Genomic DNA, 72,089 nt, shown 5'->3' on the forward strand with positions numbered 1-72,089 from the left:
TTTAGTGAACTGGTTATCTTACTAATGGACATGAGATTTAAATTAAAAGAAGGAACACAAAGAACATCTTTGAGAGTGATTTTGTCATTGAATTTAAGTGTGTCTGTAGATGAGATGAGCGCAATTGAGCCTGTGGGCAGATTAACATTTAAAATAAATGATGATGAAGTGTGTGTGAAAAATTGTGAATCAGATGCAATGTGATGGTTGCTCCGCTATCCAAAATCCATGGTTTCGTAAAAGCAGAATTAGAATAGGAGTTATGGGCAAGCAGACCTGCAGAGCTAACAAACGTGTCACTTTTACCGTTATTGTTGAGCGAGTAAATAGCCTTGCCAATTGCTGAATTTGCTCGGCACGGAAGCGTTGTACGAGGTTTCTAATGGAGAGGCTGTCAGGGCACTAAGATCGGTGCTCTGATACCATATAAGAAAATGATAAAAATGGTAAGAAGAGATGTTTCTTATTCTCTTATGTGTATTACATCACTTCATGCATAGGAAATATATAGGGAGTTTCTCTTCCCAAATTAGAATTTAATTAAGTAGGATACTAATCATGAGATTCTATAATTATTAAATTAATTGCATATAATTGGGTACAATATCGTTAAATATTGCATACAATAATTACATATAATTTGATAATTATTATTTCCTTAATAATATCTTATAGAAGAAACAAGATTTGTTACTATTTTAGTTTCCTATTTTATAGAAGTGATTAATGCATCTCCTTTAAATGACAATGTCTATGAGATATCGTCATGTTTATCTCTTAAAAGTAATTATAATAGTAAGTATTTTGGTCCTTTTACATCTATACTAATAAAATCAGTTTTTAGTTTCAAGAGATGATAATGTAAAGGCAAAAACAACTTCAACTTAATTAATCCATCAGGCAAGTTCTTTTTTTATATTATGATTTTTATTAAATTTATTATTATTAATATAATTTATACTTATTAATAATAATAATAATAATAATATAAAATAAATTAATAATAATAATAATAAAATTATATTATTAATAATAATATAAATTATATTCATATTATTAATATTATATTCATATTATTTATATTGTTAATATTATTCATATTGTTAATAATAATAAGTATAATAAAAATCATAATAGTACTAAAAAATTTGTCTAGTGTAGTGGTTAAAGTTTACAATCCCAAAAATCAATGATAAAAGTCACTTATAAAACATTAAACATACAAATTACAATTTAAACTTAAGATTAAACACATGATCAACATCTTCAACACTTGCGTTAGAGGTGTCAAGTGAACTAACCGACTCATGGATTGAGTCAACACGTGTTGAGTTAGAAATAAGTTAACTCAATCCAACTCACTTTTTGGTGAGCTAGGAATTTTGTAACTTGGCTCAACCCACCACAAGTTGATGGGCTAAGTGAGTTAACTCATTTAAACATATTTTGTTCGTCCAACTTGTTTTTCATATATTGATTAAAGTATAATGAAAGTGGATTAACTCGACTCACTTAGGATGTTCACCTATTTTACTAATTATTAATCACAATTAGAAAGTGATATCATAACAATAGCAAGTAAAAATCAAAGTGTTAACTTATATAATTGGACAAACAAATAACTTAAGCATACAAATCATTTAAACAATATTCTAGTTTTAAAAAAAATCAAAGTGTCAATATACATAATTAAAAGTAGTAATAATTATAGTGAAAAAATGATTTTTTTAATAGATGATTTATTTTATGAGTTATGGGTCAACCCACTTCTAACTTCTAACTGAGCTCGAATTCATTTAATATGTAGATTAAGTTAATCAAACTCTATTTGACCTAAATTTTTTAAAAAAAAAATTCCAACTCAATCTAACTCAAACTCGTGATGAGTTGGATTAACTCACGAAATTAAATCCATTTTAACACTCCCTAACTTACATCATCATCAATATAAGATATTATGATGCATATGAGTTCAAATGGAAAAAGTTAAAAATTTGAGAAAAGTATTGTATTGGACAGAGCGCTCAGGGCTCCGTGCTAAGTGGTCGGAGCTCAGTGCATGGAGTAGGCAGGTCAACTCGATTGTTGGGCCTATAAAGTGGGTCATGTGTTAGGTCGAGTTTTGTTTGTAAGCCCGTTGAAGCATAATTAAAATAATCTTTTTATGCATTAGTATAAGACTATTAGTAAAGGGTATTTCTGAACCTAGGGGTATGTATAATACATGTGGTGGTTAGGTTACGTAAATATCTTTTAACCTAAGTGTGTGTTAGGGTGTGCGGTGGTTAAGTTGCATGCATAGTAAAAGATAACGCTGCACCATGAATAAGGGTGCCCATGTAAGCAAAATGTTTCTATGTTGTTGGCGCCTAAGATGGTGCCCTATTGGCAGGTGGTTGTTTTGTTATTATTTTTTGTTCACATTAGAGATAAGATCTCTTTCTGTTGTAGCACCTCGAGAGAAGGCGCCCATAAACAAAATGTTTTCCTGTTACGTATGCTTTCAGTTGAGATTAGGTTCTCATAGGAGAAATTTGTTACAAGAGATAAGCTATAAAAGGGGCTTGAGACCCGATGTAAAGATACGTTGTTTTTGAGTCTGAAAATAAATATTTCTTAAGTTTTAGTAACCTTTTACTGACTTGATCGTCGGAGTGTGATCAACAGGTAGGGCCTCCTCTATTTCAACGGAGCCACATTCCGGCGCAACAAGATGTAAAACAGATTTCAGAGGAGACATACCATTGAAACAGATTCCAGAGCTAGAGCTCATCACTAGAGCCAACCGGCGAGAACAAGTATATAAGAGGATAAACTTACCAAAATTTACACTTGTTGTTCTAAAATTTCTCATGGATTTGCTAAACTGAATGAAAAGTGTATCGGTTGGGATCTAATGTGCTACATCACTCGGCATCATTGACCAACCGACCGGGTGATCAACCACATAATGGGCCGAATGAGCCATGTCACTCGCCATCATTGAATATACAATCTGAATACTGAATACTTACTTGATCGTCGAAGTACCTTTTGCAGGTCAACCCCGAATGAGCGTCAGTGAATGAACGGAGGAGTCTTAGAGTGTTGAAGAATAAGGGAGTGACCGTACGACCAATACCTCAACAATTGTATAACCAATTTCAAGTACTATCTAAGTCCACTTTGTCTATACAAGTTACAATTGGCACGCACTGTGGGGCCGAAATAGTATTGAAGAGCAACAAATGGTACCAACAAGGCAGATGACAAGCGAGAAAACGACGGAGGTCGAGCAACTGACTATGTTCCAGACCTTACGAGAGAGATAGCAAAGATGCGTCAAAAGAACAAGGAGATGTGAATCATGCGGCAAAAGAACGAGGAGGAGATACGAATTCTCCGATAATAGAATGATCAAATGAACCAATTGGAACACACTATTATTTTGGAAGAGGAACCTAAGAGACATTCCTTTACTAATCAAATCATGGAAGCACAACTTCCTCTAATTGGAAAGGTTTGAACATTGACCGATATTATCTTAATCGGATATAAACCCGATGTGAGGTAATCGGGAAAATGATTGTTATCATTTAAATCTGCTGTGATATTATTCTGAAGATAAAATATATGATTGCTATTATTTAAATCTTTTGTGATATTATTCCAAACATAAAAGATATACCTGTTATTATTTAAATCTTTTGTGATATTATTCTAAACATAAAAGATATGTTTGTTATTATTTAAATCTATTATGATATTATTTTGAAAATAAAATATATGGTTGTTATTATTTAAATCTATTATGAATTCTGAAGATAACAGATATGATTGTTATTATTTAAATCTAGTGTGATATTATTCTGAAGATAAAATATATGATTGTTATTATTTAAACATGTTATCATATTATTTTGAAGATAACAAATATGATTGTTATTATTTAAATATGTTGTGATATTATTCTCGTGAAAAATACGAAAGGGAGGACATCAGCCAAAAATCTATAGATAGAGGATGATCCCCAAAAATAAGATAAGTATTATTCTATGCAATACATACTAAGATATATTTTCTACTCTTACCTACTTGATCGTTGAAGTATTATCAACAGGTGGAGTCCCCTTCATCTCATTGTGACTTCCACACATCTAGGAAGCTTTGCCTTAACATGAAAACCCCTTTCGATGCCCCAAGGCTTGGCATGGTTAAGGAAGCTTTGTCTAACAATTCTCGATGCCTAAAAATATCTACACTTTGGCTAAGGAAGCTTGCTTAACTATTAGCAGCCCTTGCCGAACGAACGTGACACTACATGCAACTCTTCGGCCAAGACAACTTGCTTAACAATTAACAACCCTTGCCGAACGAACGCGACACTACAGGTAACTCTTCGGCCAAGGTAGCTTGCTTAACAAATAGCAGCCCTTCCTGAACAAACTCTTCGGCCAAGACAACTTGCTTAACAATTAACAACCATTCCCGAACAAATGCGTAAAACACCAATACAGTTAAGGAAGTTTTGTCTTAAAATGACAATCCCTACTGATATCCTAAATTTACACTATTCGGCTAAGAAAGCTTTGCCCCCGAGGCAATCCCTCCCAAACGGTTTAAATAAAGTCTGCTTTGATTAAGGAAACTCTCTTAAAACAACAATCCTCAACGGCCGATTGGTGTTCAACCTATCTAAAGCTTGACACAACTTACTTAAATCATATTGATCCAGGTATCAATTCGTGTTAAAGACTCAACTTATTTAAGTTATATTAATTCAAGAAAACGCTCGAGATTCAAAATTGTAAAGCAACTCAACAGCCTGAGCGACATCTAAAGGATCTTAGTCCTAACTGTTGAACAAGATGCTTTGATGTCTCCAAATCCAAGAGGAAACCTTGAAGACCTTACTGCTGGATTGTATGTGTTGTCTAGTTGTTTGAAACTTGTTAATTCACTCCTTAAGATGATCTAAGTTCATTTGAATCTTTAACCTTTTGAAAAATGGGTTTTATAAAAAGTTGTTGAAATTTCAACAGGTTGAAATTTCGAAACAACAGGTTGTTTTACCATAGTAGTTTTTGAAAAGGTTTTGAAAAGCTTGGCTTTGTTGTCAAGTCAATTCAACTGATTGTTTCGACAAATCAATCGATTATTTTTATGAAAACCTTAACAGAATTCTGTTAAGTGGTTTTAATATGTTTTAATTGATCCTAACTACATTGGCTCATTTATTAAATGTTTTTGACCACTTGGTTGGTATATATAAAGGTGGTTTTACGCTTCAAATCTTGAAGTAAGAAAAACAGTTTATGAAAAATAGTTTTTCCAAGATTTGAAAGAGCTTTATTCTTAAGTGTGTGGAATAGGATTGAGTTGTATTCTGAACTTTAAGTTTTGTAATATCCAAGTGTATTCTATTCCCTTCTTTCTTGATTACTGTATTTGTGTTGCCAAGGAGTGTTGTGTGTTCTTGAGGTGTTCAAGATCAACACTCTTGGTGTGGTTTGCCAAAGGTAGTGTGTTTCTTGAGGGGTTCAAGGTCACTACTTTGGTGTGTGGTGTTTGTAATCTGGTTTTGATTGCATAGTGGATTACCCAGTGGTTTTTGGGGACTGGATGTAGCTTTTGGTGTAAGAGTGAACCAGTATAAATTTATTTGTGTGATTTTCTCGTTCCCTGATCTTAGATATATTTGTTTTAAGTTGTTTTTATTAACTGCTGATAAAAACAACTGGTTGAATCACAAAAACAACCGGTTGATTTTTTGGAAATCAACTAAAACAACTTTGTGCTTTGCTTTCCTTAGTTTCTTTCTCTGTGATTCTTCATTGACTTTCATTATACCTTCAAAGTTTTCGAAAATCTTTCATAAACAATTCACCCCCCTATTGTTTAAGGCCATATATTCTAACAATAACGATCGTTCAACATACATTGTTAAAACTATAAAAGTGTCAATAGAGGCATTCAAACATCTGAAAGATCAAAAGCAATAAGGTCGTTCAGTCGACAATCAAAGAATGACAAGAAGTCATTTCATGTCTTGAAGCACCCAATAGTCATATCTAGACTCTTCTGAAATAAAGATTATTCGAACCTGGGGGACAAGAGTACCGGTTGGGACCGAATGAGCCATGTCACTCGGTATCATTGACCGACCGACTGGGTGATCAACCACATAAAAAACAAATTGAAAAATAAAGGGCAAGTAAGGAAACATCATATAAATTAGGGTAACCTCCTAGAAATCCAAGTTAAATAACCTACTACCAAACACTATAAATAAGCCTTATACAAAGGAGTAAGGTATACTTTTATAAATACATCATATACTCTTATACAGAGTACATAGTAGTTACTTGATTGTTGGAGTATCTTTTGCAGGTCAACCCCAATCAGACACGAAGGAGCGAGTATGAGAAGGACAAATGAGGAGCGACTGAGAGATATCTTTCAAAGACAATTGTTACATCCAGTTTCAAGCATTTCCAGATACTATCTATGCTATTTTAGTCTATACAAGTACAAAAAGAATGAGAGCTTGAAGATGTGTTTAATGAAAGTGGAATAGGAAAACGAGAAAGGATAAGCAATCATGCATGCATTAAAAAAAGTTCTCTCCCCTGTGCTCTTTGTACTCACAAGGTTTTAAGTTCACTCCTCTCTCTTCTCTTTAGACACATTTGCCCGTGAAATGTTTGAAGACAATCCAATAGTAAGTCGCAAATATAGTCTATTTTAACAACTTATTATTTTTGTTTGTTAATTGTAAATTTAAAATTTATTCTAAATGTAATTTTAATTATTTTATTAATTATGTGATAATAATACATTTTCTAATTGCTTATATCGACATAATTTAAATTAAACACTTTTTGTTAGTGCATTGAGATTTATCAGCAAACACTATAATTAAAGTCGTAATGTCTAGTAATATTTAACCTGATGAAAATTTTACGCTAGAAATGTACTAGTATTATATTGTATCTTATAAAACGTTTGTAAAATAAATTTTATATTACTTATATATTATGAATATCAAATCAACACACTATAAGAAACACTAAAAAAAAATAGTATTATCTACAGATTTTTATCTATGGATCTGAATCCAACATTATCTATGCATATTACCCACAGACAACATTACCTACGGATATTACCCACAAATTCTGAATCCGTAGGTAAATTCAGCATTACTTACCGACAATTATCCATGGATCTTATTACCTACCAACTTTTACTCACAGATCTCTATTACCTATCAACTATTACCCACAAATCTTTATTACCTATGAACTATCATCCACGAATCTCTATTACCTACCAATTATCATCCACGAATCTCTATTACCTACCAACTATTATCATAATAAATATATAAATAATATTAAAAATATTATTATAATATGAACAATTATAAAATCATATAATATTCATAGATAATAATAATAAATAATAATAATCATAACTAATAAGTATACATATTATTAATATTATAAAATTAATAATATTAATATAATAATATAAGTAATATAATTAGTATTATATTAATAATATTAATAATAATAATAATAATATTAATAATAATAATAATAGTATTAGTAATATTAATAGTATTAATGATATTAATAATATAACAAAATTAATAATATTAGTAATGATAACATTAATAATATAAATACTATTAATAAAAATATTAATAAAATTAATATTATTTATAATATTAATAATATAATTAAATATTATTAATATTATTAAACTTTAAACCTAACTTAATTTTATAAACTAATTTATTATTTATTTATATATTATCAAATGTAGTTTATTTTAGTCAATAAGGTTAATATAAGACCTTCAACGATTTTTTAATAGTTTATTAATTAGTATTTAATTAGTTTTTAACATTTTAATTAATAATTTTAAAATCTAATTAGTTGGTAGTTAAAATTTTAATATAATATATATGTATATAGATTAAGTTACACGGAATCTGTCCATTATAAATTGGCAGACTGCATATAGATATTAAGACTTTGATGCTTTGCAAGTATTATTATGTTATGACCTTGATTTTCAGTTTAGAAAATTTTAAACGTTTGATGCTGAAAATGTTAACATATTTTAGTTGAATAGATTTTAGCTAAAAAAGTCAAAGAATTAAAATAATTTTCTTGTATTTAGGTATATTTTTTATATTATTATTTATGAATTTGTGGTGATATATAGTAAAGAGTGAAGAGTTGAAGAAGACTAATTCAACAGTCAAAAGTGATAGCTGAGCCCTAGACAAGTGAAATTTCAGCAATTAAGTCTTGTTCGCAGGTTGATAAGCTTGCTCAATCTGGACTTTTGGGTCACCCGTGCCGAATTCAACGACTCATACCCTGCAATTTTACAATATATTCTCCATTGGAAGTTATTTGACCAGATTCATGTTTCAACTACACTGTTTTTTTATGACAATCTTTTAGAAGTTCCGTGCTATATGTGCCAACCTTCTTTTTTCTTTCCTAATATTAACCAATTTTGAGGAAAATCATTTTTCGTGAGAAATGGAGTGATTGAGTTTAGAAGCTTTTGGTTGAAGACAACAGTGTCGTGTGCAGCATGTGTGAACAATTGTTGTACTTTGGTTTTTGTTACACGTGCCAACTCAAGCTCAAGGGTGGTGGTGGCGGTGGTACTTTCCGCTTTGCAACCACCCAATACCAAAGAAAGAAGGTTTCACACACACACTTAATTATAACTAACACACCAATGCAATGTTTCTCATTATTCTTTTTCAACAAAAATATTCCATGCAGATTAAACAACTTTTCTTTTAGTAACCAATCTTTATTCTTATTCTAACAAACTTTCTTCAATTGACAATATTTTTCAATTTTTTTATCCCAGCCTTTTTTGTTTTTAAATTAATCTTTAATAATTTTAAAAGAATTCGTCAACACTTAAAAATAACTTTATATCATAACTTGTATGATTTTTTAAAAAAATACTATAATAATTATAATATAATTTATATTTTTAAAATGTTATAAATTTTAGATTTATAACAGTAGCATTTAGCCTATGCATTTAACAATTTGTAGTGTCTAAAATACTGAATTTATAATTTTATGATAAGTGTAATTTTTTTTATTCCCAAATTTTTTTTTTTAATTTATTCATTCTTTGTTGAAAAATAAAATAAAATTTTCTTTCAAAAGTGAAAAGGTAAAACAAGAGCAGGCAATTTTCAATTATGATATTCATATTAATTTTGATTAGAGAGAAAAACATAAAACTACTCATAATAGATCGAAGCTGCTATTATTTGAGTAGGTTCCAGTGGTGCACTTTTATCTCTCCTTTTATATATACATATATTGTAAAATTAAATTTTTGCTAACATATATTAGAGTATCCAAATTTATTCTGACAGGTATTTATTTGTTCTAGAACTTTAGTGTATGACTCAATCATGAATACTGCCATTAATATAAACGCGTCTCAGGCCTTTTTTGGAAGCATCTAAGTTAAAGAATTTGATGTAGTGTTCAAACCTGCATTCGGCTTCATATTTTGATGCTTCATGCTTTACACACTTATACCAACACACTGAGAAATCTTCTCCATTACACACACATATATCAAAATTAATGTAATCATCTCCACAATCTTTATATCACATCTACATAATAAATATTTTACTTAAATAATAATAATAATATTCTTAAACGTTTAATGATTCAGTGAAAGTACATTACTGGTAGTTTAATATAATGTTGTATGCCACAAACCAGTCAAAGTTGAAGCTAAGATTTGGTGCTCTTTCCTTTCTCAAAGTGGTATGTTTTTTGAATTAAACAAACATTATTCCATTGACAACACACATATGGTAGATTAAAATAACTTAAGGGCAACATTAGTAATATAATGTCATTATAATAGTAACATGCAGTGCCATGACAGACGAAAAACAAAGAAACCATGCGTAGTGGAACATGAACAATATCGTATCCTCTTCAATATCCATCACCCCTCCAATTCCTAGGAGGCTCAGAAGAAGAACCTCCAAACTGAGTCGAAAATCTGAGAAACTCTTCTTGCTGCTGAGAGAGACTTGTAGAAGAAGACGAAGATGCAGCTGGCTGAGAAGAAACAAACATGTCTCCCCCAAAGAAACGAAGCATATCTTGGTTATTGAAGCTGCTACTTCCAGCAGTACCCATGATTTGTTGTGGATGGTAATAGTGAGTTGGTGAGTAAGTTTCTTGAGTGAAGTGTGGAGCAACAGGGTTGGAAGCTTGGTCATTGCTAGTGGTGGTTGATGAAAGGGGTTGATTTGTGAGGTAACCAAATTCGTCAGTACCTTGAACCCTCTCAGAGAAATTGAGTTTGGCTTTGCTTCCTTTGAATTTGAGAGCAGCTGCATCGTAAGCAAGAGCTGCAGCTTCTGCAGTGTCGAAAGTTCCAAGCCATACCCTCGCTGCCTTCTTCGGATCACGAATCTCTGCAGCCCATTTTCCCCATGGACGCTGCCTCACTCCTCTATAGTGTCTTCTTCTTCCACTCCCTTCACAATTCACAATTTTACTATTCATATAACACTTTTCTATGTATAGTAGTATCTTTTTCAGAAAAATAAGTCCTATATACACTCACTATCATTTAATCATAACCTCATTAACTATCTCTGATCAATCAACAGATTAACATTACTTTACTAATGATAATTATAATAGTCATTAAACTCATCTCTTTTACTATTTTCTTCCATCATGTTACATATTTTCTCTTCTCTTTTTACACACCCTTTTATATATATATATATATATATATATATATATATATATATATATATTATTAGTGTTGTTTTTCAACCATATTTAAAATTCACACTAAAAATATAGAATGAATTTCATAAGATATATAAATTATGAAATTAAAACTTTAATGGGATAACAACACTAGTAATATTTGTAGTCCTATATAAGTTTTTCTCTCTAATTAAATTAGTCCATCAACTTGTATTTTAAGTGGGGCTCAGGCATTCTCACAATTGTTGTAAACTTGTCTTAGGTCAATAATATTTGGACGTTTAGTTCCAAACATTTTATTAATATACTATTCATTATTTATTTCTTTTTATTATGTCATTATTTCTCTTATACAAATTTCTCCTTTTATCTCTATGTGAAACTTTTGTATCTATTAAATAACAAAACTTGTGTACACACACCTTATTGGGTCCATACCAATTAGTCTCTTCTTTCTTTTGGGTATAACACTATTTCATTAATTATAACAAAAATTAGAATCAAGATTTAAAAAACATAATTAAAAAGGGACAGCCTAAACCTTATTTTCAAAATTTAAATCAGCAGCCTTTTAAGGACTGCGCTAAACCATATGGTAACAAAAATGGAAGAGCTGTGTTGTGGCCTCAACAGGGAAGATAATGGTTCTAAGGGAAAAAAACAAAAGTATTAATAAATGTTGCACTGGCTAAACACAGTTACTTGAACATGAAATATATCAAACTTTAGGTGTGGCGTTTGTGAACACTTTGACTAAAGCAAAGAGTTTTAGTTTATACCCAGAAAAAAAAATAATATCCAGTCATAAAAATCAACCCTAGCCTAGCAAATCCAATTTGAACGCAAGAAATGAAATATGATGAAAAGGATAGCAACCAGTATGAGTCTTTGTGAGACACTTACCTTGATCTTGTTGTGGCACTTGAGATTGTTCATTATTATTCTGGGATGAGGTGTTGTTGGAAGAAGTTAAAAGGTGTTCATGGTGTTGAAGAGAATCATTGGAGCCACCCATGACTTGTGTGAGGGCAGACACCATGGCTGACATATCTTGCTGTGACCTTTCAGAGTATATTGGGAACAAATCATGTTCCTCTTCTCTTTCAGTGGAATGTGATCTTCTCTCCATGTCTTTGATCCACTCTAGCAACTGATTGATATATATATATATAGTGTGCGTGTGTGAAATACTTATGCTCAAATAAATTAATTGATGATTAACGTGGCCCTACTGCAAAGTTTCCTATTGTTATTGGCTATGTTTGAAGTTCTATTTTTCATCATGGGGATAGAGGATCGACATAGAGTGGCAAGAGTTAAATCTTCGATAGTGGATGATACTCGTGTTTGGATCCACCAAACGTAAAGATAAAATAAAAAGAGAGAGAAAATAGATCTACGAGGATGAGAAAGGAAGGGGGAGAAGCTAGGGTTTTGGTTCTATGATTTTTATATGTGGGGATTCCTTGTTTACCACTGTGTGAACACAACAAAATAGTACACACCAAAATCAAAAGTTCATCAATTTTTAGCTTTTTAAAATGTCACGTTTTTTAACATATTTTATTATTCATTGAAGGAATTTCATGCATATTTTAAACAAAATCTTTAGATACTGTGTTATAAAAAGTTGATATAATTAAAATGGTATAGACTCAATGGTATAAAAAAAAAATACATGTTTTTCGATATCATAAGTATACTTCTATAGGCAAAGAGAACTTAGATAGTATCTGATACTGGTTGTACAATTATTGACGTGTCGGTAATTTCCTCACTCCTTCCTTATATGATGGTACTTGGTTGGGGTTGACTTGAAAAAGGTACTCCGACTATCAAGTAAGTACTATGTGTAAATAGTGTATATTTGTAAATTGATTAAAGCGTACCTTACACCTCTGCAAAGATCTGACTGAAACAAATTTGATCCAAAGATCTGACGGCTATTGATGTGTGTCATTTCGTATGCCATATGCCCTGAGCCTTTGGATGAAAAGAGATCTGTCGGTGCCGAGTAATGAGTATCTGATTCTCTCTATTCGTGGCTTTTCTATAAATAGAGATGAAGAAGGGTGACTGAGCAAAGTTCGAAGAAGAAAAGAAGATGATGGCTGCCAAGTTAGAGGAAACAGAGGCCTTCCTCCTACGCATTAGCAAAAACTGCTTTTTCCAAGGAATTCACCAAGCTGCCTTTTATCATCGCATGCCAATTAATGATGGTCGGTACGATGTGGACAAGGATGTAGTGAGCGGTAAGCTTGTATCGGTCGGAGGCGATGATGAAGACGAAATTGAAGGCCAAGGCGAAAATCAAGAAGATGAAGGAGAGCGCTCTATCGAAGAGGTGGTTCATTCTACTTAATGTGTTTCCTCTTGGTTTTTGGAATCCTTTTGGATCTGGGATGTGGGCATTGAACAATTTTAACTTTTGCATTTTACTTTATGCCGAACCATCTTGACTTTCATATCTTTAATTTATGTCGAACAATTTAGCTTTTGTTCTTGAATTTATGCCTTTAACTTTTGCAACTATATCTTGACATGGTTGACCGGGCCTTTAAGTATTTTTGCAATTAATAACGTATGTCGAGTACCAAAATATATGGCATGGTCGTTGCCAAGTATAATGGAATAATTTGGCCGGAGCCGCAAGGAAGTCTGTCTAATTGACAATGTTGTCTGAAGGATACCAATAACCTGTAGTTATTGTGGAAATAGTATGTATTGTCGACGCAAGGTTGATCGTTAATAAAAGGTAGAATAACTTGATGATGTATTTGAACTTGATAATTCGAATGACGTTATAATAACTCCATCTAACCGATGAGTCTCAATAAGTTCTTCGGTTGGTGAGGGTCGCTAGTAGTTAAGTGACTGTCATTATCGAGTGTCATTATCGAGTGATAGTTCTTCAGTTGGTGAAGGTCGCTAGTAGTTAAGTGGTTGTCGTTATCGAGTGATACTTGTTCAGTTGGTGAGGGTTGCTAGTAGTTAAGTGGCTATCTCGACCGAGCGGTTGATCGATAAGGGTCGCTAGTAGTGAAACAACTGCCTCGATCGAGTGGTTGATCGATAAGGGTCACTAATAGTTAAGTGGTTGTTGTTATCGAGTGATAGTTGGTTTTACCGTGGTATGTCTTAGTCTTTCAGTTGATAAAGGTCGCTAGTAGTTGAGCGACTACCATTACGTGGGTCCTGTATCAATAGTGTATAAAAGATGCAGGATACGAATATATAATTTTAAAGTGCCTCGTTAAAACCTTCTTAGTCAAAAACCCTCATTAGGGATAAAACAATTGAGTGAAGAAAGAGTACACTATCTTTATTAAAATTATCAATTGTAATAAAACTTGAGATGCGTGGCAATCCACGTTCTCGGTTCAAATTTGTGTGATAAAAATTCTAGGTAATAGGCTCTGCCCGCTGTTGTGTCTGAAATGTGGAAATGTCCTTCTCAATTACTTGAGAATTTACCTTTATTTAACCTGGAGTCGTTACGCATCTGCCAAACCAAATCTCCCCTTTGAAAGCTTAGTAGAATTACTTTTTAATTATATTGTTGATTAAGTCGAGGCCGACCAACAAGATTTCTTTGTTGAGGTTTAGATCCAGTGTTTATCGTCGTAGAAAGGGTTCTCCGACTTCAACCGGGATCATAGTCTTTGTTTCGTACGTCAAACTGTATAGGGTTTCTTGTGTGGTGGATTGTGGACATCGATAAGCCCACAAGACTTCGAGAAGCTCCTCGGTCCACTTGTCTTTAGCTAGGCCGAGTCTCTTCTTTAACTCGTTGAGAATTACTTTGTTGGCATCTTCAACTTGGCCGTTAGTTTGAGGGTGCTCTACCGAACTCGTGATGTGTTTGATATGGAGCTTCTCATAAAATTCAGCAAGCCCCCGATCGATGAACTGTCGGCCATTGTCAGTGATGATCACATGAGAAGTTTGGAACGACACACAATATTTCTCCATACGAAGTTTGGAAATTTCCGAGTTGTGATTGCTGCCAAAAGTTCGACCTCTATTCATTTGGTGAAGTAGTCTATCCCGACGCTGCACTTACCCGGAGTAAAGGGTTCGATTATATTCATTCCCCATTTCAAAAATGGTCACGGTGAGAGAATGTAGTGAAAATTCTCGAGCTTCTGATGGGATAAACTGTCGTATTCCTGACATTTGACACATTTGTGAACAAAATATGTACAGTCGTCCTGCATGGTCGATCAATAATAACCTGCCCTTAATACCTTAGCGGTAATTGTTCTTGCCCCCGAGTGAGTGCTACATGCCCCCTCGTGTATCTCTCGACCTGGTCGAGAGAGATACATTTAACAGTGACCGAGTATATCCTCGACGATAGAGATCCTGATTAATAAGAAGAAACCGAGTGGCTTGCTGTGTCATTGTCTTTTTTGATTGTGCTCCACAATTCCCATTTTCTAAAAACTATTTGATGGGCGTCATCCAATTTGGTTGTATGTCATGCATTCGTCCAAGCTAAGGCTAGAATTCTTCAAGATAATGTAGATGACCGACCGATTTTCATGTTGATATTAAGAAAAATAACTTAAACAAATAAAGAGATATTTTTTTTATCAATAATAAAAATTTATTAGATAAAATGAAAGATTTGGGTGTTTTAGTCCTTCTAAAAAAGATATACTTGTTTTTCTATTATTGGAGTCTTTGTTCAACATGTTAAAAAACATATAAGCCTTTTTTTTAAGAGTGGATATAATGAGAGAAAGTGTTCACTTTCATTGAATAATAGATGACTATTATATAGCCTTTGTCGAATAACCTAAAGAATATCACAGCTACCCACTAGTAACAGTAACAAAATTGTCCATGACTAATCAAATCCTAAAACAAAACTAAAACTTAATTAAATCTCATAATAATAGGTATTTATTGTTGACTTAATGGTAAAATCCTAACGTCCAATTTCAACTTTGTTTAGAAAACTTAAAAGCACTCTCAATAAATAAATTTAAAATAAAACATTACACGTTACATATTGATAAAAATTACACATACTTATAGAAAAGTTTTTCTTATATGGGAGACTATGAAAATTATTGGTATTTACAGTAGTCTCTAAGTTTATAAAATAGTTTCTAAATTGGTATCTAATTAGTTAATTGATATATAATTTGATATCAAAGTTTTAACAAACTAATTTTAGAATATAAATTAATTGGTAGCTAAAACCTAATTGATATCTAATTAACTACCAAAGTTTAAGCTACCAGTTTTTTAATCTAAATTAATTGGTAGCTAAAACCTAATTGGTATTTAACTAGCTATCAAAGTTTTAGCTACCAATTTCAAAATCTTAATGAGTTGATAGTTAAAACCTTGATCATTAACTGGATACCAATTTAAAAGCTAGTTTATAAACTTAGAAACTATTTTAGATACCAATATTTTTTTAATTTATAAAATAGTATCTAATTTAGTTAATACAATAACTAATTATTTTAATATTTACAATTAATTTTTATTTAATAAGTTTGTTGTATGAATGTTCATATTTTTGCAACCAATAACAATCATATATTCATTAATATTTTAGTAAAATTATTCCATGAGTTGTGCATTTATTTTTTATTTTCTAATTTGCATGAAGAAAATCTTACATGCCATTATTTTGATATGAAAATAAATCTCTTTCAAGTCAATTTTACTAACATATCACTCTTTCTTAACTTCAATTAATGTATTATTAAGTATTTAAATTATTTGAGAACAAAATTAGAATAAAATCTTTTAATGTTTTTCTTAAAACTAAACCATCAGTTAAGATAATTTTTTAAACATTAGCACACATAAATCAATTTGAAATAAAGAAATTAATATCTTATTATGCTATGAATAGAAATATAAATTAAATTTTGATGGTTGTATAACAAATTAAAACTTTCCAACCTAAGTACTAAGACTTTATAATTCTCCTATTGGAATAAGACACCTAACACTTTGTCTCATAACCCAATCACTCTTACAACATGCTTCTACCATATCAACTTGAGTTGGAGAATAAAATCTATTGGAATATGATTCATTCTAACATACCCCAATTCAAACAACCTCAACTTTCTTCACACTTCCACTCCCCCACACCCTCAATTTTCCATTCCCCCACACCCTCTAATCCAAACAAAGCCTAAATGATTTCAAATTCATTTAAGAGTTTCTCTTAAAAATATTATTAATTATTAAACAAAGAAAACTTTTAATATTTTACTATTTGCTCAGAAATATTTATCTTTTATGTAATAATTTCGTCACAAATTGCTAGGACATATTTTAAGAGAATATAAAATTATATTCTTTTTGTTATATACGAAGAAAGACTAGATCACATTACATTCTAAGTTTAGGCAAGTTATAAATCATTTTAAAGAAATTTACTATAGGACGGAGCATATAGAATATTTTCAAAGTTTCTTGTACAATAGACAGTGTTTTTTTAGTAAAACGTACAAATTTTTAAATAGAGTTAAACAAATTCTCAAGTTAAATTAATTTGGAATATAATTAAGTAAAAATAAAAAAGTATAACTAGTGTAAACTTTTAGAAATTATTTAAAAACATTATCATTTGAATGAATTTCTTAAAATAATATGACATATGACAAAAACTAGTATGGAAACTACAAAAAGAAAGCTGTTTAAAAAACCCAGTAAAGTAACCCTATTAGAGATGCCTTCATAACTCACTAAATCGCATTACAACTTTTGAATTTAAAAGGTTTGGTTTTAAATCATTTAAAATGTTTTTATTATCTAATATGCCTTCTTATTTAAGTCATAATAATGTGTTAAATTCTTTTAGCAATATTTTGAAATTAGAGAATTATTTCTATATTCAAAAGCTTAAAACTACTAATTTATATATTAGTTTAGGCATTAATTTATTTAGAAGTAGAATTTTTGACATATTTAAAATTTCTTATTTATAAACTAGGGTTCTTAAATAGAATTTTAAAAGCACCAAATTTTGAAAATGTCAGACTAGGCCTTAACAGAATCTTTCTTAGGTAAACGAGAGAAGTCAGTCATGAAGTCTAAAATTTTGAAAATAAACCAACCTCCAATCTTATAAAGTGTAATACCTTGCCAAACTTTGTTTTCAGTCCAATTGTACTTTATTAAATTTAAAAATAATTTAGCATGCTATTCTAGGTCAACATGATATTTTTATATTATTTCTGTCCTCTAAGATAATAATTAATTTTTAAAAAGTCATGTACGATTATACAATAATCTAATGTCATCGAGAGAAAAAAAAATACTGAAGTATAGAATAGGTTTGTTAGAGTTTTACTGGAAAAGCTTAGATAATGGTTTTTACATTTTAAATTTATCTTGATTACATATTTATGTTGTCATCAAGTTAATAAAAAAAAATTATTCCTGAAAAAAATCATATGAGTACTTTTTTTTCTTCCCTTTTTAACATTTTTTCTCTTTAGAAAAATAGAGGGGTGGTGTAATGAAATATGAATGAAAATAAGTTTAATTTAATGGATTGACTCGAATAATTGTAAAATGGATCGATTAAACTAAAAGAATAGTAATTTAATTTGATCCATTTAGTTTACCGATTATGATTTAAGTAGTCCTAGCCTAGGTCAATTTGTAGAATGATGGTTTAACTTGTATTTTAAAATAATAATTATAATATAGAAAATTAAAAAATAATTAATTTAAAATTGAAATTAATTTATGATCTCTTTAAATTATCCAAATCTCATGCCCAACCCAATCATTTTTGTGGGACACCCAACCCAATTATTTTTTGTGGGACACCCAACCCAATCCTACTTCCTAATATGTTAGACTTGTATACTTTTTCAATTATTTTAGTATCAAATAAAGTGATTGTTTAGAAAAGAGGGGAAACCCCGAGATATATCTACTAATGAACTTGAATTATATCAAACAAATTTTCAACCTAAAAAATAATAATTTTAAATTGTTATAAAGGTAAAATGAATATTTTGGTCTTACATAAAAAATAATTCTAAGGAGCCTTCATTTTTCTTATTGCCAGAATAAGGTTAGAGGCCTCTTTAAAGCGCTCCCAATTATTTCCAGGACTCCTTCACTTTTTCATCTTTTATTAGTTAATTGATCTTCGTTTTTATATATAATAAATTGGATTTATTTATAGTGTCGTTATTAGACATCGAACTCATCATATGTTCCAGGGTATTATCATTCCAACCACTGATGGAATCCAAACATTCTCAACCACACACTGAGGATAAGTTGTTTGGATTAGCCTTGGAATAAAGAAAAAACTACCCCCACAACAAATTCCCAATGACTATCCATAAATGGATTTAATATCAAAATGACGCATGATTGTCAAATGTAGCTGCTAATTTAGGCTCAAATGGTGGTTTCTATCTTTTGAGGGCTCTTGATGGTGGTGAGGAGAGGGTAGATGTGGTAAGAGGTGTCAAAGAAAGAAGTAAAAATAAAACTCAACAACACTGCTACAAAAAAGATTATGCTAAGAGTTTAAAAAGACGGTCTATCATGGACCATCTATAGAAGACTACTTGTTATATAAAGGTACAAGGAAAAATCATTATATACAATATTGCCTAAGCATGTATATAAAGATATTTCTAAATTCAAACCTAAGACAATTGGGCATAATGAACTAAACAAAATAAGACTTCAGTTATGCTAAAGTTTTTTTTATACATATTATTTTGTATTTGTAAATGTAATGCCATCTAAAGACATCCCAAAATTATTGGATTTGCATTACAAATCATATCATGAATGTAGGCAGAAGGACTAAACTTTGTCCTTAGTTGGAAGAAAACATTAACTTCAATTTGTGCAATTATCTTCAGACAAAGCAATCATCTAGGAAAACCCAAAAGGACACGTGCCCAAAAAGGAAAAGGAATGCCAATCATAAGGCTCGATCAGACGTATCCTTTAGATAAGACAGGTAGCAGGCGAACCTTTCTTGAGCTGTTAATTAGCACAAAGCAACATTTCCTCAGCCCTTTAGCCGAATTCGTTGATTGAAAAGACCTCAAATTGCACATTGATCAATGAATTGAAAACTTCTTTATGTACACTTTTTACATGTCTAGAGGCTTGGTTGGATGTTTCTGCTCCGCACGTAGGTTAAAAATTGAGTCGGTAATTCTGCTAGAAGTGCTTGAACAACTGAAAATCCACCTGCAAGAGAAAAAGTTTGCAAATTATTTTGATATGTTAGGCATCATTCACCAAATATTCATTCTTTGCAAGGTATATAATTTTTCTTTCTTAGTGCAATCAACGTGATTTCATACAAGGTGCTGATACCCTCGTCATTACCTCAATCCTAATTGTTTAAAATGACACTTACTTTGAACCTCCCGAAATGGAACAAATTGGACTATATCACGTGAAGCAACGCGTCCATATGAACTTTCAAGCCTCTCTCCCTTGTCTGCATCTAAAACCTAAACAAGAAATTTGACAACAAAATTATTTCACAAACACAGTTCATAGCCTCAGATACCTAACACTACAACTCTACGTATAAAGAGCATACAAGTTTGATTTATTACCTCCATTTCTTTAAAATCAGCACCTCCTACCCCAACAATGAGGATTGATAATGGCAGATCAGATGCTTTAACAATGGCCTCTTTTGTTTCTTGAAGATCTGTCACTACTCCATCCTTGGAGCATACCAATTAAAACTTAGCAGCAGTGATAAAAAAATCTTTATAAAATTCTTAGTAGTAAGAAGGATAGGTGATCTTTTGTTATATGTAAGATAAATATAGAGCATGATGCTTACTGCGCATAATACTATGGATGCATTGAGGCAAACTAGAGAGAAACATACATGACAAAGAACCATTAAGTTATAATAAAGTTACAAATTGTGTTCAATGAGGTAAAATTAGAATTTGCTTTCAGAGATAAATATTGAACGCTGCAAAGTATACTGACTCTTACTGTGATTATTAACAAAACAAAGTACTTTCTTCCACCATTTGCTACAGATTGGCTGGCAATCAGTGCAGCTGTGCTTATGACAGGTCCAAAAAGAGTAGGTCCTGCGAGAGATACATTATGCAGGGCACTTGTGTAAGCCATCATAATTCCTTGGATCCCTTCCACCTACAACAGACAGAAACTTCTGATTAATAAAGAACTGTTTCAATATGACAATACAAGCAAGACCAGACATAGCAGCTCTACCTCACAATAATGACTACTTCCATTCAAGTTGAAGCAATGAGAAACAGGACCATCAATTGGTCGTGCCCCAAATCCCCAAGTAGGAAATCGTTTGTCTGAATCATAAAACTGTAACACTTCCCCAACCTCAACAATTGCCTAGAAAAAAATTCATAGCACATCAATGATGGATCAATTAAAAATATAGTTGTGAATTTACCAAGAATCATTTCTCACCCTCTGGTATGCATTTGGCCGCCCTGAAGGATCAATATAATGCAAAGAATCAGGAAGGCGTGGATTTCCATTCGAAGCTGGTAAATAAGAAAAGGGTCACTGTAAGAATATATTTCTTCCCCTCTCATTCCATTCATAACCAGAAGCATGTTAGCCATTAGATTAAGTTTATCTACTTTTATCCAAGAGATAAAAACAGTGTTGGGGTGGTGGATGGCAACCTCAAACCAGCTGTTGAGTCTGACAACAAGGACTCAGAGGGTTAGAATTTTGGGAAACCCATAAATGGTTCCTCAAGGTAAACTGTGCACATCCAAACTCCACCCAAACAAGTCGCACAAGTGGAAATTGAAACCAAAGCATTATTGAGCTATGAGGCACGGACACAAATACGACACGGACACGGAGATATGACTAAATTGAAAAATATAAGACCCGGACACTGCAAATATACTAATATACTTCTTAATCTGAAAAAATTAGTAAAAAAATCTAACAAAAGATAAACAAATTTAAATTATAATGTTTGAATATTTACATTTATTCATCCTTATTGAAAAATACAACTTCTACCATTATTGTAAACCTCAAAGTGTTAAAGTGCTTTTCAAGGCTAAAAATTAATGTATCAGCAAAATATTTCAGAAAGAACTTATTGTTCATGTTAGAAACATAACAAATTAGCTATATAATATATGTTTGGGTATCTTTTTAATTTAAAACAGGAAAATTGTAATGAAAAATGAGAACAAATTAATAATTGTGCCTAGTGGTATAGGCAAATAAACATAAAATGATTAAATACCATTGCAAGAGTAGAAATCTCATAATATAATCAGCCTTAATAATAGGGGTTAGGAAATATCCATTGTCGAATTGGAGGCTGGACTTGCAACAATGGTCTGAATAATTGCCATGTCAATGGCGGAAGGAGGATGCTGGAGGAAGTTTCAGTAGATCCACAGCATGCCTACCAAAGATTGTACGTATGTGTACAACAATTTGTAATCTCTTGAAGATACCCAACCAAACACAGACCAAGCGGACACAAACACATTACCCTCTTTCATTTACACTATATTTCCTTACACGCAGTTTTATGTCTTTATCATTTAAATTCATCCGTATTTCTCTACAATTTTAGCCAAATCGCATATCTGAATATAGCTTAGGAACCCATAGATAATAAACATAGTCCCTTTCTTAGCTAATTCTCTAACAGAAAATGGGATCATTGTATTTGCAATGAATTATTTTTTTTTCAAGATGTGACCAACTTGTCTAGCATACCTACACAAGATTGTACATAAATTTTGGCATGTAATTAGCTATTGTTTTCAAATTTGACAAACATTTTCTAGCTTACCTACCAAAGATTGTACATAAATTTTGGCATGCCAAGTGGGACCAATGCATTTCAAGTTCAAAGTGGTGTATGCTACTCAAGTCTGGTAGGAGAGTCAGTATGGATCCTTCGCTATTAAACACCGAGAAAAGCAATAGTGTCCATCCCTTGTGTCTAAAGCTATACAGGACAAGTGTCTCTCCACCTATTAAGCCAATGGTTCCAACAATTGATGGGCTTCCTTCCACCTTCAGTGCTTTCACAGGCAACTATAGGGGTTGTGACTCAAGTCACGGAAGGGATGGAAGAACATAGGAGAACAAGTCCCTATCTATGTCAGTCAAGCCACTTGAAGAACATAGGAGAAAATTATTAAAAGGGATCTCATGGGTATACTGTCTTCTACAATTTGAGCTCAAGGTCTAACTAAACCCACAAAACCAATTTGCAAGATAAGAGTTGGTTAAGCCTCAAAAGTTTCTAATTAATATGGGATGAACACTACTCTTGAGTTGAGGTTCAATTAAAGCTGTCCCAAAAGAAGTAGCAACTGTGGCAGACTAGGAATGATCTCAGTTACAGCGACTTTCCAATAATATCCATAAGAATTTGGCTTTGATTTTAACTGAGCCCAATGTCATGTGATTCATGTAGCCAACTTCAAACAATGGGATAAGGCCATTGTTGTTGAAGTTTATGTTAAAAAAATTGAGATGCTATTGGCACAGTTTCCAAAAATTCTAGAGAAACAAGTATTGAAATACTTTATGAATGGTTTAGTGAGATGGTTGGAAGGAGGATTCATATTCATGTTCATTCACAAAGTAAATTAGGTAAGTGGATTGTTTGTCTAAGGTATTCTTGGTTTCAACCTCACAAAATTAGTTTGTATGGTGGGGATTTTCCCTATTTATACACTATTTTGACCATAGAATCTCCAACCTCTATGATTTAAGACTTTTTGTCTTTGGGATAGCATGTGAATTGCTGTATTATGTATGGTTTTATGTTCAGTATTGTATTGTATTTTATAAGTTTATGAATTGGTGTTCTATCACATCTTGGAATAAGATATTCCATTTTCAGCAATTAATAACATAAGACTTAAAACAAGTAAGCACAGATTTAAAAATTACAAATACAATAATCATAATATTATCGTGTCCTTCTCCATCACTCGATCTTTATGTTTATACCAAAAGATAGTACAATGGGTTTGAGGATATTGTTCTGCACCTGTAAAGTCAACAGCCACCATGAAGTTCAATTCAAACCCCCCCGCCAAGTAATCCAAGAAAGTATATTGGACACTTTCAATAAATTTGTCCACAAATAGTTGGCTCTTTAACACCTGTATTATAGTCACATAAGCTTTAAGGGAAAGACAGGAATTCATGATAGAAATTAATTTAATAATAATATAAGACCTTATTATCATGGTTTTGTCCACCAGAAGACGGCAAACATAAATTTTCTCCTTGTCCAGTATTATGAATGTTCTCAAACTCAGCCAGAGATCTCTCCACTTTTCTGATAAATCAAGAGTAAACAACCCTAATATGTATTTCAGCAAAGACAGAGACATAATGGAAACATGGACAGATAATTAAGAAGGTACTGATGTTTACCCAATTAAATCATGTTTTCCATTGCTATTAAAGTTATAGCACTCTATTATCAAAATACTCTCCTGTACATTATAAAAATGAAAAATTAGATAGCTTCAATTCAACTATATGTAGAACATCATGCCACAATGTACATGTCAATGTTAACACAGTACTATGTAATGATGAAAGAAAGAAATTATGGAAGAATAATATTTCTAAATTATAGTTTGTTTTCATGAACACAAAAACCTTTGAAACAAAAAGGATAAGATACTTTTAACAGGCAATGAAAACTAAAAATGGCAATATAAAAGTGTGATGGCCAAGTTCAACACTAACATTATTAGATAAATGGCCACACCAAATGACATATCTGTATTTAAGTTCAATACCTTGCTTCCTACTTGTTGAATATTCACAAACACAGATTTCCATATTGGGTTGAGATCATTCTTTATAACTTCTGTTTTGCAAATTGGAATTTGGACACCACCTTCTACAACTTTTGATATCAATAAAAAGGGGTCCTGCAAGATAAACAAAAACATGTATTGTAGCAAAGCGGGCACTCCTCATAATATGAAAAAGAAAAAGGACACAGGTTCATACATTTCTTGAGAAGAGATCCTTGCATTCCAAATCTGAACACCTGAACACCATCTCTATTGCAGTCTTTGAGCTAACACATTCCTCAGCATGCACCAGAAGCTTCCCACAGTTTTTGGGAAGGGTAGATCTCAAAGAATCTTCCGTGTGTAGATCTATAGTCAGTGATTGATCACGCTGTGTGATTATCTGCAAAAGCCAATTTGTTAATATTGTTGTGTACAATTTGTTGGGATATAAATTTGACTGCAATAGTGCAAAGGGAAGAATAATGTAAATGAGCATTTCGTTCTTGGTTTAAAAATCTTTTAATGAGCTCAGTAGTTGCCAAATGAATTGTTAGATATATTGTTAGATATTTTTGTCTATGTAATCGGTTTAACCCATATTTTTTGTATATTTTTTTTCTATATAACCATAACCTTATGTGTTCAATATACACAAGGGGATTTATCCTATTTTTTTCCTTTCCTTTATTTTATTATGGTATCATTGCCTGGTTACGATTCAAGGACTTGGGTTATGGGCCCACCACGCTTCCTATGCGCTTTACAATAATGGAACTTGGGAACTAGTTCTTTTAGGTTTTGGGAAATTTGTTGTTTGTTGTAGGTGTATTTCTGCTATTAAAGTTGGTCCTTATGGTACTATTGATAGTCTCAAAGCTCATCTTATGGTTAAGGTTTATACTCAAATTTTTTGTTTACACCATGGCGATGCTTTTTCTCCAATGGAAAAGATGGCTTATGTTTGTCATAGCCATGGTTGCTCTTCAACTATGACCTCTTTATCAACTACATGTCAAAAAATGTCTTTCTTATTAGGGATTTGAAGGAAAAAATTTATATGGAGCAACCTCTGGGCTTTGTTACTCAGGAGAGTCTTCTGGATTGGTATGTCGTCTCTGCAAATCCTTATATGGCCTCAAGCAGTCTCCTAAGGCTGGGTGTATATATCTCGTAGTATATGTTGATGACATTGTTCTTATAGGAAATGATCACCATGACATCTCACAGGTAAAACAACACCTTTGTCAACACTTTCAGATCAAAGATCTTGACAAACATCTATTTCTTAGGGATTGAGGAAGCACAATCCAATACTGGTATTGTTATCTCTCAAAGAAAATATGCATCGAATATTTTGGAGGAAATTGGGTTGATGAATTCGAAATCTATTGATACACCCATGGATCCCAATGCCAAACATCTTAAATATCAGGGAGAGCCTCTCTCAAATATTGAGAAGTACAAAAAATTAGTTGGAAAATTGATCTATCTTACTATTACTTGTCCTAATATTTCTTTTGCAGTGTGATGAGTCAATTTCTTAATTCTTCATGTGAAGACTATTGGAATGCAGTCATTCGTATACTGAAGTACTTTAAAGGCTTTTCTAAAAAAAGTCTGTCATATGGTCACAATAACCATACTAAAGTCGTATGTTATTCAGATGTTGATTGGACATAATCTTTATCTAATAGAAGATCAACTCTCAAATATTGTGTCTCCATTGGTGATAACTTATCTCTTGGAAGAGCAAGAAACAAAGTGTTGTGAAGAGATCTAGTGTAGAAGCATAATATAGAGCTATGACCTCAGTTACGTATGAGCTTATTTGGCTTAAACAGTTACTTAAATAATTGTAATTTGGAGAGATCACTCAAATGACACGTATATGTGATAATCAAGTTGTTCTTCATATTAGCTCAAATCCAGTTTTTATGAAAGGACCAAACATATCAAGATTGATTGTTATTTTATTTAAGAAAAAATTGTTTTGGGAGATATCAATACTTACAAGGGCCTAGGATTGATTATATTTGCAACAAGCTGGGTACATACAATTTATATACACCAATTTGAGGGAGAGAGTTAGATATTATAATATATTATCCGATATTATTATATTTTTATTTATGTAATGGGCTTGGCCCATATTTTCTATATGTTTTTTCTCTATATAAAGATAACCCTATGTGTTCAATATATAGAAAGGAATTTATCCTATTTTTTCTTTTTCTTTATTTTAATATGAACAATGACCTTAAAACAGAAAGATTACACATTTTCAAGATCTACAATTACATTGTGATCCAACTTCATTTGTAGTGCAATGAATTCCTTTTCATTGTCAGAGTTGTGTCAACATAGAGTTTAACATTCTCAAAATACCTGAGATAGTACACATGTAGCCTCACCAAGAAATTGCTGCTCATCTAGCTCAAGCATCTGCATATGTAAACCAAATAGTTAAAATTTGGACATATTTACATTGATATTCTCTATGAACACGTTATCACATCAAATGAACAGGAAAACAAGAAGGCCAACATGGCCTACAAATATTTTTCATGGAATGAGTTGGGAGATGACCATTGCCCAAACCTTTAAGCTAAGTTATGAGAAGTTGTGCAGAATCTACATATTCGGAAAAAAAAATTAAGCTGGTTTAAGTAGTTATGCAGTGGTTCACAAGGGAGTTGTAAGTAAACCATTTATGCAAATGAAAGTACCAAAATTGTCTAATGTCTGCTCCTAAGGTCCATGTTTTATAAAGTGCAGGGTTTTACTTATCACCTAACATGCTATGATTACTTTTCAAATTTTAATATCGATACAGAAATAAAAAGAAGCATATAACATGAATATCATCTCCACTCTAAAAAGTCTTGGACTAAAAAATGTAAGAAAAAGGAAAATATAAGCCAATGCAAAGGTCCAAAAGGTAAACATAATCATATGGAATAGTAACTCCAACAGCAACACAAATATATAAAGACTTGAGACGTTGCAAGCAAGGAGATCAACATAGATTAGGATGTTGGAAAAAGCATACGCATGATGTTGAAATGAAGTTACTTTTCATGCAATACAATTAAATAGAAAAACGCAATATAAACACCCTAACTTTTGCCAATTTTCAAGAAAATTATTTGATAAGTTCGTATATATTGGTCATTGTTATAGCTTGATGAACTGCAGGAAACATTAAACTACTTAACGACAACTACGTAACACAAACATTTTCTAACCCTCACATTCTTTTATATGAAGTCCTAGACCTCAGATTATCATATCCAAGAGACAATCCTCAAAATGATGGATTGTCATGCTTATGATGGTTACATTTACACTATTACACAAGATAACGGACCATTAATTTATCACACCCTATCTCAAGCTAGATGATACCTATACATTTTCCCTCCTTACATATCTTAATACACATTATAAGATTCTCAAAAGCCAGCATATTAGCACACATTTTCTCAGTAAAATAAAGAAAACTGGGAAAAAAACTATTGAAGCTTTCTGATTTGCTTAAATTTGTACTTAGAAGGAGAAGAAAAAAATACGTACAGAAGTATGGATAATCAATAAAATAATATAGATAGCATTGATAGAAAAAAAGAGAGTCATTCATTCAGGTATAAACTTATAACCACTGTATGCATAGATTTGTTACCATATTTATAAAATTCTAAGAAATTGGAAATGATAGACTAGAATCTAATGTGATGAGCAAATTTTATATTGGAACCACATCTTACAAAAAAAGGAACCAAGTATCAACATCATACAAGCCATCATAAAACTATACCTTTATATCTAGATTGTGAAACTGAGTATCAACATCATACACACGAAACCTGTGACGAAAGAATTTTTACAGAAAAAATCTGGTAAAAATAAAAAATCCTCATCTGCCTTGGTAGAAGTATAAAATATCAGATTCAAACTTACACTAAAACCTGAACAACCTCAAAATGATAAATGAGGGTGTGTTTAGTAATCCATGTTGGGCTTGATGAACTCAGAACTATTTCTGTACGGCAAATTTCCTCTAGTGCTCCATTTTTTCCTTTTGCATAAAGAACCATCATCGGATTATTCTACATCAAATAAAATTTAAAATATTAAGTATGCTAACTCTGGGATGGAAGCGAGATTCACTTAACTGAAACATAATAACATTAGCTATTAAAAGCATTTTTCTTTATTTTTTAAAAAAATGACAATCCTATAAACAGATGAACACTTGACAGCGGCCATTGGTCCTTGTGGTTTATTGGCACAACTACGATAACGAAGTCTATTTCGACATTCCTTGACCTCTTATGTAAATGTAAGGATCTAGTAGAGTCTAGTCTGAAACAAGAAGGCAGCTAAGCTATTAGATTTTGAGGAGTTCAACATTATTTCTTTCATTTTTTTTTCACACAACGGGATATTCTTTATTTGAAAAATATCATTCGTTAGTATACTTAATAATAATCATAAGGAAAAAAACTGTTACACTTTTTTCTGTTTTTACTAAGGAGACTCAGTTTGCACTTGGCCGGGATTAGAGAATTTTCTTTTCTTCTTGTATTTTCAGTACTTGGTGAAAGAACTTCTTGACAGAGATTGCAGCTCCTGAATTGTATAAGTAAAATTCAATTAGTTATGATTGGAATGGTAATAATTTTTCCTATTATGTGTTTCTTTTTTTTTCCAAAATGTCCGTGCTGATAACTTGACAAAGAGAAGACCAATATATGCAATAATTGAGCTGGCATAAAACAGAGAAAAACATAAACAACAGAGTAGTGTACAAGTTCGATTCCAATTTCGACCAAACGGAACCGAAACAAGTAAATAACTAAATTAAATAGGTAAGATACGATGCAAGAGGTTCAGATTCGCGAAACGCTTAACCGACGGAACGAACCTTGAAAAGCACATCACGATCACCCAAGCCAGAAGCGGAAAACGACAACTGAAGCACAACAAGAGGTAATTGTAATGTAAAATCTCTTTCGTAACTGAAGGCGAGTGAAAAGGTGAGAGCGTGAATAAAACACGCTGAGAAACTCGACAAGAAGCAAAAGAAAGAACCTCGATCTGAGAGAAGAGACCGTGGTGGCCGCGAGACCTGAGGAAGAGCTCGACGGCGTCGTTTGGAGCGCCGGCAAGACTGCGGAAATCTCCGGCGGTGCCGCCAATGGCAGCGCGGCCTGCGGTGACTTCGGAGAAGCAGTTTCCCATCGAAAAGTGCGCGCGCAGTGTGGCGTGTGTGGCTTGACCTCAGTCTTTCCGTCAAACTCAACAGTGACTGGGAATGAAATAAACAGAAAATGAAAGGAACAAAACCATATATGTACACACACAAACAGAAGAATATCCAATTATATAATCTAATTTGCAATTTCCCAAATTTTCATCTTACTTTTCTGCTCATTTCATTGCTTTTTCTTTCTTTCTTCCAAAGAAACGCGTTTTGTCTCCACCTTTCTTTAATTTTATATTTTCTTGCAAATTTAAATTATTTTTTATATAAATTCATTTAAAAGTTATTAATAAAAACTATGCATGTACATAAATATTTAAAGTTGTGAATTATGAATGTTGCATGCAAATTATAGTAGAAGTTTGCTATAGCTATTACTGTGTTGGACTATTCGTTTGGTATTGGTGTGGCAAGTGGCAGGTCTTAATCAGACCAGTTTCGAATGAAGCATCTTTAAAGAAAACCCACCACTCTAGTTTGGATTTGGAAGATCATGTTGAGGTGGAAAACATTAAGAAAACATAAAGTTTTATTATGGTGTGAGGAAATGTTTGATAATGTTCTTGGAAAGAAAAATAAAAGGAATAATTGAGGTTGGAATTGAGGCATTACCCCCAAAAGTGGCTAACCAGACATGAGTTGTAATGTCTGATCAACTTTCACAAACAAAAAGGGACGTCCTTCCATGCATCACTCCTCTTTCGACCATGCTTTACGCTCAAATAATGCTCCCTTCACCTTCTTCTTTTAACTACCATAAACTACAACACCACCTCCTTTATTATACCTTTTTTTTTCATCTTAATCACCCTTTTACCTTACTCTAATTTGCTTAGTGTAATTTGCTGTTTAAAATTAAAACAAGATATTATTTTTTTATAAAAAAATATCTAGGTACTTTCATATAATCCTAAGTTACTCTTTGGATTCGGATGAACACCCCGGATTGAAAAGCCAAAAAATGTTGAGTTTGTATCTAAGGACTTGCGGGTAATGAAGGGAGGAGAAAATGAAAAATGGGTTTTTACTAAGTTGTGAAGATTGGGTAAGAAAGTTTTACATTTTACCTTATTATTCTTCACCACCATGTGCCATAATAGTTGCAACAGTTACATGTAGTTGTAGATATTCGTTCTGCATGAGATTAATTAAAAAAAATATTTTAATTAAAAAACAATTATAATTCACAAATAATCAATCAAAATATTTTTTTAATAAATTTTTAAATACAAGGACAAATGTGTAAAGTTACATTTCTATCAATTAAAAAAAATATCATTTCAATCACATTTATCACATCATTCAGAAATTTTTATAAACTTTCCCTACATTTTTCACTTTATTTACCTTAATCCAAACACTCTAATTTTCTTTACACTTTCTCTTCAAATCATCTTCTTTTCACTTCTTTGTTTCCACTCCCTCATCCAAACACAATATAAAAGATATTTAAGAGAATTCCAGCCAAAGATTTCAACTTCTCCGGCTAAAATACACCTTTTTCAGAAACTCCCACTAACATTGCTATGTATAATTACTTCAAAGTTAAATTTCTTTTAAAAATTCTCCAACAAACACGGCAAATAAATGTTTGAAAGGCTCTATGTGGTGCACTTCAAAGTTTTTTATTGAAGATGTGGATGGATTAGGTTAGTTTTATTTATTGTTATTGAACATGTGGATGAATTGGTGTAGGGTTGTTTAGGTTTTGTTATCAATAATCATTCCCAATTTAATCATGATTAATGAAGATTAATGTAGTTGGCTCTTCCATGCATGCATGAATGCCTCAATTGTCTATTGTTTTCATTTTCTTAAAATTTTACTTCTTCACCCATCAATTATCTAATAACTTTCGTAACCATCATTATAATTGGCCCTCCAAATTTAGTTTCCTATTAAAGCAAGTTTCTTGGAAAGAGTGTCCAAAACTTCATCCTCTTGCATGCCAATCATAAATTATGAGGACGTGTCATGCTTCCGTCCACAGATGAAAGACCAATATTAGTACCAAAAATTCAAAATCACAAGCCCTTTTTATATCCTCTCTTTATTTCCTATTCAAAATTGATGTTCCACCAAAAAATGTATCTCTCTCTTACTTGTTAGTTTTAATGATTCAAAAGGCTTTTCTGATCCTCCTTTACCGTTGTTAGTTTTATTATGCGCATATGCAACTATACATGAATGTAAAAGGAGATAAATTATAACTTCATTTTTTCTGTTACTTCAGTTATTAATTTCAGGAAACCATTCCCTTAGAAGATTCTGCACAAACTTACCTGCTTTACATGTTTTATAGACTCTTGCCACCAAATGCTAATGGCACTAAACCTTCAACTAAATTGTCTAATGAGAGCGCCTTTAGTACTTATGCGAAAAATATTATTTTATGCATGGAGCTTTTGATGGAAGCATCCTCAGGATAGGAGAAGACTTTAAATTATTTAAACTTTTTCCCAAAGACTTTTGATGAAAATCTTGGAACTAGAATTTTTTTTTCAAGAAAGATTCCTCGATAAAGATTCTAAGAGAATACTCTCTTTTTAAATTTCAAAAGAACAAGAAGTGAAAGTTAATTAATTCAAGTTCAATTTTAAAGTGATTTTACAAGAGGCTCCTAGCTTCTTTGCAACAACCTTATAGTTGCACTTGAAGAGAAATTTGGAGAGCACACTTTCCATGTAGCTAGTCCCTCCTTTTTCTTATTTTAGGCTTGTTTTATGGAGTGTGGGACTTCTAGCTTAATCCTAGTCACTAGGTTTTATAGGGTTTTGATTATCCAACAAGATCCAATTAGAGACCCAATTTGAACCCACGTATTCATCTACAAAATACAAGAAGAAACTACACCTACAAGAGAAAATTTACTATTATACAATGTGTACAAGACTAAAAAGAAAGAAGAAAATCTAATATTTTACTCTTTAAATGTAGAGTTTTTCTTCACAATGTTTCATCTTCTTATACCCTCTTAACCAATGGTGTTTTAGCTGGATTGTCTCTATCTAGCTAGTTACATGTCTTTTTTAAAAGGATTCACAAATTGGTTATGTCAAGTGTGTGGATCATGAGGAGTGTTTATGTGGTTATTAATTGTTGGAAGTGTATCTGACATGTTAACAAGTTTGACATTAAATTTTATTGGCTTTTAGTCTATATTTGTTTATGATAAATATTTTGTATAGAATTAAACAAGAGTACTATATATTTGATTTAGGGTTTAGGTAATACAATTCCATGTTTCTCACTAATGATCATCCATAGGTAAGTACCATCACTATTTATTATTATTATTATTATTACTATTATTATTATTATTAACAAAAAGCAATGAAACGTATTTATGATTGATATTCCACTATCGAAACATACTGAGAATGAGAGACAATAGAGACTGTGACCAATAGTGAGAGGTCGTGTCCAAGAGTGAGAGGCGGTTGACAAGATATTGAGAAATGAACAATGAGAGAATGAGATATTAAGGAAACCAAGAGTGAGAGACGAGAGAGGAACTATGAGACTAAGAGTGAGAAAGAGAAAATTAATGAGACTGAGAGTGAAAGAGACGATGGTACCGAGAGAGAAAGAGTGAGAGTCACTGTGACATTGGGTAAGAGATTTGATGACTATTTTACGACAAATGTATTGTGTCAGAAGTCATAAATTATCCCTAAGGACGGATATCGAATCCACGAAGAATAGTTGAATTCTCAAGTAAAATATTTACTAAATAAAAAACAATAATTAAAGTTTGGTGGATGTTTGTTGTATGTGAGATTCCAAGAATTGTAAATAAAGCAAAGTAAAGAGTTGGTTCATTGAATTGGGAAAATTGGGATTGAGGTTCATCCTTCTCACTCTTTTGTATTTTGAAAAACATAATAATATTCTATCTTTGATTGATATTAATACCCATATAAAATTCATTCATATTGATTTCTCGCATATAAAATTATTAATATAGTATCATAAATATCAATTTCTCACATATTTATAAAAAAAATTTATCCTTACAAGCATATATTGATAGCAATTAACATTTCAAATCTACTCATGACATTCAAATATGTTAAGCATTATCATCTAGGTCAAATGCTTAGAAGTACTTTTCATTCAAATCTAAGGATCAAAATCATGATAAAGCAAGCATTAAAATAAAATGACAATATCAATCATCAATCAAGAACAAAATATTATATTTAAATATCACCTCAATACATAAAAAGTTTGATTACTCCCAATCTCAATTCCAAAGGTTAAACTATGATTATTTTATCAATAAATATCCATAAGTGTGTGTCTTTTAATATGTAATATTATTGGAATATGACACTTATCAAGATTCAAAACAAAAGTGAGAAATGTTGGCGAGCATGACTATAAGAGACCATTTTTAACACGGTTTAATTTTCAGATTGGAGTGCTGGCGAGGTTTGAAGATATTAATTTTAAGATATTCTTTTATGTCACGCTTTTTAATGTGTTGGTTATTGAGAAATTATAAGCAACGTAAGATATGTTTTATGCCAAATTTTTTAATGTGTTGGCTATTGATGAATTACAAGCAACTTCCAAAAAGTATAACTTAAAACATCCATGACTTATTATTTGTGGCCCATAATATGCATAAGTCATATTTATAAAAACGTTGTCTTTTCATTTCTATAGTTGAGAATATACCACATTTTTATTGTTTTTAGACAACACTTATTTTAATGTGATTTATTCATTTATAAAGGCAACACCTTAAAATTGTGGCTTAAATATCAACAATTTATAATTTGTGTTCTTTGGTGGTCCACACGTCACACTTATGAAAGTGTTGCATTTTTCACGTTTAGGTTTTATTTATATACCCGTGGACAAGTTTAATGTTTCCTAAGAAAAAAAATGTTACAATTTAAAAAATGTGGGATGTGGGCTAAAGTAACCACGTTTTAATAATTGTTATCAATATTAAAGGTAACTTTAATTTTATATGGTTTAATATACTGACAACTAAAGGTCACATTTTTTTAATATGCTTTATTTTTTTTAAGCCATGCCACAAAATTATTGCTTAAACAAAAAGTGTGGTTTATAGTGATGCATAAGCCACAATTGTAAAAGTGATGCATTTTCCACTTGTAGGTTACATTTATATCAACGTGGCCAATTTTAGTATTTCCTAAAGTAATAAATGGTATAGTGAGTTAAAGAAAATATGATAAAAGCACGAGTGGACATAACCAATGTAAAAATAGTTAATTTTTTAATATGTTAATCTCAGCCTCAGAGACGCTAAATTTTTTAACGTGGTAGTGTCGGCCTAGTCGATACTTATTAAGCTGATGTAAGAAAATGAAATAATCCAAATATTTCATACTTCGAATTTGGGTTCCCATTTTTCTTCCTTTCTCATTTCCTCTCTTTTCCCAAATATTCAACTCCTCATAGGTGTTGGTTAAAATATATGGTTGCAAAAAGTCTAATTCTCTTTCAAGATATATGATGGTGTTTTGTGTTTTATTGTTGGAATCTTGGTTTGGTTATGAATGTCTATCTATGTGAAAACCTTGTTGGCTTGGAGAAACTAATAAGTATTTTTCTTTTTTGGTGAATAGTTTGCCCTTTCATCTCGATTTATTCCTTAGAATCCTGAAATTAACAGAAATTTGGGAATAAATCGTTCTTATTCAAATTATAATCACAAAATATGTAAAAATGTTCAAATTCATAAATTAGAAGTTATATTATAGTTATTTTATCAATTAATATCCATAAATGTCTGTATTTTAATATAAAATATTACTGAAATATGACACTAATCAATTCCCTAGTGAGGGTCCAATTAGACTTCCACCTTTTAGTGGTATAGAACAAATAGATTTTGTTCTTGGAGTCATTATACTCAATAGACCAACTTGCAAAACAAATTCTCACGAGACTACGAACATAGAATCTCAAGTTCAAGATTTCGGGTTAGATTCAAAAGAGTTTTAGCCCTTGTGTTCTACCTATTTTATTGGTGATAAAAAAGATGGAAAATGGAGAATGTGTTGTGAATGTAGAATCATCAACAACATTACAATAAAATAAAAACACCCAATTTCTAGGCTTGATGACATCCTAGATGAAATGCATGAGTCCACCATGTTTTTAAAATTGATTTAAAGAGTGGTTATCATCGAATTCAAATCAAAGAAGGTGATGAGTTGAAAATCTCTTTTAAGACCAAGCTCGGGTTATACAAGTGGTTGGTGATGCCTTTTAGTCTTAATGCACCTAACACTTTTTATAAGGCTTATGAATCATGTTTTTAGGAATTGCATATAAAAATTTGTAATAGTTTATTTTGATGATATTTTATTGTATAGTAGGAGTATTGAGGAACATTTAGTCATCTTAAACAAGTTTTACTTTTTGGGTAGATATTATCATCTTTCTAGGATTTGTAGTCATTAAAAATGGGGTTCATGTGGACCCCAAGAAAGTCAAAGTCATCCAAGAGTGACCAACTCCACAAAATATGGGAGAAGTTATGAGCTTCCATGGTTTGGCAAGCTTTTACAAAAGATTTGTTCCTAACTTCACTAATCTAGCTTCACCACTCAATGAGTTAGTGAAGAAGGATGTCATATTTTGTTGGAAAGAAAAACATGACCAAGCTTTTCAAAAGCTTAATGCTCAACTCATTAATGCATTCGTTTTATCCTTGTCTGAATTTTCAAAAAAAATTGAACTAGAATGTGATGCATCGAGAGTTGACATATGTTCGATTTTGTTGCAAGGAGGACACTCCATTGCGTATTTCAGTTACAACCTTCACGGTGCCTCCATCAACTACCCCACCTATGAAAAAAATTGTATACTCTAGTGAGGACCTTTCAAAGGAGTTTGTCATTCATGGTTACTATAAGTCACTTTTGAAGGGTCAAGGTAAGCTCAACAAGAAACATGAAAAGTGGGTGGAGTTCATAAAGCACTTTTCATATGTGATTAAGTACAAGAAGGGTAAAAGTAACATTATGGTTGATGCCTTATCTAGAAGTACACTTTAGTTCCAGAGTTGGGAGCCTAGATTCTTAGATTTGATCACATAGCATAATTGTATATGCTAAAGACTTTGATTTCTCCTCCACCTTTGTTAGTTGTCAACATAGAGCACAATGAGTTTTATGTTAGTTGTCAACATAGAGCACGATGAGTTTTATGTATCTAAGGGATATTTTTTTAAAGAAGAAAAAAATTGTATACCCTTAGAGTCATATAGAAAACTCCCTGTTAAGGAGACTCGTGAAAGAGGCATCATGGGGCACTTTGGGGTTGAAAAGACTTTATGTTTCCTTAAAGATAGTGAAAGTAGAAATCAAATGGATAGGTTGGGGCAACAATATAAAAAAAAATGGTTATGTCATTTCGAAACAAGTGGATCATTTATGATGAAGAGGATGAGCTTCAAGTTAAAGATTTAGAATTTTTGCAAAGTGGAACCATGTAGTATCAGACACAAGATAGATCTTCCAAGGAACGAGGCTTTTTTCGAATAAGCCAATTCATTTGGGACCCCACATATCACTCTTTTTCCTATTCAAAGATCAACCTTTTGTTTATGTGTTTTCACACCGACAATTCTTTACAGATGAAGAGATGTTAAGGGAACTCCTTACAAATTATTTTGGACCCATATTAAGAAAAATATTCAAAGACATGGTCATAGATGCATATCATGTTTACCAGCCAAGTCTAGAACAATGCCTCATGGACCATATATTCCTTTTCATGTTTCTTTTTCTCCCTAGGAAGATATTAGTATGGACTTTGTCTTTGGTCTACCTAGAACGTGGAGGGGCTTTAATTCCATCTTTGTGGTAGTGAACCGTTTTAGAAAAATGAAACACTTTATACCATGTTGCAAAGTGAATGATGCTAGCAACATAGTTAAACTATTCTTTAGAGATGTGGTTAAACTTCATGGATTACACAAGACAATAGTGTTTGATGGAGACATCAAGTTCAATAGTCATTTTTTGAGAACTTTATAGGAAAGACTAGGAACTAAGTTTAATTTCTCTACCACTTGTCACCCCTAAACTGATTGGCAGACGGAGGTAATAAACATGTCTCTATCAATTATGTTAAGGGAAATCCTAAATGGTAATCACAAATCTTTGAATGAGTATCTTCCTCACATTAAGTTTGTAGGGTAGTCCACGAGACTATTAGGATCTCACATTTTGAGGTTGTGTTTGGTTTTAACCCTTTTACACCTTTAGACTTGATACATCTTCCTAATGTTAATGAGTTTATACATAAAGAACGGGTATCCAAGGTTGATTTTGTAAAGAAACTACATGAGAAGGTTAAAACTCAAATACATATCGATATGAGAGATACACAAAACAAAACAATAAAGGGAAGAAAGAAGACATATTTGAGGAAGGGTATTGGGTTTGACTTCACTTGCGCAAAGAAAGTCCAAACTCAACCCCTGGGGTGATGGTCCCTTACAAGTCCTCAAGAGGATCAACGATAATGCATATTAGTTAGATCTACTAGACTAATATGAAGTGAATGTCACATTTAATGTTAATGATTTTATATCTTTTGCAGGTGGTACAAATTATGAGGCAGGTCCTACAAATTTAAGGACAAACTCTTCTCAAGATGGTAGGGATGATGGAACATCCCAAGTAAAGGGACCAACAACTTATGGATTGAAGGATACAAAAAGACTAGACCTTCACTGACCTCAATAGGCTCAAGCTACTCTCAAAACACAAGTTAACCCTAGTGTGTAATATATTGTATAAAGTAAGACATTTAGGCCTTTTATTTAGGCCAAGTAGTAATGGACATTTAGGTCCAGTAGAATAGGTGTTTGGGCTTGCATTTAAGCTTTGTAATGTAGGATGCTAGGTTAAGGTTAGACTATGATTAGAGTACTATAGCTAAGGTCTCAGTTAGGCTCACTTAAGTCCAAGAGAAGCCCTAGGACATCCAAGCTAAGGAGAAGAGCACATATGCTCACACTTTGCACATATGTGCAAATGTGGAAAGCATGAATGGACAAATGTCATTTGATTCACTCTTTGTGCCACCTTTTTCAGAACAAATTAAATTCTCCCTCCTTTTACCTCTCACTTGGTCGAACCACATTTCTGTAAATAAGAGGCACCACTATTTGTATTTTCAACTAGGAATGAGTATTAATGTAATTCTAAATTTGCATCTCAAACTTGTTCTTGAGTTCCTTAGACTACTCTCCTAAATTTCGTTTCCTTAGTCTTTTCCTTAAGAATTAGTTCAACCTTTCTTTTTAGAAAATTTCTTCTCCTCCACACAAACCTTCTCCCAGCAGGCTTCGGCCTCCTCCTTCAATCATTCTACAGATTGGATTATCACCTCCTACAAGCAACTCCATGAGTTAAATATTCATATTCCTTAGCCACCATTGTCCTATAATTTAGATTAGGCATGGGAGCTATTTTCTTGATATAACCGATAGCTGTGAATGGAAAACAATGATAGCCACACCGATAGCTGTCACATTTTATGGTATCTATTTTTAAGTTTTTCCTTGCGTTATCATCGTCTAATATTATTTGCTTGGCTTAACATTCTTTACATTAATTTTCCATCGCTCCAAAATTGTCGTGTTGTGAGTTTTTGTTAACTAATTTAGTTATATTTGTGAAATGTGACATTATCTATTTTTCTTCTCTTCTTTTCTCACCCACCTAATTTATTTCAAGGATTTGTGTAATTGATTTGCGATTCTTGATATCATTCCTTTGGTACAAAAAGCAGTAAGTAAACATCACATCAGTGTTTTAACATTACGCGCCTTTACATATAAAAAATGCAGCATAATGGAATATTTAAGTAGAAATGTGATTAAGCACTTAGAAATGGAATTTGTTGAGAACAGGTGGTTTGGCAACATTCTCTAGAGTAGAAAGAAGTATTCCCATGTCTGCATATGCTACTCACTTCCCATTCCAGTTTGTTGATCACTTGATATCACCCCTTGCATGGCTCCAGACCTGGTCCATAATAACATAAGTTGATATTGACAAAATTCATTTCAAATATACATTAAGCTCATGGCTAAGATGCTTGTCCAGCAAACAATTATAAATCGTAAAACTTATAAATTATGGATCATCTCCTTGCGGTACTACTGAAAATTAATAAAAAAATCCTTTGCCAGACAATGTTTGTTGAATTAAATTAAGATGAATATGTAGAAGATGGAAATTCTTGAGGAAAGTATGGCTGATTAAATGATGACAAATCATATGATTGCATTGTGAGACATGTTCACCAGGGAAGATTTGAAATCATGTGTTGAGGAATTTGGGCATTTACCTGATGATCTGGCAATGATTGATCATAACCGTGGCCCGCATTTAGTGTGGTGGAATAAATGTCAGGTTGTGAGTTTGGCATATTCTGGTGGGTATAGTGAGGACCCCATGACAACAGGGTATGCCTGCTACCTGCATTTGCGACTGTGGGATGAAAATCATGCGATGGTTTTGGTATACTCCCATATGGATATTGAGGATCTCGCAGCAATTGAGAGTTTGGTATACTCTGATCTTGATATTGATATTGAGGATCTTGCAGCAATTGAGAGTTTGGTATACTCTGATATTGATATTGAGGATCTTGCAGAAATTGAGAGTTTGGTATACTCTGATATTGATATTGAGGATCTTGCAGCAATTGAGAGCTTGGTATACTCTGATATTGATATTGAGGATCTTGCAGCAATTGCGGGTTTGGGATACTCTGATATGGATGTTGGGGATCTTGCAGTGATTGAGGGTTTGAGATACTCTGATATGGATATTGAGGATTTTGCAGCAATTGCGGGTTTGGGATACTCTGATATGGATGTTGAGGATCTTCCAGTGATTGAGGGTTTGAGATACTCTGATATGGATATTGAGGATCTTGCAGTGATTGAGTATGACTGCTACCCACAGGCATCAATGAATAATGAAATTCAGGTTGCGGATGTATAACGTTATGATGTGCATGTTGAGAGAATTGAAATGTGTTAGCATGACCGCAGTCGTTGAGGAAAGTCTGTTCATAAAACTGATTCCTTGAAGTTTGGGATGGCACAGGCTGTGCTGCAGCTGAACAAGGCATAATATTATGAACAGGATAGGCACGACCAGTACGCTCCCCGAGTTGGTTTACATGTTGATAACTCAACAGCATTGGAGCTTGATTGGGTGCCATTCTAGACAGATGGGCATGCTCGGAAAGGGGTGGTCCTGATATATGATGATAAACACTATTCATTGGTTTCTTCAGAAAAGGAAGTGTAGGTGAAGTTGGCAATTCATGTAATGGGCGAAACAATTCTATTAGACTTCTTACCTGCAACATAACAATAAATTCCAAATAAGAAACATAGTTTACATGAGTTTTATTCACACAAAAAGGAGATGCAGAGAAGAAAATAAAAGACTGAAATAATTGTACTTAAAATCAATTTGCGAGAGATCAAAATGAAACATACTTGTCTAATATTGAGTTCAGGATTAAATTTGTTGGAGCCTTTCTGGTAATTGTCTCGAATGACAAGTTTAAAGCTACTCTCTGGCAAGGGTAAACAGTCTTTGTAAATTTTGAATTTCACCTGAACAAAATTAAACATATGAAAGCAGGATACGGGAAATGAACAATAAAGCAATAGATATGGAGCATTTGACATCACAACAAAGTTTTAAGTACAGTTAGTTATGAGAAGCACTTAATGGTCTCATGCCAAAAACTTAAAAGCCTCAACTAGCTGTATGACTTGAAGATAATACATAAACTTTGACCATAAAAAGGAAAATTAGGAAGTCAACAAAAACAACCAGCGAAACATACAATGTTGCAATGAAAACGACACTTGTGACAACTTCAAAAAATAATAGAGATTAAGGTTCATGGGCCTACTCCAAAAACTACAACAATGTCAAAGGTTATAAATAAAATTTCCAAATGCACCAGAAGTACCATCAAGAACCAATTATATTCCTCCACATGTATCCAACTCCAAAGGCAAATTAAGAAACTGACACCCAAAAGTCAAGCTATAATGCTTAGGCAACAAGATTGATGCTACAAACTGCTGAGTGAAGCTACCAATATTTCCACAAACTGCCAATCATTACACAGGATGCTATTTTCACAAAGTGGTTGTAAAGGCTCACCTGAGCAGGGAATTTGTGTCCAAAAGCCAAAGGCTCTATTTCTAGTTTCCCGGTTGAGGTTGCCATATAAATACCGTAGAGAAGCTTCACATCAGTGTCAAACAGAAAAAGATATGCACCAGGATTGATCTTCTCTACATCACTCTTTCTCCCAGCAGGAAGCCCAAAAACTCGGTATTTGTAGCACTCTGGTTTTGTAATTCTATTACACATGAAAATAAAGCCAGAAAGCTTTTCCTGAACGTCAACACCATCCTCTTGGACTTCCATTGAGTCACTGCATAAGTTATCAACATGTCATTTCAAGTGATCTAAGCACATCCTGAATAAACCAAAACTTGTAAATATGAAAAGTTGGCCTGTGAAATTACATGAAGTCTCAAAAATGTCTTCCTTGTATCAATACTTTTCTTCAAAGTTTTTCTTCTTTTCTTTCCTTCCATCACACGATTAAAGGTAGCATAATTATCCTCAACACAAACCCAAACAGGTAATGTACGGTCAAAACGATCATCTAATGATCCTAGACATAAAAGTTAACCGCAGTCTGACTCTTTGTATAGGTTCGTTAAGTGTCTATTTGTATGAGCAGTTGTAAGAATGATTTGACCAGGAAACTGTAAAAAGACACATTGATAAATTGCATCTAGATACTCACTAGGTGTGAATATTTTGATTCTTAAAACAGATTTACCAGTGAAACATATAAAAAATTATATCAAACCAAAGTTATCCAAAGTTGTTTCAACCAAAACATGGACTAAGTCTGGTTTTATGTGTTTAAAGCAAGAAGATGCAAGAAAAACAAGATTAGGTATATGACAAACACTGATGTGAATCTCATAATAATGCATTCTCTGAAACTATAATATTTTCAAATAAATAAAATGCAAGAAACTTAAAGGTTAGGGTATGAGGAAGAATAATGCAAGTACAGTGAATATCGAACAAACGAAGAGAAAATAGAAAACTTTAGAGAGAAAATGAAAAGGGCATTTTTTTTCACAAGAATTGTAGAAGGTAGCATTTTTCAGTGTTTACCTAAAACGAGAATGAGTGAGGAACTGAGAGTGAATAGCTTGCACGGTACAGTAACTGATCACCCGGGTTTCTAATACTCTGCTGGTATAAAAATAATTAAATAATTACTCTAACAACCGGGAACACTGCGCGGTTGAATTTTCATTTTTTAAAATTTAAAATAATGATACATTTACTATTAAATATTATAATTAAAAAAAATTATAAAATTTTACACGAAAAATTAGCATATTGTGGTTGAAAATAGTTATTTTTAAAAGTAATTTTATATAATATTATATGGTGGCGGAAACACATGCATTATTATTACACTCCAATATTAGAATTTTTATCTTACAATTTTGTAAAGACTTAATTAAGTACAAATTTAGTTATTTTTAATTGAGTTTTTATTAATTTTTTATATTTATTTAGTATTTAAAAAATTTATATTTTTTAATTAAGTTCTTGAAATTTAACTTCTATGTTAATTTTGTGACCTGTTGTCTAATTTGGTTATCTTACTTCTTTACTTCTTCTCATATATTAAAAAGACAATGTTAAATTTTATGGTTAATCCAAAAATCACTTATCAATTTACATTAATTATAATATCATTTTATTTTAGTTATAAAATCTCAGATTATGAGACAATATAACAATCACTCATCAATTCATTATTTATGGTATGAATGGAATGTGAGAAGTAAAGAAGTGAGTGAGAGGGACCAAGACTTATTTCTCCCAATTACAGAAAAATAAGAAGGAAAAAAAATAAAATTATATACAAATATATAAAATAACTTATATGCTCTATTTTTATTCATGACTTAATCACACATTTATATTTTTTTCTAAACTATCCACTGCATATATAATAAAACATAAAAAAAATATAACTAAATTATAAAAAATTAAATATAGTTATAATATAATAAAAATATTATATATTTATAAAATAAAAATTAATTATATTACAAAAATTTATATATATACTCGATTATGTATAACATATAATGGATTATGTATATAAATTTTATAATATAATTGATTATATATGTTATAGATATGTTAACTTAATGGATTGTGATATAAAATTTATATACCGATTATATGTTATATATAATCGATAATATATATAAATTTTATAATAATTATTAAAATAATTATTATAACAATTCAATAATAAAATAAATAAAAATTTTATAAATATATTTATATATTATAATCATAAAAAATATATTAATATTAATAATATAAATATTTAAATATTTATATAATAATAATATTTAAAATTAATTTATAAAATAATAATATTAATTAAAATTAATTTATAAAATAATGATAATGAATATAAATTAAATAAATTAATAATAATTAAATAAACTTATTAAATAATATATTAAATATTTTTATTTTATTTTATTTTATTTATATCAAATATTTATTAAAAATAAATAAAAATATAATATAATAAAAATAAGTATGGTTATTTATATAATAATATTATTGTTAATTATAAAAAATAAAATAATTATTTTTTTAAAATATAAGAATAATTTTGTAAAAATGATAAGAAATTTTTATTTCTTCTAAAATAATTATTCAAAGAGAATAATATATAAAACTTTAATTAAATCAAATTTACATAAAAATATTTTCTATATAATATTCAAATATTTTTAAATATAAGAGTAAATTTGTAAACTTATATTTTATACCTTTAAAAATAATTCAAAATACTCTCTCAATCATCACATCACTCACGTACTTGAATAAACTTTTTTCACACATCCACTTTAACATATCTCAATTCAAACACATCAAACTTTTTTCATATTTTCTTCTCAATTATTGTGGATCGGTTTGTGGGTTAGTTAGCATGTGAGGCGACCCAATAAAAACAACACGTATATTTTACGCAGGACGAACCAACCTAGTCTGCATTTTGTGAGCCAAATGCGAGGTAGACAGACCTGCATTGCCATCCATACCCACTACCCTCAGGTTATCCCGAGGATGAACAACTCTAATACCATAAATGAAACACCCCCAAAATTTACTATACACTTATTACAAAGTTTATTGTCATATAATTTTATTACAATAAACATATTCAAAAACTATATAAATCATACATGGATTTATACATCAATGATATTTAATTCATTCCTGCTCAAGTTGAAAAAAACTTCTTTCTTTTATTTGTTTTTCTTCTTGTCTCATCAATGAATTGGATTCTTTAGCAAAAATAGTGCTAAAAACAAGTTTGAGTGCATGTTTGTTTTCGCTTGAGCAAAAATTGGTTTGCTTGAGAAAAATATTAAAAAAAAATCAACTATTGCAATAATACAAAGTCATTTTTAAAGTTGTACCTTAAAACCAATTCAAACTCAAACATTAAAAATATGTTCAACAACACACAACATCAAATAGAACATCAAGTGATCACATCAATCTTTAATTTATATTATTATGCTAAGGTTATACCAAAAATATAATTATTTTTATGTGAAATTCCTTATTTCAAGAAAAATTCTACCTCAAGCAAATTAACCACTCAAAATTTAAAGACCTAAAGCAAAATATTCAAACTTAATTAAATTTTAATATAAGGTTAATCAAGTTGATGATCGACTTTCCTAAAAAAATATATTTTTCTTTTACTTACACTGAATTATATTCTAAATTATAATTGAATTGTGTATATATTTTTGTAGTTGCAATAAATAAAAAATATTATAATAGAAGAGATAAAACAAATTCTTATTAATTTGTATGTAATAGAAATTATTCTCTTGAAAATATGATAACGACCTATAATTTGAGTCAAATTTTTATATTAAATTGTCTTTTCTACACTCTTAAGAAAAACATATTTACTAAAGTATGAATTTAAAGTTGTTTTTATTTCATCAGTATAAAAGTTTTGCCCACTAAAACTGTTTTGAACTTTCAGTACAATTTTGAAAATTGGATTTACAATTGATAATAACAGATGAAAAATACCTTAAATTTATATACAGTATATTTATTAAAAGATCACCGTTATTTAATAATAAAAATTATTTGTTTTGAAATATAAAAAAAATCGATTGAACTTATAGTATATAACTATTTATATTAAAAGTTATTTTTATGTAAATTATTTTTAGAATTTATGCTATTAATTATTGGTGAGATCATAGACTCTTTCCCTTAAAAAAATTAAAATAAAAAATTAAGTGTGGATGACAATAACTTTTGTCCAGCTACATTATATAATATTAATAGCTTTCCTTGACAATTTGATTATTACCCATCGCATATAACTTTAGTTTAATTAATCAAACTATTTATTTATGACTTAATTTAAATAAAAATCCTCATGAAAAAAAAATTAATATTAAAGTTACAGTATCTAAAATAATGTTTACAGAATCACGGTCTAAAGAAAACTACATTTTCAATTTTCTTTTACCATGTCAATCGAAAAAATTCATTAATTAAGTCTCTTATTAAACCAATAAAATTCTATATAGAAAATTATAAATTATTTATTTAAAATTTTCATATATTATCATATTAAAATATGTGAACAATTTATTTTATTATAATTGATTCACATAAGCTAAATAATAATAAAAGTTAAGAAAAAATGTAATTATATTTAAATTTTCATACATAATATACTAATAATATAAAAGTTCAGATTAGATTAGTTAAAGTTGAAGAAATATGCGAGTCACATATTATATCTCATGAATAAACCAATTAACATAAATTAATTCGAAACAAATTTTATAAATTAACATATCACATGAGTGTTAACTTAAAAATGTAATAAACTATTTATTATATTATATACTTTCCCGCTAAGTGAGTTGGCGCCCAAAATCCTCTCTTATATATAAAGACAGTAACAGTAAACGCAACATAACTAAATTTCTAATTTTCTCTCCCTTCAATGGCTTCCGAGAAACTCACCGATTACGAGCTCAAGCGACTCACAACTCTCCAATTTCAAGCGTCAAAGGTACTCTTCTCTCTTCTGTAACTTACCATCTTTGGCTTGAACTTGAACTTGGTTCTTGCAAACTTGTGACTACAATTTCATGAGTCCTGGCTTTGCTATTCATATTCTGAGGGTTTATTTTTGTCTTTTCTGTTTTAAAGTGTTTTTCTTGATTTGATTTGCGTGGTTCAGATTGAGAATAAATGAGATACCGATTTTATTGTTCTCCTCTTGTGTTACATCAACCATTTTATTGACTTGATCACCTAACAGTAAGGATTGAGTTTCTCGGTAACTTACCATCTTTTTGGAAATCTCCAGAGTTGAAACCAAATCCTACAGCGTGAAACTGAAACCCCGATTGAAATATTACATTCGCCGGAACGATGAGGTGATGGCAGCGCTCAAACCCCGATTGATTTTTTTTTTGTCAGGTGTTGCATAGCATTGAGCCTGGTATGACTTTCTCTTTGGCTTTTCATTCTTGAATTTATGAATTCATCTTCTCTAGTTTCTATAGCTTCTATTAAGAGCGCCTGGTAGGACTTTCTCTATTGGCTTTTCTTTCTTGAATTTATGAATTCATCTTGTCTAGTTTCTATAACTTCTATTAGGAGGGTCAGTGATTTTCTTTAATTCTTGGACTTTACAGCTAACACAACCAATGACTCATTTGAAGGTATTTGAGTAATTTTGGACTTTGTCACCAACCATATGGGTTGAACTGTGAACTGGTTTCTATACTGTAATATTTGGAAGTGTTTCTTGTAATCTTCCCGTGCTGTGTCGAGCCTAGAGCGGCTCCCTTGGTTTTGAAATTTTGAATTTACCTTAACCTTTCTATACTATGTCATGTCATCTCTTTAAAAGAGGTTGGTTTTCTCGAATCACCATGATTCTTGTTCAGCTTTTATTGGAAGGCAATATATATGTGGGCAGGTATCAGAAACAGTGAATGGCGGTCCAATGAAACTTTAGGTTTTATTATCTTTGTGAAGTTTTGGGATTGGATTAATATTATTGTTGGGTTGTTAAGATTTAATTAGTTAGGATTTTATTAGGATTTTATCATTTATTTAATTAGTTAGGATTTTATTAGGATTTTATAAATTAGTTAGGATTTTATAATCTTTAGTACTCTATAAATAGAGTATTGAACTATTATTTGAGATATCTATAACTTTGTTTCCTTTCCCCAATTCTCTATCATTGTTCTGGTTCTTGGTATAATCGGAAGCCACCTAAAGGTTCCCTTTGTCCAAAGCCTAATCGTTCTTCGAAATCTCTTACGAGAGGACCTAGACACTTCTACACACGATCGTTCATATTAATTGGTATCAGCTAGGACCTTCCAGTACTTCAATGGCAGATTCAACACGCTTCGTTCAAGTTACTAAAGAGATGGAAGATCGACTCTCCCAAATGATGGATAATAGGTTGATGGAACTCGCGACTTGTGTCTTTGCTCAAGCTACTAAAGAGATGGAAGATTGACTCTCCCAAAGGATGGATAATAGGTTTGTCAAGGTTTCCTTCAACGTAGTCGAGTTCCATAAACCTATTATCCATCCTTTGGGAGAGTCGATCTTCCATCTCTTTAGTAGCTTGAGCGAAGCGTGTTGAATCTGCCATTCGTGTGTAGAAGCGTCTAGGTCCTCTCGTAAGAGATTTCGAAGAACGATTAGGCTTTGGACAAAGGGAACCTTTAGGTGGCTTCCGATTATACCAAGAACCATAACAATGATAGAGAATTGGGGAAAGGAAACAAAGTGCATATATTATTAATATCTCAAATAATAGTTCAATACTCTATTTATAGCGTACTAAAGATTATAAAATCCTAACTAATTAGATAAATGATAAAATCCTAACTAATTAAATAAATGATAAAATCCTAACTAATTAAATCTTAACAATCCAACAATAATATTAATCAAATCCCAAAACTTTAGGATATAACACTTTGCGGTTATTCTCTTGTAGACATGCACTATATGACTATGAGAGGCTTTGACATTTGTGTTTGTGTCTTCGACTTTGATTATCTTCTTCTACGTGTTGCAGTGACTTTCTACATGTTGCACTGACTTACTATGGATGTCTATTGGATTGTGGAGGCAATTGCGGTAGATTATTGGACTTACTGTGAAGCTTTAGGTTTTATTATGTTTCCATTCACTATCTTATGTGCTTGATTTGAAATGGCTGTATTCTCTCTTATTGGTTGAATAGTAGGAAGCTACACGTGTCAGTCACTGTGTGTCTAAGCTAGGGTGATTCTTACTTATGCTTATCCTTGATCTCGTGATCCCAACTATCTTCCAAAATGAATATGTTCTCCATAATGACAATAATATTTAGTTATATTTCCAATATGAGAATGAAAAACTATCTCTCAAGCTATGAGAGACCTATTCCAAAAGGAAAGCTCCAAGAGCTCTATTTACTTCTTTCGGGTTGGGGTCTCAGTATTTCTGATAGGATATCGAACCAAACTGTATCTTATTTCTAACTATATTTCTCAATCTTAGTCGTTTGCTGATTTTGGTCTTTATTATTTAATGTTTTTGGACTTGATCACCTAACATGTGGGCTGAACTGTTGTTTATCTACAATAGTATTTCAAAGTGTTTTTGTAATCTTCTTCGTGCTCTTGGTTTTGAATTTGTGGCTTCCCTTGATATTTTAGATTTTGTGAATTTATCTTATTGTTTCTTTACTTTGTCATGTCATCTTTTTAAGAAGATTAGTTTTCTCAAATCGCCATGAGTCTTCTTGAGCTTTGTCACGAGTCTTATTGAACTTTGCCACGAGAAATTCTTGAGCTTTGCCACGAGTATTCTTGACCTTTTACATGAAGGATGTAGGGGTCAGGTTTTGGAAATAGTGGATGGAGATACAGTTAAACTTTAGGCTTTATTATCTTTGCATTCATTATTTTCTTTGCTGTTATTCTTTTTGCTACTCTTGTGGAGTCGGAGTTTTTGTAATTCGGCATTTGACTTTGATGATTTGATTATCTTTTACTTGTGTTGTAGTGATCTTTGAGCTTTGCCATGAGTCTTCTTGACCTTTGCCACGAGTTTTCTTGAGCTTTGCCATATAAGACTTCTTGAGCTTTGCCATGAGTCTTCTTGAGCTTTGCCATCATAAGTCTTCTTGAGCTTTGCCATGAGACTTATTGAGCTTTGCCATGAGTCTTCGTGAGCTTCCATGAGTCTGCTTGAGCTTTGCCATGAGTCTTCTTGTGCTTTGCCATGAGTCTTCTTGTGCTTTTCCATGAGTCTTCGTGAGCTTTGCCATGAGTCTTCTTGTGATTTGCCATGAGTCTTCTTATGCTTTGCCATAAGTCTTCTTGAGCTTTGCCATGAATCTTCTTGAGCTTTTACATGAAGGATGTAGGGTTCTGGTTTTGGAAACAGCGGATGGAGTTACAGTTAAAGTTTAGGTTTTATTATCTTTGCATTCATTATGCTGATAAAAAAATCTTTGCATTCATTATTTTCTTTGTTGTTATTCTTTTTGCTACTCTTGTGGAGTGGGAGTTCTTGTAATTGGGCCTTTGACTTTGATGATTTGATTATATTCTACTTGTGTTGTAGTGAACTTTGAGCTTTGCCATGAGTCTTCTTGAGCTTTTCCATGAGACTTGTTGAGCTTTGCCATGAGACTTGTTGAGCTTTGCCATGAAGGATGTAGGGGTCAGGTTTTGGAAGCAACGGATGGAGATACAGTTAAAGTTTAGGTTTTATTATCTCTGCATTTATTATGCTGATAAAAAAATTCTTTGCATTCATTATTTTCTTTGCTGTTATTCTTTTTGTTACTCTTGTGGAGTGGGAGTTATTGTAATTGTGCCTTTGACTTTGATGATCTGATTGTCTTTTTCTACTTGTGTTGCAATGAACACTTACCATGGATGTTTGTTGGACATATTTTGAAGCTTCAGGTTTTATTATTTTTCTACTCACTATTTTTCTTATGCGCTCGATATGGAATGTCTACAGTTTTTCTTATTGGCTAGATAGTTGGAAGGTATTGTATGTATCTAAGCAAGAACGATAGTCTAGGTCCTCCATCATCTACCCTTATTGATTATAGTTTTCTTGAATTCATTGGCCTTACAGGAAAGCTAAGCAATGAAGTGTGGTGTAGGATGTAAAAATGGTGGGTGGAAATTCTTTGATCAGTGAAGCTAAATGTTTTTTTCACCAGGACATTGTTGTGTTCATCTGAATTAAGTTTTAACTGGCTCAACTTGTGGGTTTGATTATAATCTTGGTTGTAACTTGTTGGTTTGATTATAATCTTGGTTGTATTTTGATAATGTATGGTTCTAAGAGGAATTGTGGGATGAGCATGAGACAAGTGCGGCTGGGCTTTAATGTTTGATTTGATGGTTTGCTTCTTGGTTTGAGAAGTTCTACTATTTAATTTTGTTGACTTCTCTGCATAATTCTATAATATAGGTCTTTTGTTCTATATAGGTCTTTGGTTCTTTTAATAGTTTTCCAAAACCTTTCGATTCATTATTCTTGATCCCAAACATATGGGTTGAGTTGTGAACTTCTTTGGAATTTTTTCATGTAACTCTTACGCTGAAATTTTTGAAATTAGTATAAGAATGATCCTGAAATTGAAATTGTTTAAATGCTTCACTTTTGCGTCAACAATCTCCATATGTGTTTGTCGTTCCTCGATTTTTGAAATTTGCATTTTTTTGTTTGCAACACATTGAGTCTTTATCTGAGGTTTCTCTTTCAGTTTATTAACTCAACCAGTGATGGAATATAGTGGGACGACTAACCTGTCTAATCAACCAGTTACAGATTTTTTTTTTTTCCTTTATTGTTTATTGAGTTGAGTGTTTTCAAAATATTTTTGTAACCACTTGGGATTGAAAGTGCAACGTTATGCCTGGCATTAGATAATTGGACTTCTTTTATTAGTTATCCAAACCGTTCATTTTTTTCATATTTGTTCTATTTGGACAGGAATTGTATGCGAGAAAGATAATGGATTTTTGGAGGTGAATTTGTTTCATATTTGTTCTATTTGGACAGGAATTGTATGCGAGAAAGATAATGGAGTTTTGGAGGTGAATTTGTTTCATATTTGTTCTATTTGGACAGGAATTGTATGCGAGAAAGATAATGAAGTTTTGGAGGTGAATTTGTTAATTTCAGTAACGACTCTGGAGGATTTGTATTTTGGAGGTGAATTTGTTAATTCCAGTCAAAACGACGAAGAACTCTTGATAAAGTAATTTTCTTTGTTATTCTATTTCTCTACCCAATCCCGGTGTTGCATTAATCCCTTTTCAGCATACAGAACTGTGACCGATAAGTCTGTATGCAACGACGTTTTTGGAAATTTTGTGTCTCAAACTTATTATTAGGACTTATTACCTTGGTTTTATCTGATCATTCTGGACTTGCTATCTTCTTCTGTGGGTTTTGGTTTGGTTTCAATTTTCCGTATTGTCTCATAAGTTTGTAGTATTGGATTTTTTTGTTTGCATATCAGAAACTGAACCAATCTCAAGGCATTAAGTTTCTATAGTTGGAGTTGTATGAAATTTAGATAGTCTCTTTAATATTGCATGGTAGGTTTTTTATACGATGTACAAGTATATCCAGTTTTATTTGGATATTTTTTAGCAACAAGCTTTTGGAATAGGATTGTGTGAGTGCTACCATTGGAAAGTTCAACTTGAAACGACAACAACTCACAATAGCCTAATTTCTTCTATATGAGGTTTCACCTTTTACTTAACTTCTAAGGACTTGATCACCAACAATAGGATTGAATTGTGATTTGTTTTTCTACTGTGGTTTATGATTGGATTCACACAATGTCTGGATCTCATCGAGCTTTTAATGAGTTTGTTTCTTAGTTTAAGAAATTGTCGAATATTTTTTTAAATTCCTCCCCTGGAACAAGTGTTTTTGTTTTCTTGAATTTTTGCTCTTTAAAGGTAAGACAAGCAATGGATGTGTGAGGACATGTAGAAACATAGGGATCAATTGAAGCTTTAGTTTGTGTTAATTCGTGACTGGTTATTTGAGTGCAGTCTTTTATTTGGTGACAGAGATGTATCAAAATAAAAAAAATGGTTTAGGATTTCCTCTCTATTTGATATTTTCAGATTTGATCACCAAATATAAGGATTTTCCGTGGTCATTTGTTTCTCTGCAGTGATGTTTGCATTATGTTTCATGCTACGTCTAATGTATCATGTTGTCTGGAAGTTTTTATGGCTCTTGGTAACAGGCTTTACAAGAGTTTCAGAGGATCAGGTGATACCTATTATCATAATTGTGTCTTGCAGTGTGAATTGTTCAAGTTTATTCATTTGCAAAAGGGATCAGTTATTCATTCATTTTTGCAGAAGATTAGATGGCTAACATTATTGTCTGTTCATTTGATCCAGTAAGAGCCCATTCTAGAAATGTGGATTTCTCTTTTTTGTTGATTTTTAGATTTGGAATTGTTCAAGTACCAACAGCATGATTTCATGGTCTCTTATGATTTCCTCTGAATTCTTGGTTGTTGTTTTGACAGGATAGGGTTTGGGTAGACTTTGGGTTTTTGGATTAGGAATTGTCCAACGACCAACCATGTGTAAAAGTTTGAAATATATGATGTGTTTGTGAGATATTTTCTAGGGATATATATATATATATATATATATATATATATTTAGTTGCTAGTTTTATTTTTGATTGAATTACATAAATGCTTTATTAATATGATCATTTGATTATAGCAGAGTTGTAGTGTTTTTTATAAAATTATTCTTGGTAGTTATCTAATTATTCATGGTTGTTATATTAACTTTAATAGTTATTGTTTTTGGAAAAATAATCTAGAACTCTTTTGTTGGCTAATGATTCTCTAACATTTTTTTTTAATTTTATAGTAGTTGTATTTTTCTTTGACAATTTAGTTTAGGTTTTTTTACCGTGTCTGATTGTTAATTAAATATTTATTTTCATTAGAATGTTGATGATGTGAATGATTTCTTTTAATGTTGATTGTGATTCTATTTTATAAAATATTGTGTTATGGTAATCATTAATTAATTGCTTTGTATGCACTCATTATCATATTGTTGTATGACAAATCTTAAAGCTGTCTAAGAGAGGTTCCTGGGTTGCTCGGTGGAAAGTTCTAAAACTCGCTCAATATAGTAAATTATGGATCATGTGCTTTTACGCAAGAATTATTAGTAAATTCATGTACATGAATTCAGAGTATAATTCTCTAGTTGATGACTAAGAGTTTTTAACCTTTCGCTTAAATTTCTTTGCACCTTTTAAGCTTATGGCCGGTTCACTGATATTTCTTTTGCCTATGGATGATATGAAAACCCCAACAGCCAAGAGCTAAGAATAACGGAAGTCTTTTGAGTTTCCCTTTTATTTTATTTTTTTCTGGTATTGATGACCGAACATAAGGATTGAACTATGATGTGTTTATCTGTAGTGGTGTTTGGATTAGTTGAGTATATTAGCCTTATCAAGTTTCTATACTTCCTCTTAGCAAGAGCGGTTATTGTTTCCTTCAATTTTTTGACTGTACAGGGTTTATCGTTTCCTTCAATAAAATTTGGTATTTGTGTTCATTCCTTTTCAGCAAGTCATGAGTCTCTGAGATCTCTTTTGGCAGTTGAGGAACAAGAAAGGTTATAGATCAGGATATTCTAATTTCTCTATACTTGATCACCGAACATTGAATAGTGATTTGTTCTTATGCAATAAACATAAGGATTTAATTTTGATTTGTTTCTCTACAGCAATGTTTGGATTTTTTCGTGTAATGTCCTGCATCTCATGGAGTATGTTATGCGGCATAATAGTTGAATTGTAATTTGCTTCTCTGCAGTGTGAAAATCGCTTACCGTACTGCATCTCATGGGGTATGTTATGAGTGACCGAGTCTCCCTTAATATTTTAATTTATCTAATAGTCCTTTATTACCTGTTATAATTTTGTTGAATTATTGTTCTTTACAGGGATGTGTGGTAATTAGCAAGAGCTCGGGACTATTTGGTTTCAATTCTTTTATAACAAAACTTTATTTTCTCTGCTGCTATTATGCACGGGTAAACTTGTGGATTGGGAATGCTTACCTCTTTATGACAGGTGTAAACGTCTGTGTCAGCCATTTAATTTTCTCTTTCTAGTCCACACTCAGACATTTCTTTCAGCAACTGAGTTATTTAATCGCAAAGAGTGTTTTGTTTCCTTTCATATTCTTTGTTGTCAAAACAACCTTTGTTTCTTTCTTATCAGCTATAGTATTTAGTTTCACTGCGATCTCGGGATGTGTTATTTGGCAGTGATGTGGTTATTTATTCGAGGATTGATGTGTTATTTGTAAGTGAGGTGGTTATTCATTCGAGGATTGAGTTCCATTCCCTTTGCCTTGCATTGTTTGTGTTCATTGCTATCAAACAACTTTCTTCCTTTTAAATGTATGGAGTCTATTTTTTTAAGATGAAATCCCCACTAAATGTTAATGTTTTATTTTTTTCTTTCTTTTTCATCATGTCCTAGTTATTTGCGTTTCTCATAGGCTTGGTCTCATCCCTTCGACTTGCATTTGTTCGTGTTCATTGCTATTAAACAACTTTCTTTTTTTAATGTATGGAGCCTTTTTTGCTATGTCTAGATGTTGATTTGCTTGTTTTCATTCCGTTTTAGGTGTTGATTTGTTTGCGTTCATTCCTTTTTAGGTGTTGATTTGTTTGTGTTCATTCCTTTTTAGCATGTGGAGACCTCAAGAATGGTTAAGGATTAAAATCTGGAAGTGTTAAGAACGACCAATAATTCAGGATAACCTAATTTCATGAGTTTCCTTTCTATTTGTCTTTAACTGGGACTGGCTATTTGAATTTCTCTAGTTTTTGAATTCCTTCAATTCATTAATTCATCTTATGCTTTCTTAAATTCTTGGTCTTTATTACCAATATCTATTTTGAATTTAAATATAGTTCTTAAATTTTTTATGTCTAGGTGTGGATTCGTTTGTGTTCATTCCTTTTTAGCCTGTAAGACTGGTTGAGGATTAAAATCTGCTAGTGGACACGAAAAACAATCCACGGATGTGAGGTAGGATATCTAAATACTGGAAGGAGATGCTTGATTCTGTAGGTTATCCATACTCTTTGATGACAGATGCCTACTTGAGTTTGGATGTAGTTATTTATTTGATGACAGAGATCTATCATATGTAACTTTTTGTTAGTTCCTTTTCAACAGGGGATTCTGGTTGAGGATTAAAAAACATAAATTTGAATATTGTTTTTGTCTGATTATTGAAATATGTCAAATCTAGCTGTTTGATATGTGAATTTCTTGATTCTTTTTCAGCAAATCATAGGTTAGTAATAATAAAGTGCTCAGGGAAGATGTCTCCCCTTCTTTTTGAAACTTTGTAGATTGAGCATATTTTCCAGACTGATATATGAGGTAGGATGTGGAAACACTTGCCAGGGGATGTGTGAAGCTTTAGGTTTTGTTACCCTTACATTTCTTGTGTCTTTATTTGTGACTGACTAGACTTCTTGTTTGGATTCTAATTTTTGGTTGGATTCATTGCTAACCTTGTAGTTTAAGTGGCAGTTCTTGTGGGTTTAGAGGTCGTGTAATTTGGGGAGGATTTTTGTCTGGCCGAACTTCTTAATATGAAATACTGAATTGATAGTGAAAAAAAGATAAAGAAAATATATCATGGCCATTAAAAGTTTATGTTTCTCTTCGTGTTCAGCCATGCCACTTGCCAGTGAACTCTTGCTTCTTTCTCTATTGTTCCACATGCATTTTTTCATAATTTTTACTCTTTTTTTTAAGTTGTCCATCTCTAAGTAATTTAGGCTTCTCGTAGCTTTTACCAGTCCTGGATTCATAGTAAAATTTGACCCTTTTACATGGTGCAATTGAAATTAAGGAGAGAATTATTGATCTTTAGTTTTATAGTACTGAATTAATTTTGGATATGCTTAGGTCTAGCAAATTTGAAAGGTCATTTTCTTAGTTTTTACTTCATTTACTAAATTATCAAGAGTATTGGACAATTTGATTTTTTAGTGTTTTGTTTGCTGCATTGACAAATGAATCTTGTATTCTATTGTTTTTAATAGTTTTGGATTACATTCTGAATATGGCATATGATGATCTCTTCTATCTTCCAAAATGCGAAGGATCTCCAACATTAGAGTTGTATTTAGTTCTATCTCCAATGTGAGAATGAGAAAATTGAGAGCTCTATTTAGTTTTATCTCCAATTATCTCTGTAATATGAGAATGAGAAACAACAGTAGTTGGAATGTTTTCTTGCAATCTTCCTGTGCTATGATTCAGTTCTCTCTCCATATACGAGAATAAGAAAATGAGAAAGAGAAACAAGATTATTTGGAATGTTTTGTCGTAATCTTCTTGCACTATGATTCGGTTCTCTCCCAATATGCGAATGAGAAAATGAGAAACAACAGGAAAGTTTTGTCGTAATCTTCTTGCGCTATGATTCGGTTCTGTCCCCAATATGCGAATGAGAAGATGAGAAACAATAGCATATGAGAGGTCCATTTAGTTCTATCTCCAATATGAGAATGAGAATCAAATGTACATGAGATTTCTATTTAGTTTGATCTCTAATACGATAAAGAAGAGAAACAAAAGCATTTGGATTGTTCTCTTTGTAATCTTCGTGTGCTATGAGCAACGCCTCCCCTCGAGGCTATGGTAACGGGTGATGCCTCTCTATTCCAACATGAGAGCTCTATATATTTCTTTGGGGTGGGGTATCAATTTATGATACCATGTGGAAGCAGACACCATCTTTTTGCCGTCTATATTTCTCAGCTCTTGCTGAACTTAGTTTTCTTGAATTGCCATGCTTCTTTTTAAACTTTTACAGTAAGGCAATAGATATGTGGGGGCAGGTTTTGGAAACAGTGTATGGAGATCTGGTGAAACTTACTGTGAAGCTTTAGGTTTTATTATGTTTCCATTCACTATCTTATGTGCTTGATTTGAAATGGCTGTATTCTCTCTTATTGGTTTAATAGTAGGAAGCTACACGTGTCAGTCATTGTGTGTCTAAGCTAGGGCGATTCTTAATTATGCTTATCCTTGATCTCATGATCCCAACTATCTTCCAAAATGAGAATGTTCTCCATAATGACAGTAATATTTAGTTATATTTCCAATATGAGAATGAAAAACTATCTCTCAAGGCTACGAGTGACCTATTCCAAAAGGAAAGCTCCAACATGACAGCTCTATTTACTTCTTTCAGGTTGGGGTCTCAGTATTTGTGATAGGATATGGAAGCAGACTGTATCTTATTGCTAACTATATTTCTCAATCTTAGTGCCTTGTTGATTTTGGTCTTTATTATTTAATGTTTTTGAACTTGATCACCTAACATATGGGCTGAACTGTTGTTTATCTACAATAGTATTTCAAAGTGTTTTTGTAATCTTCTTCGTGCTCTTGGTTTTGAATTTGTGGCTTCCCTTGATAATTTAGATTTGTGAATTTATGTTATTGTTTTTGTACTTTGTCATGTCATCTTTTTAAGAAGATTAGTTTTCTCAAATCGCCACGAGTCTTCTTGAGCTTTGCCACGAGTATTCTTGAGCTTTTACATGAAGGATGTAGGGGTCAGGTTTTGGAAATAATGGATGGAGATACAGTTAAACTTTAGGCTTTATTATCTTTGCATTTATTATGCTGATAAAAAAACATCTTTGCATTCATTATTTTCTTTGTTGTTATTCCTTTTGCTACTCTTGTAGAGTTGGAGTTCTTGTAATTGGGCATTTGACTTTGATGATTTGATTATCTTTTACTTGTGTTGTAGTGAACTTTGAGCTTTGCCATTAGTCTTCTTGACCTTTGCCATGAGTGTTCTTGACCTTTGCCACGAGTTTTCTTGAGCTTTGCCATAAGACTTTTTGAGCTTTGCCATGAGTCTTCTTGTGCTTTGCCAAGAGTCTTCTTGAACTTTTCCATCATGAGTCTTCTTGAGCTTTGTCATGAGACTTATTGAGCTTTGCCATGAGACTTATTGAGCTCTGCTATCAGACTTCTTGAGCTTTGCCATGAGTCTTCGTGAGCTGCCATGAGTCTTCTTGAGCTTTGCCCTGAGTCTTCTTGAGCTTTGCCATGAGACTTATTGAGCTTTGCCACGAGTTTTCTTGAGCTTTGCCACGAGTCTTCTTGAGCTTTGCCATGAGTCTTCTTGTGCTTTGCCATGAGTCTTCTTGAGCTTTGCCATCATGAGTCTTCTTGAGCTTTGCCATCATGAGTCTTCTTGAGCTTTGCCATGAGACTTCTTCAGCTTTTCCATGAGACTTCTTGAGATTTTCCATGAGACTTATTGAGCTTTGCTATCAGACTTCTTGAGCTTTGCCATGAGTCTTCGTGAGCTGCCATGAGTCTTCTTGAGCTTTGCCCTGAGTCTTCTTGTGCTTTGCCATGAGACTTCTTGAGCTTTGCCATGAGATTTCTTGAGTTTTGCCATGACTCTTGTTCAGCTTTGCCATGAGTCTTCGTGAGCTTTGCCATGAGTCTTGTGCTTTGCCATAAGTCTTCTTGAGCATTTACATGAAGGATGTAGGGTTTAGGTTTTGGAAACAGCGGATGGAGTTACAGTTAAAGTTTAGATTTTATTATCTTTGCATTCATTATGCTGATAAAAAAAATCTTTGCATTCATTATTTTCTTTGTTGTTATTGTTTTTGATACTCTTGTGGAATGGGAGTTCTTGTAATTGGGCCTTTGACTTTGATGATTTGATTATCTTCTACTTGTGTTGTAGTGAAATTTGAGCTTTGCCATGAGTCTTCTTGAGCTTTGCCATGAATTTTCTTGAGCTTTTACATGTAGGATGTAGGGGTCAGGTTTTGGAAATAGCAGATGGAGATACAGTTAAAGTTTAGGTTTTATTATCTTTGCATTTATTATGCTGATAAAAAAAAATTTGCATTCATTATTTGCTTTTCTGTTATTCTTTTTCCTACTCTTGTGGAGTGGGAGTTCTTGTAATTGGGCCTTTGACTTTGATGATCTGATTATCTTTTTCTACTTGTGTTGGAATGAACACTTACCATGGAAGCTTCAGGTTTTATTACTTTTCTACTCACTATTTTTCTTATGTGCTCGATTTGGAATGTCTACAGTTTCTCTTATTGGCTGGATAGTTGGAAGGTATTTCATTGTATGTATCTAAGCAAGTGATACGTCTAGGTCCTCCATCATCTACCCTTATTGATTATAGTTTTCTTGAATTCATTGCCACGAGTTTTCTTGAGCTTTTCCATCATACTTCTTGAGCTTTGCCATGAGTCTTCTTGTGCTTTGCCATGAGTCTTCTTGTGCTTTTCCACGAGTCTTCTTGAGCTTTACCATCACGAGTCTTCTTGAGCTTTGCCATCATGAGTCTTCTTTAGCTTTGCCATGAGACTTATTGAGCTTTGCCATGAGACTTATTGAGCTTTGCTATCAGACTTCTTGAGCTTTGCCATGAGACTTCGTGAGCTTTGCCATGAGTCTTGTTCAGCTTTGCCATGAGTCTTCGTGAGCTTTGCCATGAGTCTTCTTGTGTTTTGCCATAAGTCTTCTTGAGCTTTTACATGAAGGATGAAGGGTTCAGGTTTTGGAAACAGCGGATGGAGTTACAGTTAAAGTTTAGATTTTATTATCTTTGCATTCATTATTTTCTTTGTTGTTATTCTTTTTGCTACTCTTGTGGAGTGGGAGTTCTTGTAATTGGGCCTTTGACTTTGATGATTTGACTATCTTCTACTTGTGTTGTAGTGAACTTTGAGCTTTGCCATGAGTCTTCTTGAGCTTTGCCATGATACTTGTTGAGCTTTGCAATGAGTCTTCTTGAGCTTTGCCATGAATCTTCTTGAGCTTTTACATGAAGGATGTAGGGGTCAGGTTTTGGAAACAGCAGATGGAGATACAGTTAAAGTTTAGGTTTTATTATCTTTGCATTTATTATGCTGATAAAAGAAAAAATTGCATTCATTATTTGCTTTTCTGTTATTCTTTTTGCTAGTCTTGTGGACTGGGAGTTCTTGTAATTGGGCCTTTGACTTTGATGGTCTGATTATCTTTTTCTACTTGTGTTGGAATGAACACTTACCATGGAAGCTTCAGGTTTTATTACTTTTCTACTCACTATTTTTCTTATGTGCTCGATTTGGAATGTCTACAGTTTCTCTTATTGGCTGGATAGTTGGAAGGTATTTCATTGTATGTATCTAAGCAGGAGTGATACGTCTAGGTCCTCCATCATCTACCCTTATTGATTATAGTTTTCTTGAATTCATTGGCCTTACAGGAAAACTAAGCAATGAAGTGTGGTGTAGGATGTAAAAATGGTGGGTGGAAATTCTTTGATCGGTGAAGCTAAATGTTTTTTTCACCAGGACATTGTTGTGTTCATCTGAATTAATTTTTAACTGGCACAACTTGTCAGTTTGATTATAATTTTGGTTGTAACTTGTTGGTTTGATTATAATCTTGGTTGTATTTTGATAATGTATGGTTTGTGGGATGAGCATCAGACAACTGCGGTTGGGCTTTGATCTTTGATTTGATGGTTTGCTTCTTGGTTTGAGAAGTTCTACTATTTAATTTTGTTGACTTCTATGCATAATTCTATAATATAGGTGTTTTGTTCTTTTAATAGTTTTCCAAAACCTTTCGATTCATTATTCTTGATCCCAAACATATGGGTTGAGTTGTGAACTTCTTTGGAATTTTTGCATGTAACTCTTACGCTGAAATTTTTGAAATTAGTATAAGAATGATCCTGAAATTGAAATTGTTTAAATGCTTCACTTTTGCATCAACAATCTCCATATGTGTTTCACGTTCCTCGATTTTTGAAATTTGCATTTTTTTGTTTGCAACACATTGAGTCTTTATCTGAGGTTTCTCTTTCAGTTTATTAACTCAACCAGTGATGGAATATAGTGGGACGACTAACATGTCTAATCAACCCGTTACAGATTTTTTTTTCTTTTTTTCCTTTATTGTTTATTGAGTTGAGTGTTTTCAAAATATTTTTGTAACCACTTGGGATTGAAAGTCCAACGTTATGCCTGGCATTAGATAATTGGACTTCTTTTATTAGTTATCCAAACCGTTCATTTTTTTCATATTTGTTCTATTTGGACAGGAATTGTATGCGAGAAAGATAATGGAGTTTTGGAGGTGAATTTGTTTCATATTTGTTCTATTTGGACAGGAATTGTATGTGAGAAAGAAAATGAAGTTTTAGAGGTGAATTTGTTAATTCCAGTTAAAACGAAGAACTCTTGATAAAGTAATTTTCTTTGTTATTCTATTTCTCTATCCAATCCAGTTGTTGCATTAATCCCTTTTCAGCATACAGAACTGTGACCGATTTTAAGTTTGTATGCAACGACGTTTTTTGAAATTGTGTCACAAACTTATTATTAGGACTTATTACCTTGGTTTTATCTGATCATTCTGGACGTGCTATATTCTTTTGTGGGTTTTTGTTTGGTTTCAATTTTCAGTAATGTTTGATAATTGGATTTTTTTGTTTGCATATCAGAAACTGAACCAATCTCAAGGCATTAAGTTTCTATAGTTGGAGTAGTATGAGACAACTTTGTTTCTCTGAAATTTAGATAGTCTCTATAATATTGCATGGTAGTTTTTTTTATACGATGTACAAGTATATCCAGTTTTATTTGGATATTTTTTAACAACAATGTTTTTTGGAATATGATTGCTTGAGTGCTACCATGTGAAAGTTCAACTTAAAACGACTACAACTCATAATAGCCTAATTTCTTCTATATGAGGTTTCACCTTTTATTTAACTTCTAAGGTCTTGATAACCAACATTAGGATTGAATTGTGATTTGTTTTTCTACCGTGGTTTATGATTGGATTCAAACAATGTCTGGTTCTCATCGAGCCTTTAATGAGTTGGTTTCTAAGTTTAAGAAATCGTCTAATATTTTCTAAAATTCCTCCCTTGGAACAAGTGTTTTTAGTTTTCTTGAATTTTTGCTCTTTACAGTTAAGACATGCAATGGATGTGTGAGGACATGTAGAAACATGGGATCAATTGAAGTCTTAGTTTGTGTTAATTGGTTTAGGATTTCCTCTCTATTTGATATTTTCAGATTTGATCACCAAATATAAGGATTTTCCGTTGTCATTTGTTTCTCTGCAGTGATGTTTGCATTATGTTTCATGCTACGTCTAATGTATCATGTTGTCTGGAAGTTTTTATGGCTCTTGGTAACAGGCTTTACAAGGGTTTCAGAGGATCAGTAATTTCAGAGGTGATACCTATTATCATAATTGTGTCTTGCAGTGTGAATTGTTCAAGTTTATTCATTTGCATAAGGGATCAGTTATTCATTCATTTTTGCAGAAGATTAGATGGCTAACATTATTGTCTGTTCATTTGATCCAGTAGAGCCCATTCTAGAAATGTGAACTCCTCTTTTTTGTTGATTTTTAGATTTGGAATTGTTCAAGTACCAACAGCATGATTTCATGGTCTCTTATGATTTCCCCTGAATTCTTGGTTGTTGTTTTGACCGGGTAGGGTTTGGGTAGAGTTTTGGTTTTTGGATTAGGAATTGTCCAACTACCAACCATGTGTGTACAAGTTTAAAATATATGATGTGTTTGTCAGATATTTTTTTGGGATATATATATATATATATATATATATTTAGTTGCTAGTTTTATTTATTGAATTACATAAATGCTTTATTAATTTGATCATTTGATTATAGCAGAGTTGTAGTGGTTTTTATAAAATTATTCTTGGTAGTTATATAATTATTCATGGTTGTTATATTACCTTTAATAGTTATTGTTCTTGGAAAAATAATCTAGAAGTCCTTTGTTGACTAATGATTCTCTAACATTTTTTTAAATTTTATAGTAGTTGTACTTTGCTTTGACAATTTAGTTTAGTTTTTTTTATTGACTCTGATTGTTAATTAAATATTTATTTTCATTAGAATGTTGATGATGTGAATGATTTGTTTTAATGTTGATTGTGATTCTATTTTATAAAATATTGTGTTATGGTAATCATTAATTAATTGCATTGTATGCACTCATTTATCATATTGTTGTATGACAAATCTTAAAGCCCTGTATGAGAAAGGTTCCTGGGTTGCTCTGTGGAAAGTTCTAAAACTCGCTCACAATAGTAAATTATGGATCATGTGCTTTTACGCAAGAATTATTAGTAAATTCATGTACATGAATTCTTAGTATAGTTCATCTAGTTGATGATGACGAGTTTTTAACCTTTCGCTTAAATTTGTTTGCACTTTTAAGCTGGTTGGTTCACTGATAATTCTTTTGCCTATGGATGGTATGAAAACCCCAACAGCCACGGGCTCAGCATAACGAAAGTCTTTTGAGTTTCCCTTTTATTATTATTTTTTTTCTGGTATTGATGACCGAAAATAAGGATTGAACTATGATGTGTTTATCTGCAGTGGTGTTTGGATTAGTTGGGTATATTCGTCTTATCAAGTTTCTATACTTTCTCATAGCAAGAGGGTTTATCGTTTCCTTCAATAAAATTTGGTATTCGTGTTCATTCCTTTTCAGCAAGTCATGAGTCTGAGATTTCTTTTGGCGGTTGAGGAACAAGAATGGTTTTACAGGAGATCTAATTTCTCTATACTTTATCACCAACATTGAATAGTGATTTGTTCTTATGCAGTACACATAAGGATTTAATTTTGATTTGTTTCTCTACAACAATGTTTTGATTTTTTCGTATAATGTCCTGCATCTCATGGAGTATGTTATGCGGCATAATAGTTGAATTGTAATTTGCTTCTCTGCAGTGTGAAAATCGCTTACCGTACTGCATCTCATGAATTGTTCTTTACAGGGATGTGTGGTAATTAGCAAGAGCTCAGGACTATTTGGTTTCAATTTTTATATAACAAAACTTTATTTTGTCTTTAATAGTTTCCTTCATTGAAAAATTGAATTTTGAACTTGGTTCTTGTAAAGCATCAATGTCGTTGCCTAATTTGTGTTTCAAGATTATTGATCTTTCGTATTGAAGTTCTGAAAATTTTATTTTTTTCTTAGGTGGAGCAGTATTGAAAAGATGTTATTCCATTCATTTTAGTAGTGTAATTAGCAAGAGCGCAGGACTATTTGCCTCCATTCTTTGATTATAGAAGTTTTTATTTTGTTTGTTTCCTGCATCTACAAATGAATTTTGAACTTGTTCTTGCATAATTTATCATTGGGAGAAAATGAATTGGTGGTGTAGGTTTGGGAAACAGTGGATAAACACCTGTGGAAATTTAGGTTTTATTCTGTGTTTATTATTATAATGCTTACCTCTTTATGATAGGCACTGTAAACGTCTGTGTCAGCCATTTAATTTTCTCTTTCTTGTCCATACTCAGACATTTCTACCAGCAACTGAGTCATTTAATCGCAAAGAGAGTTTTGAGTATAATTCTCTATTTGAGTATAATGAGTTTTATACCTTTTGCGTAAATTTCTTTTCAGCTGGTGGCTGGTTTTTTGGCATTTCTTTTACGTATGGATTATATGAAAAGCTCAACGACCAAGGGCTCAACATAACTTTAAGTCCTTTTTGAGTTTCCCTTCTATTATTTTCTTTATGGTATTACATAAGGACTGAACTATGATTTGATTTGTTTATATGCAGTGGTGTTTGGATTAGTTGCGTAACGTGTCTTATTTTCATCGTATCAAGTTTCTGTACTTAGTAAATTCATTTTGGTGAATTTTGAGTATAATTCTCTATTTGAGGATGACGAGTTTTATCCTTTTGCATAAATTTCTTTTCACCTTTTGAGTTGGTGGCTGGTTCTCTGGCATTTCTTTTGGCTATAGATGATATGAAAAGCACAACGACCAAGGGGCTCGACATAACCTAAGTCTTTTTTGTGTTTTCCTTCTATTTTTCTTTATCCTGGTATTGATCACAGTTCATAAGGATATGATTTGTTTATCTGCAGTGGTGTTTGAATTAGTTACGACGCATATTCGTCTTATAAGTTTCTATAACTAGTAAATTCATTTACGTGAATTTTGAGTATAATTCTCTGTTTGAGTATTACGAGTTTTAAACCTTTTGCGTAAATTTCTTTTCAGCTCGTGGCTGTTTTTTTGGCATTTCTTTTGCCAATATGAAAAGCACAACGACCAAGGGGTCGACATAACCTTAACTCCTTTTTGAGTTTCCCTTCGATTATTTCCTTTATGATATTACATAAGGATTTAACTATGATTTCTTTATCTGCAGTGGTGTTTGGATTAGTTGGGTAACGACGCATATTCATCTTACAAGTTTCTATAACTATTAAATTCATTTACGTAAATTTTGAGTATAATTCTCTGTTTGAGTATTAGGAGTTTTAAACCTTTTGGGTAAATTTCTTTTCAGCTGGTTTTTGGCATTTCTTTTGCCTGTGGATGATATGAAAAACACAATGACCAAGGGCTCCACATAACCATAAGTCTGTTTTGAGTTTCCCTTCTATTATTTTTTTTATGGTATTACATAAGGATTGAACTATGATTTGTTTATCTGCAGTGGTGTTGTATTGTATTATTGTTCTTTAGGGATGTGTGGGGTTATAGTTTTGTTGAATTATTGTTCTTTACAGGGATGTGTTCTTTACACTAGTTTTTTCTATTGCATTAGTTTGTATTTGGCTAAACTTGGTTCGATTTTTATTTTTTTCTTCTTAGGCATAACCAAATAAATATTGGAGGGCCAATGAATGTCTTATTTTAACATATGATCACGACAAATGGATTGAATTATGATCATGTCTCTTGGCAGCTTGATTTTATGAGCCGTGTCTCTATGCACTGTGACCTTAGGCACTTTGGTGGTCTCAGGCCTAGATAAATTGAAAAGAAGTATCTTGGAGTCATTCCCTTCATTTTAGTAGTGGTACTTAGCAAGAGCTCATGACTATTTGGCTTCAATTTTTTTATTACAAAACTTTATTTTGTCTTTATTACTTTCCTTTTTTTGACAAATGAATTTTCAAAAACAGTGAATGGAGGTCCAGTGAAACTTTAGGTTTTATTACCTTTGTATTCATTATTATTTTCTTTGCAGTTATTCTTTTGGCTAAACTTGTGGCTAAAGATGTAGAGTGGCAGTTATTCATTTTTGCAGTTATATGAGTATGATAGGCTTTGACATTTGTTTTATTGTGCCTTCGATTATCTTCTTCTACTTGGGTTGCGGTGACTTACTATGAGCGACTCCCATGGTTTTCAATTTGTGAATTTACCTTAACTTTTCTCTACTTTGTCATGTCATGCTTTTAAGAAAATTAGTTTTCTCAAATCCCCATGCTTCTGGTTGAGCTTTTACAGGAAGACTATAGATATATGGGACAGGTTTCGGAAAGAATTAATGGACTTTACAGGGAATTCATGGGGGCTACCCAGAATGAGGTGTGGTATGTGCAAATGGTGGGTGGAAATTATGTGATATGTGAAGATAAATGTTTCTATTAACAGTACATTGTGGTATCTGAATTAATTTTTAACTGGCTCAACTTGTTGGTTTTGATTATTATTTTGGTTGTATTTTGATGGTGTATGGTTCATAAGAGGCATTGTGGGATGAGCATGGGACAAGTGCGGTTGGACTTTATTATTTGATTTGATAGTTTGTTTCTTGGTTTGAACAGATCTGTTACTCAATTTTGACGCCTTTTGGATAATCCTCTGATACAGGTCTTTGCCTCTTTATTAGTTTTTCAAACCTTTTTGATTCATTATTCTTGATCGCTAAGCATATGGGTTGAGTTGTGAAAAAAGTCCATTAATCTTTGTGATGATGGCGAGTTTTGAATCTTTTGATCAAATACCTTTATCCCTTTTCTACTGGTGGCTGGGTGTTGGGGTCTTGAGATTTGTTTTGTCTATGGATGAAATGAAAAACATAATAGTTCAGAAAGGCCAATTGATCCAAGTCTTCTTTTAGTCTTTCTATTATTTAATTTATTTGGTATTGATCACCGAAAATAAGGATTGGATTATGATTTGTTTATTGGTGTTTGTCATTAGTTGTGTAACTGGGCAAGTCTATTTTAGTCTTGCATGCTGGCTAACTCACGTACTCTTCATTTTTCACTCCCCAATTCAAACAAAACATTATGGAAAAAGTTAAATATATCTTTTTATTACTAATATAAAAAATAATAATAAACTTAATTGAAAATATCAAATTTACCAATAGACTTAAAACTTAATCAATGTTGAAATATAAGATTATAACCAGGCAGTTTGTGAAACAATTCATAAGGGGATTTATTTTGTAAAACATTGCTTATGGGTGTGGGGACAAGTGAAACGATGAAGAATACCATGCATTTGAGTGAAACTTTTAAAACATATGAATTTCTTTGCATTATCAGTTTGGATAGCACGTAGTTTGAAACCAGTTTGAGTTTTCGCATACGTTTTGAAATGAATAAACAAATTTAGGGCTTGTGATTTATTATGCAAAAGAAACAGCCAAGTGTATTTGGTGTGAGCATCTAAAAAAGAGATATAATAGCGAGCACCATTGGAAGCACATACAGGAGCTGGACCTCATATATCAATAAAAACTAACTGTAAAGGTGCAGTGTATTGAGAAAGAGAGGTATGAAAAGGAAGTTGATGATGTTTTCCATGTATGGAAGGTTCACAAAAACGTGTGGTAGAAGAGTAAGCAACATTACAACTATTCAAAACACGTTTAACAACAGAGAAATTACAATGACCAAGTCTATTGTGCCAAAGTTGTAAAGTAGGAAGCATGGGTTTGTAGGAAGCATAGTTAATGGTGAAACCAGTGAGATTAGTGGAGGGAGGAAACACATATAGCCCATCTTTAATGATTCCGCGTAGTAAAATCTGTTGAGTTACCTGGTGTTTGACGTTGTAGAAGTTAGGAAAGAATTCAAAATAAACGTTATTGTCTTTGGCAAATTGAGCAACACTAATAAGATTTTTGGTAATGTCACGAACATGTAACAGGTTATGTAGTTTGAAAACAATGTGAGTGAGGAGCAATGTAAGAAGAGTTAGAATGTATGCCTTTAAACTAGAGGGGAGCTGAATGGTTTAAAGAAGGTTTTTGCAAACTTTTTAGTCTAGAATGAAATTCATTTAAGAAAACTAGTTTGCTAAAACCACAAAGCAATTTAGCACAGCACCAGAAAAACAATCGGTTGTTTCGCAGAAACAATCGGTTATTCATACCAGATAAAATATGCAAACTGAAATTAAAGAGTTTAAGGGAGAGAGAGATTGCACACACAATTTATACTGGTTCACTCTTAAACCAAGAGCTACATCCAGTCTTCCCAGAAACCATTGGGGGAATCCACTAAGTAATCAAACCTAGATTACTTACACACACCACCAAAGAAGTGACCTTGATCCCCTCAAGACACACACTTCTTTTGGCTCAGCACATACACCACCAAGAATGTTGATCTTGACAACCTCAAGAGCACACAACACTTCTTGGCCTATCACACTAGAGTTTACACAAAGTACAAAAGTATTACACTTGTTACAAAATTATCTGAAATCAATACAAATGAAAATCCTATTCCACTCTCTTTTGATCAAAGCAATCTTTAACTATTGAAAAGCAAAATCAGTGAAAAACTCAAATATGTTTTTCTATGATTAAATCTCAGTTGTTGTTTGTTACAAAAGTTGAACAAACTCTTTATAGCTTTCAAAGATTGGTCAAAACATTTAAAACAAGAGTGCATTCAGTTATAAAATCATTTAAAGCTTAGTCAACACTCAAAACAGTTTTCTGTTATGGTTTGAAAACAAACAATCGATTGAATGTGCGAATCAATCGTCAAAAACAGTTTTCAACCTCACTCAAAACACCTAAGAGTAAAACAATCGGTTGTTTCGACAAAACAACAAGTTGTTTTTCACTTAGTTTGAAAAACACTTTCAATTCAAAAGGTTTGAGAATACTTAAGCTTTGGATTCAATCAAGAGTGGATTTACATAGATAATCTACCCTAGATCCTATTCTTAAAACACCTCAGCAACAACAAGCACATCCAACCTTCCATCAAACTCAAAGGATTTGGATTCTTCAAAGCTTGAACACACTTGATTCTACAATCTCCCCCTATTTGATGAAGACAAATCCCTGGTTGCTTGTGTTGGATTTGATTGAATCTGAAGCAGTTCCTGCAAAACAAAGTTTAAGCAAAGCACAATATCTCTGATAGAAGGTTAGAACAGAAGAACAAAAACAACATATCAGCAGTATTAAAAACCAGTCTATTAGCAGAAAAACCAGCAGAAATAAAGCTCACTTAAACACAACATAGAGTTTGCAGAAAATAAAAGACAATAAAAGACAACACATCATAAAATCTTCACAAATAGACAATAAGAAGAGATAAAAAGGCAATTGTTCCAGATTATACAGAAATTTAAAACAAAAGCACTTAAACTGATACAGGGCCAAAAACAATCGGTTGTTTCGTGAATTCAACCGGTTGTTTTTCCTTTAATCATGCTTGCCATACTGGAGTTCAAAGATCTGATTCTGAACAACTTCAATTTGTTCATCCAAGGTCATAAACTGAGTATCCATGTTGTTGAATTTGTTGCCTATACTCTGAAAGTTGCTCACACGCAAATCATGGAGATTTCTTTGATTCTCGGCAAAGCCATCAAGCCTATTCACCATGTATCTTTCAAAAGAAGACATGGATGACATTTCATCTCCTTGATCTCTTGCACTGGTTCCAACACCAAAATTTGTTGCAGGCTGTTCTTCATGGTGAATATCCATGTCAGCAGCTTGATCTTCATCAAAATCAGCAGTTGCAGCACTTGATGAACCACCATGATCACCATCTTTGCTCACCCATTTTCCATTTATTTTGGTGAATCCCATCTTGCTTAGAGAGCCATTGTTTATTTTTTGTGTTGACTTAACCAGCTCAGATGACTCATCTTCAAGATTCACTTCAAAATAGAGCAAGAATTTAGAGATTAAAACAGCATAGGGATAGTGGTAATCACTTAACCTCATGGATTTTTGCATGTGTTCTTTAATGATATGGATCCAGTTAATCTTGATCTTCTTCATGATGCAGTAAATGTATACAAGGTCTTCTTCTGTTAAGACAGAATGGTTGCTCCCCCTTGGAGTAAGAATCCAAGTTACAATAAGAGCAAACACCCTTCCATCCCGCTTTAAGCCTCCAACCGAACAAGTTCTCACTTGGGCTTGTTGATTCTTCAAGCAACTCTTGTAGTATTGGACTTTGTTAAAATCCTCCACTACTCCAAGATTTCCTTTGTTGATCCTTAGACCAACATATTTCAGACCAGCTACAACAGTCCACACATCATGAGTGATCTCCATGTCAACACCCTTCACATGAGAAACAAGATTGTTTCCTTCAAACTTTAGATTGGTGTAAAATACCCGAATCAAATTAGGGTATATGTTTCCCTTCATCTCCAAGAACCTTCTTAGCAGCTGGTCCTTGAGAAGCTTCCTCACATTGTTTAGCTTTTGGCTTTTCAGCCAATCAAAGGAAACAACTTTGGGGTTGTTGATCACCTTTGTGCTAGTTTCAAAGCAATACTTTTCAAAGAGCTCATTATCTCCTGAAAACCAGCCCTCTAGTCTCCCTCCAGACCTCACTACTCTTGTTTTGATCCTCTTTGATGTAGGAGGAGTGGATTCCATGATAGTAGAAAAAGAGGCAAAGAAGACTCACACAAGGAGAGCAAGAGATGTTGCAAGAGATGGCTCAATTGATTGTTCTTGTGAGAGAGAACAGCTGCACCAGAATTTAAAGAAAAAACTAAACCATACTGCATTCAATTGATGTGAGTGGGTTTCAGTCTTCAAAGAGAAAAGACTTGACCAAAACCTGCACAGAAAACGTCAGAAAAATAGAAAATCACATGGTCA

At 32.3% G+C, this 72,089-nt stretch overlaps 3 protein-coding genes and 1 long non-coding RNA gene across 7 annotated transcripts; 1 reads left to right on the top strand and 3 right to left on the bottom strand.

Annotated features, from left to right (window-relative positions):
* Window positions 1–9,798: 9,798 nt before the first annotated feature.
* LOC137821165 (ethylene-responsive transcription factor ERF114-like) lies at window positions 9,799–12,210 on the bottom strand. The gene is made up of 2 exons (XM_068625632.1): window positions 11,691–12,210; window positions 9,799–10,543 (listed from the first exon to the last, which is right to left on the bottom strand). Exons 1-2 carry the CDS (start codon window positions 11,914–11,916, stop codon window positions 9,993–9,995), a joined length of 777 nt encoding a protein of 258 aa, XP_068481733.1. The 5' UTR covers window positions 11,917–12,210; the 3' UTR covers window positions 9,799–9,992.
* Window positions 12,211–19,485: 7,275 nt separating this feature from the next.
* LOC137823134 (protein BONZAI 1-like) lies at window positions 19,486–30,242 on the bottom strand. 3 transcript variants are annotated; one of them, XM_068628275.1, is made up of 17 exons: window positions 29,678–30,054; window positions 29,511–29,558; window positions 28,544–28,692; window positions 28,401–28,449; window positions 26,972–27,028; window positions 24,801–24,986; window positions 24,584–24,718; window positions 24,210–24,271; window positions 24,009–24,111; window positions 23,818–23,932; window positions 21,237–21,313; window positions 21,021–21,158; window positions 20,775–20,939; window positions 20,378–20,491; window positions 20,173–20,269; window positions 19,905–20,000; window positions 19,486–19,787 (listed from the first exon to the last, which is right to left on the bottom strand). In XM_068628275.1, the coding sequence occupies exons 1-16, from the start codon at window positions 29,825–29,827 to the stop codon at window positions 19,909–19,911; spliced, it is 1,737 nt and encodes a 578-aa protein (XP_068484376.1). In that variant the 5' UTR covers window positions 29,828–30,054; the 3' UTR covers window positions 19,486–19,787; window positions 19,905–19,908. The 3 variants fall into 3 exon arrangements, with proteins under 3 accessions (XP_068484376.1, XP_068484375.1, XP_068484377.1); XM_068628274.1 differs by having other exon boundaries at window positions 19,486–20,000; window positions 29,678–30,242; XM_068628276.1 differs by having other exon boundaries at window positions 19,486–20,000; window positions 28,544–29,215; window positions 29,678–29,843.
* Window positions 30,243–39,588: 9,346 nt separating this feature from the next.
* LOC137823136 (uncharacterized) lies at window positions 39,589–43,137 on the bottom strand. Its single transcript, XM_068628279.1, has 5 exons — window positions 42,424–43,137; window positions 42,053–42,329; window positions 41,371–41,490; window positions 40,203–41,228; window positions 39,589–39,877 (listed from the first exon to the last, which is right to left on the bottom strand). Exons 2-5 carry the CDS (start codon window positions 42,320–42,322, stop codon window positions 39,845–39,847), a joined length of 1,449 nt encoding a protein of 482 aa, XP_068484380.1. The 5' UTR covers window positions 42,323–42,329; window positions 42,424–43,137; the 3' UTR covers window positions 39,589–39,844.
* Window positions 43,138–46,709: 3,572 nt separating this feature from the next.
* LOC137821990 (uncharacterized) lies at window positions 46,710–57,938 on the top strand. Of its 2 annotated transcripts, XR_011082903.1 has the most exons (5): window positions 46,712–47,087; window positions 47,388–47,457; window positions 47,501–47,522; window positions 54,653–54,987; window positions 55,084–57,938. It is a non-coding gene; the product is annotated as an uncharacterized lncRNA (long non-coding RNA). The 2 variants fall into 2 exon arrangements; XR_011082902.1 differs by having other exon boundaries at window positions 46,710–47,087; window positions 54,653–57,938.
* The last annotated feature ends 14,151 nt before the right edge of the window (window positions 57,939–72,089 follow it).

This window comes from Phaseolus vulgaris, chromosome 9 (genome assembly GCF_000499845.2).
Source record: "Phaseolus vulgaris cultivar G19833 chromosome 9, P. vulgaris v2.0, whole genome shotgun sequence".
In the NCBI taxonomy this organism is placed as follows: Eukaryota; Viridiplantae; Streptophyta; class Magnoliopsida; order Fabales; family Fabaceae; genus Phaseolus; species Phaseolus vulgaris.

Excerpts from the sequence above, each read along its gene's own strand:
- LOC137821165 (XM_068625632.1), bottom strand. The coding sequence starts at position 11,916 with ATGGAGAGAAGATCACATTCCACTGAAAGAGAAGAGGAACATGATTTG. Across the intron at positions 10,544-11,690 it reads AGTGCCACAACAAGATCAAG|GGAGTGGAAGAAGAAGACAC; the intron begins GTAAGTGTCTCA and ends TGAATTGTGAAG.
- LOC137823134 (XM_068628274.1), bottom strand. The coding sequence starts at position 29,827 with ATGGGAAACTGCTTCTCCGAAGTCACCGCAGGCCGCGCTGCCATTGGC. Across the intron at positions 24,719-24,800 it reads AGGATCTCTTCTCAAGAAAT|GACCCCTTTTTATTGATATC; the intron begins GTATGAACCTGT and ends TTTATCTTGCAG. Across the intron at positions 20,940-21,020 it reads GAAGTAGTCATTATTGTGAG|GTGGAAGGGATCCAAGGAAT; the intron begins GTAGAGCTGCTA and ends TGTCTGTTGTAG.
- LOC137823136 (XM_068628279.1), bottom strand. The coding sequence starts at position 42,322 with ATGGAAGTCCAAGAGGATGGTGTTGACGTTCAGGAAAAGCTTTCTGGC. Across the intron at positions 41,491-42,052 it reads GACACAAATTCCCTGCTCAG|GTGAAATTCAAAATTTACAA; the intron begins GTGAGCCTTTAC and ends AATTTTGTTCAG. Across the intron at positions 39,878-40,202 it reads AATCATTGCCAGATCATCAG|GTCTGGAGCCATGCAAGGGG; the intron begins GTAAATGCCCAA and ends ATTATGGACCAG.